The 71,499-nt window shown below is 45.3% G+C and overlaps 1 protein-coding gene across 8 annotated transcripts; it reads right to left on the bottom strand.

The window, feature by feature from the left end:
- Positions 1-13,240: 13,240 nt before the first annotated feature.
- Positions 13,241-64,748, bottom strand: CAST (calpastatin). Of its 8 annotated transcripts, none has more exons than XM_084224874.1 (30): positions 64,505-64,748; positions 59,406-59,471; positions 51,862-51,933; positions 36,800-36,859; positions 32,604-32,654; positions 32,290-32,346; positions 31,997-32,113; positions 30,869-30,967; positions 30,227-30,328; positions 29,574-29,654; positions 29,423-29,476; positions 28,724-28,819; positions 28,483-28,578; positions 27,682-27,780; positions 26,407-26,490; positions 25,698-25,745; positions 23,634-23,738; positions 23,243-23,338; positions 22,669-22,770; positions 21,580-21,663; positions 21,045-21,092; positions 20,790-20,885; positions 20,144-20,242; positions 19,286-19,387; positions 18,168-18,260; positions 17,693-17,746; positions 17,173-17,262; positions 16,206-16,285; positions 14,990-15,056; positions 13,241-14,488 (listed from the first exon to the last, which is right to left on the bottom strand). In XM_084224874.1, the coding sequence occupies exons 1-29, from the start codon at positions 64,538-64,540 to the stop codon at positions 14,999-15,001; spliced, it is 2,325 nt and encodes a 774-aa protein (XP_084081000.1). In that variant the 5' UTR covers positions 64,541-64,748; the 3' UTR covers positions 13,241-14,488; positions 14,990-14,998. The 8 variants fall into 8 exon arrangements, with proteins under 8 accessions (XP_084081000.1, XP_084080993.1, XP_084080994.1 ...); XM_084224867.1 differs by lacking the exon at positions 64,505-64,748 and adding an exon at positions 64,285-64,346; XM_084224868.1 differs by lacking the exon at positions 64,505-64,748 and adding an exon at positions 64,285-64,346 and having other exon boundaries at positions 36,800-36,856.
- Positions 64,749-71,499: the final 6,751 nt, after the last annotated feature.

The following is a 71,499-nucleotide window of genomic DNA, read 5'->3' as shown; positions in this document are numbered from 1 at the left end:
GTGGACCTCCCATTTCTTTTTTTAGAGGTTCCAAAGCAAATTGTGGGCAGAAGCTTTTGCCTCCATGGCAGACTGCTTCTAGGGCCAGGGCCACAGCTGATGTCACTGACTGTCCCCAGCCAGCAACTGCTCACTCACTGTCCCTGCAGCAGGACTGGGGAGAGAATTAGAAGGGCAAAAGTGATAAAACTCATGGGATGAGATAAGTTTAATAAGGAAGAAAAAAACACACACACAAGGAAAGCAAAACAAGGAATATATTCACCATTGGCAGGCAGTGTTCAGCCATGCCCAGGAGAGCCAGGCTCCATCAAGGTGGCTTGGGAAGAAAGAGGCCACCACTCCAAACACAGCCCCTTCCTCCTTTTTCCCCCCAGCTCTGTGTGCTGACCCCGACACCATATGGTCTGGAATATCCCTCTGGTCAGCTGGGATCAGCTCTCCCAGCTGTGCCTCCTCCCAAATCCTCGTGCATCCCTCCCCAGCAGGACGGTGTGAGAAGCAGTAAAAGGACCTGATGCTGTGCAAGTCCTCTTCAGCAATAACAAAAAGATCCCTGGATGTGGAAACCCTCCCTGAGGGTCCCCCTGATGGGGAGACCCCTAAAAAGTTCTGTGCCAGGATTGAGGGATGGATGGGACTTTTGGTTTTTTTGGCCTTCAGGTTGTTGTTTATTTTTTCTCTTATAAACAGTTCAGCACTCCATCTGCACACCAGGCTTAGTGTACAAAGAGAAAGGCACCAAAAGTCACAAGACACACAGGTTCATTGTCTCTTAAAACTATTTTGTCTGATTAACTCTTAGTACATATTTTATTTCTGCCTTTCCACCAATAACTAATTATTTGTCAGTTCACACAACATTTGCATTGTGGCTCTTTCTAACCAATCACCCTGTGCTCCCAACACTGCAGAAAATGGAGTAGATGAAGAGCAAGAAGGAGATCAGACAACACCCCAAATCCTCCATCTTGTCTTCTACCTACCTCCATACTAAAACCCCAAAACTCTTAAGTTTTTCACCCTGTGATAAGCTATACTGCTATCTGTTTCACACACTCGTAGATTCCAATTCATCCCAAAGTCTTGGAAGCTTTCTCCATGAACAAAGGTTAAAAGCAGTGTTCTCCTGGGGATCAGGACTTCTCGGGAAAGGCAGAGAAACATTCCCTGCACCCTGGGTTCCAACACCTGGGCTATCCAGACTGCGTTCAGCACAGAGCCAAAACAGCCCTGCCCAGCAGCCTGGAAGAAAATTAACTCAATCCCAGACCAGACCAGGCGATAAGTGCTGGTGGATGGCGGGGCGCACCTTGCAGGACACAAGGTCCCTGAAGCTCCTTGCAGCACGGATTAGCTGCTGTCCTCTTAATGGGCTCAGGAGCCGCTAATCCCGGTTTTGCGCTGGCTTGCCCTCCTCTCCTAGGGCGGGCACAGGCGCTGCGTGCGCTGCGGTCTGCGCCAGGAGCTTCTCCAGGGAGGAGATGCGGTGGGGTGAGCTCCTGCCACCCTGCCCGGCTGGAAAAGCGCTTGGCCGGTGCCTGCCGGCGCCCAGCTGATGGCACTGTGTCCCTTCAGCCTGCCCGGCCGGAGGAGAAGGTGGGAGAAGGACGGGAGAAGGCGATTTGCCCGTGCCTGGCTGGAAAAGCCGGCGTGCCTGTCGGAACCCAGGGCATCCCTCTGGCTGTCCAGAAGGGCCAAGACCCCTGCCAGGGGGCTCAAAAACCCTGGCACGGAGCCCAGAACACCTGTGGTTGGGATTATGACCCGTGGATCAAGTTACCAACCTTAGACCAGCAAGCCACAACAGTTTAAGTAGCATAATAGTGAATTTATCACGGGGTGAAAAAGTAGATTTTGGGGTTTCTAGAATGGGGGTTCAGGGGGCAAGATGGAGGGATCTGGGTGTGTCCTGCCTTTCTCCTTCTTCTTCTTGGCCTCCATCTTCTGCTATGATGTTGGCACTTTTGGATTGGTTTACAGTAGAAGCTCACTGTCTAGCATAGGTGATAGGTACTGGAAAGTAATTGTAAATATTGTAAACATAGTTTTTAGTATAAAGACCTAACTCCGCCCCGGGCGCAGGCAGAATGCCTCTGACTGTCTTGCTGAGCGGACCTCGGCAGGACAGGAGAAATAATTTTATAGATAAGATACAGTAAACAACCTTGAGACCAAGAAATGAAGAGCTTCAGCTCATTCTTCAAGCGTGTGGACTGGAAAAAAGAGACTTTTAGTGTTTCTTGGGGTCGCAGTGACCAGTTAGAGACCCCAACACTCGCCTTTGGCTGGCCAAACGAGCCGCAGGGTTTAATCTGCCGGGCATTTTATGTTTAAAAGTGTTTTTACCCCATCCTCCTGGGGGGCATGTGTGGCTGCAGTGCTCTTTGAGAGAGAACTGCTGAGTCTTGAAACAGAGAACTGCTAAAGGAAGTTACTAACATCTATTAGAAATTAATCAGGTGTGCCATTATACAATTATCAGGTACTATTGAGAATATCTCTGGAATGCCGTGGCCACAGCCTTTAATCCAACCCCTGGGGCCAAGGCTGGCTCATGGCTTTCCTGTACCTTGAGCTGGTGGCTGGCATGTCCTCTTCTGGAGTTGCTGCAGTTTTGCTCAGGCCAGTAGAAGTTGTTGGGCACGTTTGGACAACAACTCTGTCAAAGGTCTGAGGAGCAAAGACGAGCCAGAGAGACAGAGGGCATGAATTTGCCAGCGCTTCTGCTGGCTTTGACATGGCCTGCACCATCCACATCTTCTGCCACATCACCACAAAACCCGAGTCTGGGTTTTGCCTCTGAATGAAATGTAGACAAAGTGCTGCTTCTGTTTATGCTTTTTGCTGTCTGGTGGAGAATGCAGTGCTAACAAGGGACCCTGCATCTGCCACTCCCACCTTAACGGTGCTTGAAGAGTGAAGTTCAAACCCACCCTACACAAGAGTCCTTGTTTAAGTAATTTTAAGGTGAGATGGTTAAAAGTCCTTGAAAGTGCCTTTCTGTTCTCCTCTTTGCCTTGCTGATGGGACCAGAGCCAAGAGTAGTTGAAAATCCCACCAAGACATTTTATGGAGTGGTTTCCTCCACAGAGAGAGGAACTGCAGCAGGGATGTGCAAGGAAGTGGCACCCACTTTAACTGTTGCCAGCAGAAAGCAAGGAGATTAAAGCTTAAAATAGCTGCAGAACTACATGGCCACTGACTGATCTCATAAAAGGCAGGGCAGAGATTGCAATATATTTCACCATCAGGGCAAGCCAAAGTTGGAGACAGCTTCCATTCTTTTTTCCCTTTCTCTCAGGTGATGATGTGAGGCAGACAAATTTTATATCTGGCTTGACAAAGGCCAGAGAGAAAGAGAGAGGAGGTGGAAAGGCGAGGAGCTCTGTCCCAGGTTTCAGGAGCAGAGTTGGGGTGTGCAGCCGTGGCTGTGTGACACCTCAGGTCTGAGATGGAGGAGAAGTGACCGGAGGAAGGTCTGGGTGGAGGAGAGGTGTGGGTCATACGTGGTGTGCCAGGCTGGGGCCATGGACTTGGTCCTGGAGGATGATGGGGCAGCAGAAAAGAGAGGGAGGCACAACCAGCCAGGGTTAGGTGAGAGTTAGGTGGGGGAGAGAAGGGGCTCAAGGCAGATGGTGGAGGAGGAAACTGTCAGCAGAAGGCCAGGCTGAGTTTTACATGTGGCATGAAGACCTCCTGTGTGCTCAAAGAAAAGAAAAAATGAGGACTACAGTGACTGAGGTAAGGTACAAAGCAAAATCCAGGGTGTGTGAGCCTGGGGGACAATAAGAGGACTACAAAAAGGTTGAAAGTTGCATTTCTGCACCTCTGCAAAGCCAGTGTTGTGTATTCTTGTGTGCTGTCTTAGAAGAGGAGCAGAGGATGATGACCTGACCTCAGCTTCCCAGATCTTGCAGGGCTAAAGATTGGCAGCAAGAAGAAAACCCCACAGTATGATTGGGCATGATAGGGTGACACAAATCCAGGGAGCAGGAAACGGGTGTTCTGACCCTGTCCTCTGCTTTCTGTCAATGGAACAGGCAGAAAATGAGCTTTGTGCCCAAGCTGATCCTCTGCCACCTCTTGGAGAGCAGTTTGGTCACAGGGGAACCTGCAGAGATCATATCCTGAGATCATATCTGGTCTGGAAGAGCTGAGAAAGAAGCTTCTCTTCTATTCTTCCTATTTCTGGCAGCACTCTGGGCTGCCTGCATGTTGGGCACACTGAGTCACTCAGAGCAGGACCTGGCCCAGGAAATGCCTTTGAAGACTGGAGACCGACTTGGGATTATTTTATTTTTTGGTCAAAGATATCATGTTGAACTCTCAGGGCACTGACTGCCCTTTGCTGGTTTGTTAGAGGCCTAGAACAGATGTAAAAAAGAGCAGTGTGCTCTGGCAGGGGAAACCAGAGGAGGAAAAAATGTCACTGTTTCCTTTCAGAGAGTGGTACTCAGCCTCCAGCTGGAACAGAGGGAGCACCATTGCTGTGGGGCTTCCAAATCCAGGGACTGCTGTGTCCATGCATGCTGTGGGAAGCAGTTGTACACTGCCAGGATGTTAGATTAGATTGATTCCCTGATGAGCTCTGAGCTGCTGGAGAGATCCAGCAATTCCAGAAAACTCAATTTGCAAGGATCCGCAGCAAAATGAGCAGGTCTGGTTTGGTGTCCTGATCATGCACAGGGCAAAGAGCAGACCAGGAGTCTCCCAGAATAATAAGTAGGGGTCAAATGCAATTATTTATGGAGGATTTTACAGAGCTGAGCCTAACACTGGGGGGCTGCAAGTCCACGAGGGGAGCTGTGGGCAGCCTAAAACCTTTGCAAGTGGCCTTTATAGCCATGCTCTCCTGGCTGTGCTGGGACAAGGGTACCACACAGAAAGTTTGCTCTTCAGCACTGGTCTGAGCACAGCACCCTGCAGGGAAATCCCTCTTGCTGGCAGCCCACGGTGAAAATTTCTTCCTGGCTTCTTTGTGACACTGCTCAGGTAAACACTCAGTGAGTTTCAGGGAATATGCATTTATTGTCATGCTGTTTCCGTGTCAAAATTACTCAGGAGCCTGTTTAAAGTGGGGTTATGATGAAGCATTGTCATACTCTTTGGTTTTTCTTGCTATTTGGTCGTTGTGTATTTCACAGTCATGTCACAACGGGTGCAGTGTAGATCATATTTCCCATTTCTCGTGGTGTTAAATGCTTCTCTGTAATGAAAAATTACTGAGTGATGTAATACCTTTATTACTTTATGGTAGCTGGGGAGCACCAAAGCCCACTGAAGCTTTGGCATAGACTTGTGGAGAAAGAGTCAGGTTGGGTGTTTTGTTACTGGGACATAGACCCAAAGCAAAGCAGGTGCCATGGATACCAGAGGGCCTATGAACCTGTAGACCAGAAGGACAACCTTTTGGCATTTCAAGGGAAATGTAAAAGATGTCAGAAATTAAATGAATAGTCCTTCATATTTACCAGTGAGGGAATGTGTTGTGCAACAGCCAAACTGTTGTGGCAACCCTTTATACAAAGTTAATTTGCTTTGATACTGTCTTTTTTTCCTCCCCTCACCATATTTTAACAGGTCATCAGAAATTGTTTCTCAGAATTTGAGGGGTTAGTGCCCTGATGAGCCCTGACCCCAAACTGGGGCTGCCACAGTTCTGGGAGTGCAGCTGAGCCCAGGCTCCTCTCGGGAATGGGCATCCCAGCCCTGGGGGTGCTGCAAAGTTCAGGAGACCCCCGAGAAAAGAAAAGAAGGGGGTCCTGCCGGGGGGGTGGGGGGGTCCCACAGCCCCCCCAGTGTCCCAAGGCTCCTGCCAAGCCCAGCTTGCTTGGAAAGAGGGGCCCATGGGGGTCGGGGCCCCACTGCTGCCACCCCCGCCTGCAGGAACAGCAGCAGGGGCCAGCACTTGTCCCTGCCGCAGCCACTTTGTCCCTGGGGAAGCCACCACCACACCCCAGGGCTGCCATCGGCCCAGCCCCGTCCCCAAAGCCCAGAGCCCTCCAGCCCAGCCCCCAGCCCCGGGTCAGGGGCTCCCAGCCCTGCAGCACCCTGGTGGGGGCAGAGAGAGCTCAGGAGCTGCGTTTGTTCTCCTGCAAGGGGGGTTTATTAACAGAGACTGGAACAAACAGCCCTAACAACAGACCAAGACAAAAATATTCATAGCAGTTAACACAAAAGTATTTATAATGAACAAACAAACAAATAAGCAAATATACCAATATACCAAATATACCAATATACCAAATATACCAAATATACCAAATATACCAAATATACCAATAAGCAAAATTTCATAGCAATAAACCCAAAAATATTTATAACAACGAACATAAAAATATTTATAACAAGTAACACAAAAATATTTATAACAAGTAACACAAAAATATTTATAACAAGAACCAAACAATTGCACCAACAAACAAAAAAAGCATAACAACAAACACAAAAATATTCATAACTACAGACAAAAAGAATATTTATAGCAATAAACAAACCCAAACACAGTCCTAACACCAAATACCACCCCAAAGCCATCCGATGAGCCAGCCCAAGCCGAGGTGCATCCCCAGCCAAGGGATCCCCTTCCTACAATCCCAGCTCCGGCGTTCCCCCGAGCGCTCAGAGGATGCAGAGCGCCCGCCGCCCGCGCCGGCTCTGCCCGCGGAACCTGCGCAGCTCCTCCTTGAACGCCGGGTGCTCCATGGGCCGATAGTCCCGGGGCTCGCAGTGGCCCTGCAACCCACGGCCCCGTCAGCGCCGAGATTCCCACCCATGGCCGGGAAGATGCTGAGAGCCAGAGCCGCCCCTCCCCGCTGCCCGGTGCCCCCCTCCCGCCCCAGTTCCTGCCCTCCTGCCGCCGCGGGGCCGCCGGCCGGGACTCACCGGGAACTGCAAGAAGAACTCGCGGTACCCCCCCTTCAAGACGTAGAGCTCGGGGTAGTGCAGCTGCGGGTACTCGTGGCAGGAGCGATCCCTCTCCCGCAGGAATTTGCACCTGTGGCCGGGCAAAGCCCACGGCATCAGCCCCGAGCGGGGATCCGGGCGTGCCCGGGGGGCTGGCAGGCACCCCCTGTGTGCCCCCCGTGCCCTCACTCACATTTTGGGCCCGCGCTCAACAGAGAACTCGCAGTGGAAGATGATGACCACCCTCTTGCCGGCATCCTGGGGCACGATGGGCCGTTCCAGCAGGAATTCCTCCGCGTCCCGCTGCAGCGGCAGGTTGACAGCGCCCTGGGGAGGGACGCCAGGCGCCTTTTTCCCTTCTGCCTCCAATTTCATTTTCTCCAGGGACCCAAGAACATTGCCCCCCAGCCTCCCCACCATCATGCTCCTCTTTGCACTTGGGAATCAACCCTATGGGGGACGGCTCGGCGCTTTTCAGGGGCTGCTCCATCCCTCCGGGCGGCTCGGCTGCTCTGCCCCTCCGGGGGTTCAGAGGGGCTCTGGAGGGGTTGTTTCACTCCTCTCTGGGAGTTCAGCATCTTTGGAGGGGCTGCTTAATCTCTGTGAGGCTACTCAATAGATCCCAGGGGATCCTGAATCCCCGTTTCCTCCGCACCTCGCGGGGTGGGCTCAGCACCTCTGGGCCACCTCTCGGACACCCCCTTTCCCTCCGGCCCCGGGGCCACGGCGGGGTTCTTACCTTGATGTGGCCGCCCTCGTACTCGTAGGGGTACCGGCAGTCCACGACGATGCTGCTCTCGATGAAGCTGCTGTAGTGCCCCGACAGCACCGCCGCCAGCTGCGGGGGGAGCGGGTCACCAAGGGGGGACACACGGGGCCGGGCGGGGCGGGGGAACAGGCAGGCGGCCCTCGGGGGGCTGCGGAAGGGTCGCTGTCCTCTTACCGTGCCAGGGGAGATGTACTTCAGGCCGGGGTTCTTCCCCTCCACCGTCGGCAGGAGGTGAGGCTGAAGGAGACAAGCCCTGGGCTCATCGCCATCCCGGAGGTGGCACTGTCCCCCCAGCCCAGGAGCTCCCAGTGGCCGGTTCTGCAGTCCCGGGCAGGGAAGGGACAGACAAACGTGCCTGTGGCACGGGCACTGACCAGAGGAGCAGTGAGGAGGCTCGTCACCCCCTGCAGGCGGTCAAGTCCCAGCCTCAAGGCCCCGTGTCCCCAAGCAAGGGCCACCAGCTCGCTTTGGGCTCTCTTTAGAGGCACTGCGGGGCTTCGATGACGGTCCCTGCTCAGAATGACGGGGGCAGCACCCCCAGAGCTGCCCCATCCTGGTGGCCCTACCTTGGAGAAGTCTCCAATGAGCTCCTGGTCATCGCTGGCCAGCAGGTTCTCGATCTCCTCGAGCTGGGCAGACCTGCAGGGCTCCAGCCACACTCCCTGCGGAGGCACCAACCAGAGACACCCCCAGATGTCAGCAGGGGCCCGGTCCCAGTCCTGCCAGGACAGGCTGCCTCTCCCCCCACACTTCCCCATCACCCACCGGCTCCAGCGACACCTCCTGCTCAGGGCTACCACCACCCTCCTCTGCCACTTGGCATTGGCAGGGCTATCCCTGTCCGAGGGAAGTCCCCGCTTCGGGAGGGGCCCGGGGACACTGCCGGGCACCGAGGGCGAGCGGAAGAGCGGCCGGCACTGGCCGCGCTTGCCCGGCCCGCGCTGCTGCCTGGGGGTCCTGCAAGCCGCCAGCTCCAGGGCGGGTGCTGCTCACCAACCTGCCCCCAGCCCAGGGACCCTCAGCCCCAGACCCCCCTTCGGAGCCCCCAAGAGGGGACTGTGGAGCTCCATGCACTGCCAAAGGTGGCCACGTACCGGCTTTGCCTTCTCCTTCTTTATCACTGGCGTGGTCACCGGCTTCTCCATCCCCTGGGGCACGGTGGCATCACTCTGCCACGGCAGCAGCTGGGGGAACTTGGGGGAGAGGCAGAGGAGGTCGTGAAGGGGCAAGTCCTGACAGCTGCTTCCCGCCCCTAGGCAGGGACGCGTCCCGTACCCAAGGTCCATCCAGCTCCCAGTGCAGGATTGGAGTCACGGTGTCCCCATGACCCCGCAGCCCGCCCATCTCCCACATGCACACGCCTCCAGGGGAGGTTGGAGCGGCAGACGCCACTTTGCTCATGATCACCCATCCGTGGCTCCTCCTGATCGCTCCAGCCGTTCTCACCAGCAGCTCTGGCTCGCCGCAGGGGCTCTTGGCAAGGAGGTCTCTCTCGGCAGTCCCGTGGCGGGCGGGCAGCCGGCTCCACTGGCCCAGCCACTGCAGCTTCTTGGGGACAAAGTCCTCCTGCAGCGGGGGGACACGGCGTCAGCACACCTGTGTCCCCTCCCTGACGCCCCCAGGTGTCGCCGCGCCCCTCACCTCATCCTCGGGCTCGCTCCGGCGCTGCCGCACTCTGTCCCTGCGCACCTGGAGGGACACCTGGAGGGTGTCCTTCAGCACCGGGCTGGCTTCCAGCTGGCACTGCTGTGGGACAGCCGGGTGAGCGGTGCTGCACAGCCCTGCCCCCTCTCTTGGCTCCATCCTCCTCGTCCCGGTTCGGCCGGAGACCCGGCAGGATCCTGCAGCACTCACCAGCAAAGTGCTGATCCTCTGGCTAAGGAGCTTCCTGCTGCAAGAGCCGGGAAAGGGAAGCATCGAATGACTGCAGGTGTCCCGGACGGCTGTGTCCCACCCCTCTGCCATTGTCACCTTGGTCCCCTATGTCCTCAGGGTGGGGTAAGACCTCCCCAGGGCTGTCACAGCTCCCCAAAGGGACCTGGGACAACAGCACTTCCAGGCGCTGAGCGAACACCAGCGGCCTGAGTGAGACCCCAGCAGGAGCACGGGAACAGCCTGGCTTTTGGGTCTGGGACAGGGACAGCCCGGACTCGGGAACAGCCTGGCATTCATGTCCCGCCGCAGGGACAGAGCCCCTTGACGTGCTCTTTGAGAGCTCCCCCAAACTCCGCGACGGTTTTCTGGCAGCCGTGGGGAGAGCAGACATGGGCTTTATGCGGGGTCCCTCCGCGACCCTCCCAAGCAGCCCAGGTTGTCACCCCCCAGACACACACTGGGGGTCACAGCCGGATGCGCAGCCCCCAGCCAAGCTGAGACGGGGCCCTGCTGCTCGGGAGAGACGGGGCAGGGACAGACAGACAGAGGCTGTCTGTCCCCGGGGGGACACGGGGATGGGGCCACTCACTCTTCCTGCACGGCTGCGGGGCTCTGCCGCGTGCGGGAGTCCGGCCCCGATCCTGCGGGGGAACAAGGGACAGGGGTAGCCCCGGTGTGGGGATGAGGTCCCGGCCCCAGCCCGGAGCTCCGGGCAGGATGGGACCGGGCCGGGAGCCGCCCGGCAGGCGGGTGGCAGCGCCGTTGGGATCAGCGGTGCCGCACGGAATGTCTTGTGGCACCCTGAGCGGCGTCCCCCGCGGAGCGGTTCGTGGCTGAGCCCCGGGCAGTGCAGGAACGGGCAACAACGCTCCCCAGAAGCTGCCCCGCCTCCACCCCCTCGGCCAAGCCCTGCCGAGACACCGCCGACCCCCCTTCGACACCCTCGGCACGACCCCGGCGCCGTTCGGGGACGGCTGCGGGGCGGAGCAGCCGCATCCCTCACCTGCATCCGTGGGCTGCCAGGAGACCGAGTCCCGGCGACGGGCACAGTCCGAGGCCGGCGGCTCCGGGGCCAGTGGGTGCCGCAGCGGCGGGAGGGGCGGCCGCCCGTGCCCCCTCCTCGGGGTGTCCCGGTGCCTGCGGGCGGTCGGGACGGGGAAGGGTCAGTGCCCCGGCTGCCCAGAGCCTCTTCTTGCCCCGGCGGGACGGGGACAGGAGGTGAACGAGAGCATCCCAAAAGCGCCCTCGGGCACTTTTGTGTCCCGTCCGGGGAGTCCCTGGACAAAGCCAGCCCGGCCCCCCGGCCACTCCCTCACCTGTCCGGGCTTTCAGCCCTGTCCAGCGCCAGCGGCGTGAGCTGGGCCGTGCCCGGGGAGGGCGGCGGGGACACGGCCGCCAGCCCGGGCAGCCCGCGGCCGCCGCGCAGGGACATGGCCCGGGCGAGCTAGGGTCGAGCTCCGGCAAGTAAGTGAGCGGCGACAGGGGACAAGGAGGTGACAAGAAGAGATGAAAGGAGATGACGGGTGAGAGGTGGGGAGTGGTAAGAGGCGATAAGAGGCGATAAAAGGTGACCAGCGGTGACCAGAGCTGACCAGCGGTGACCAAAGGTGACCAAAGGTGACCAGTGGTGACCAGAGCTGACCAGAGGTGCCCAAAGGTGACCAGAGGTGCCCAAAGGTGACCAGAGCTGACCAGCGGTGACCAAAGGTGACTAAAGGTGACCAGAGGTGACCAGAGCTGACCAGCGGTGACCAAAGGTGACCAAAAGTGACCAGAGCTGACCAGCGGTGCCCAGAGGTGACCAAAGGTGCCCAGAGGTGACCAGAGCTGACCAGCGGTGACCAAAGGTGACCAAAGGTGACCAGCGGTGCCCAGAGGTGACCAAAGGGGCCCAGAGGTGACAGGTGACACCGCTCGGCTCCTGTTTACAGCAATAACAGGAATAACAACAACAGCCGCACCCGCAGCCAATGGGAGGCCGTGGCGGCCGCGAGGCGGCGCCGCCGGCCAATGGGAGGTGCGCGGAGCGCTTGGGGGTGGAGCCTCACCCGAAGGGGGCGGTTTCACAGCGGAAAGGGGCGGGGTCACGAGGAGGAGGTGGGGCAATTGGGAAAAGGGGCGTGGCCAGCGCTGTTCCGCGGACCGTGTCGCTGCCGGGGACACTCGGGCAGCCCTGGTGGCTCTCGTGGGTCACCTGCAGGGCCATGGAGTGCTGCCTTTTACCCCCCCCCCGACAGCCACTGCCACAGCCCGTCGCAATAAAGCAAGGTTGAAACCTTGGAGGTTGGGTTTTTATTGGTGGAGTTTCTCTGTTTTTCAAGGCGCCTGTGAGTAGCCTGCTCAATTTACCTGGCGAAAAATCTTATTTCTGTATTAAGCTTAACCTAAATCTGTTAATTGGCACTTGTGCTTAAGGGCACTTGATTTCTTTCCGCTTACAAACACGCCCTTGACATGGAGTCCCTGGTGTTTATTTCCTGTGTGGTTCCAGCCTGTTTCCTCATGGATGTGCCCAAAAAGTTGGAATTTTAACAGAGGTAAAGACTGAGGGGGTGGGGGGGGAATCATAATCTAGAACTAATCCCAAACATTTGGCTTGACTTGACTGTGCCTCCCTTTTCTCCCACCTGCAGATCAAACCTGCCCAAGGAGTCCAAACCCCATGGCTGAGAGCCAACAGCTCTGACACAACTCTGCAGAAAACACCACTTCCTCCTGCTCATGGCAAATTCCATGTATTTTTTAATATATATGTATATTTATATATATACAAATCAGGAATTCTGAGAAAGCTCTGCGTCATGCCAGTGACATTTTGTGCTATTCAAGTATTGTCAACTGCTGCTTTTAAAACATCCTAAGAGCCTAATGGGGAATTTGACAAAAACTCAAACTGCAGGTGATTTTTTTGCAAGGTCTTTTTTTGGTCCCCTTTTGTGCAGTCATTTCTTTTCTGAGAAGTAAACGGCATTTCTGCTTTTTGCTTTTAACTCCTCACTTCTGAGGGCAAAATTAGGAGGCCTTCCTGGTACTCGAGAGCCCCCTTTATTACTCCCTCCCCACCCTTGAATTTTGGATATGCCTGTTGTCCCAGGTGCACTTACAGAAGAGACAGGACCTCACACACAGGTATTTCAGGACCTGTCAGTTTATCTGGGCACAAACAATTTCTGTGAATTACATCGTGCTCTCCCAGCTGCCTCCCAGTAGATCTAACCCACAAGTTAGATCTGCTCTTGGTCAGCTACAATGCAGCTCTGAAATACAAAGGAAAATGGGCAAAAAAAAAAAAAGTCTCAGCAGGGTCTTGCTGAGCTCGTGAAGGCTTTCCTGGAGTCACCAACATGTAAAGTGTCACCAAAATGTAAAGAAAGAGGGACTGGGCACTGGGAGGGGCTGTCCAGGGAGGTGGTGGAGTCCCTGTTGCAGGAGGTGTTTAAGAAAAGTCTGGATGTGGCACTAAGTGCCATGGTGTGGTGGACAAGCTGCTGTTCAGTCATAGCTTGGACCCCATCATCTCAAAGGTCTTTCCCAGCCTAGCTGCTTCTGCAGTTCTGTATATTGCGGGGTTGTACTAAAATGTTAGATTTAATTTGAATATGCCAACGTTTGCGAGGTTTTTTTTTTATTATTTCTAGTTTTTCTTCTGCCTGTCAGCAGCGGTGATAAATGAAAAGCCAGGAAGGGCACAGTGCGTCCTTAAAAACTTTATTGGAGTGGCACGGTGCAGACTGCGAGTACAGTCACGCGTCTAAATATCCCCAACTTCAGTCCCTGCGCCACCCCTGCCCGCAGAGCCTGGGTTCTGCTGCCAGTGGCCTCCCTCTGCCAGCCCACGGCAGAGCTGTGCTCACATCAGGATGTGCAGAAGGACATTCTGCAGGGCAGGGAGGCGGAGGAAAGCCCCAGGGAGGAGGTGGTGGCAGCCCGGGGCTGCGGCGGCCGGCCCACGAGAGGTGCCTGGCAGTGCCTGTCCTGGCAGGGAAGAGCAGGAATGGGGCTTTGCTCCCCGCAGCAACACCTTCAGCCCCATCCCTGCATTCCCTGCTGGAGTGCCAGGAGCAGGAGGACTGGGAACAGTGCAAAATAAGATAAAAAGGAGCCCGCCCCTGGACCTGAGCTTTGATCGCTGCTGGGGCTTGTGCCCCTCCTTTCCTTCCCCACCCTTTGTGTTGGTAGCTGTTACATTTGTAATTTGTCCAGTCCAGGAGACTCCTGAAATTATGAGATAACAGTACAGATACAATTGGAAATAATGGTAATAATAATAATTAAAAAAAAAAAGAAGAAAGTCCTGCCCTAGTGTGTTTTAACTACTGCTAAAGGCAGCATCCCAAATACCTGCTTGATGTCCAGACATGCTGGAAGAAGCGGCTAATCCCCAATTTCTCATTCTTTAGCCACCCCACAGCTGGCCTGCAGCTTCCCACCAGGAACTGGCCTGAGCAGAAGGCTGCACTGCCCAGCTGAGGGTAACTAAAGCTCACTATATTCCAGAATACTTAATGCATCCACTGCAACGTTAAAAAATGCTAGCACATATGAACTCCTCAGAGATTTACAGGCACTATGTGAAGATTATGTGCAAAAGTCTGCAGATTTTTTTTTCTTTTTCTTTTTTTTTTTTTTTGGCATAGCTCTTCATTGATGCAATATATTTCCTGCAAATAGAAAGCATTCTTTCCCCCTGAATGCTGAAGGAAATTACAAAAAAAAAAAGTCAGACTATGTGAGTCCTAATAAACTGAATTGCTGGGGGAAAGAAACAAACCTGAGTCTACTACAGGGAAAAAAGAAAAGATGAGAAAAAGTCCAGCAAGTATCACTGTACAAAAACCACCCAGAATAACTATGTGCTTTTGCCATCAGCTTTTGTTCTTCAGGAGTAATCATCCACCCACAGAAAGAAGACATTTTACACGATGCAGCAGGATCCTGATGGGGGAAGAAAACAAAACAAAAAAAATGAAGTCAGAGTGCTCATCTTCCATTAATTTGAAATAAAACTCACAATGTAAATCTGCGAAGAATTATGGGAACTAAGCCTCCAGATGGGTCCAGAGCAGAGGTAATGACACAAGGCCAGTATCCTAAAGATCAAAACCCCCAGCTGAGATGTGCTTGATCCTCACTACTCTGTGAAAATGTCTTAGGGAAACAGCATGTTTGTTACACCTTGGAATGCCTGGAATCCCACCAGCCTAAAGGAGTTTAGCTACATGATGTAGTTCTGTACAAACTGAATGGATAAAGGGTGTGAAAAAACTTTCCTGCTTGGAAACCCTGAAGTGCAAAGTCATCCCAAGCATTTTGATTTAGCAGTAGTTTAACCATGTCTTGGTTTGCTTCAAGGACTTCTAGCAAAACTCAGCTTTAATTCACAAGCATGAAATTGTCTTTGTGGTAGCCCAGGGAACAGGGAAGAAGAAATCTCACCTGGTAAGGTTAACGTTTAGCTTGTTTTCTGCTTCTCAGATTTGCTGCTGGAGGACTGTCCCTTTGCCTGAAGAGAGGATGAGACAATGAGAAACTGAACCAAGCTAAAACCTGAAATCAGGCAGTGACAAGACACTCATCAGAGTCACGGTTCAGACATAAATACAAACTGCACCTGAAATACAGAGAATTTAGAAAGAGTATTTGTGACTCCTGCTCTGTACAAATATTTTCTCCTTTTCACCATCAATTGCTTTCTTTCAGACAGAGTGGGTTGTGCCTGACCTCGTCATTCCCTGTTCCTAAACACCCTTTTACCCACACTGGTAATCAGGCCACAGCTCAGAACATCCTCCTGAAGAGGAGATAAAGACACCCCTCAGTTTTACACTGAGAACTGCAAATCAGTTCTGGGGTCTCAAAAAAGGCACCTGTGGTGATTTAATAATAACAACAACCAGAAATCCCATCATTGACATGTGAAATGTAAAACTCCCAGAGCAGATGTAATCATCTGATTCAGGCATCTACTGCATATATCCTCTGTGAGAACAACATGATGGAACAAGCTTCACCCTGACCTGAATCAATCTTCTCTACTTCTGGATAAAAAAAGCCAAACAACCGTTTTGACCTTCACCATCTCCCCCCCCTTTCCCCCCCCCATTTTTTTGAAGGTAGAAACAGCTTCCTGCCTTTCCCCACCATGTTCATTCATACTATTTTTTTATTAAACTATGTAGGTCTTCACTAATTTTAAAAAATAATTTATGATGATAACTTGGGAACCTGGCTGGGGTTGTTGGAGTACTTATTAATCACTTCTGGGATGCTGTTACTCAAAACAGTCAAGAAATGAGAGAAGTGTTGGGGATCCTGCCCAAGGCAGCTACAGGGCTGGGATGCAAAGTGGGACACTTAGATCTACAAATCTGGGAAGGAGAAGCCTGTGGAGCATGCACTGAAGCCCTCCCCTCAGAGAACAACACTCTGTCTGAAATCTACTATTTTTTTTTTTTGCCCCTGTTTATTGCCAGTTTCCCTTGAAATAGAAAGGGGCCCTTGTCCTCTGTGCATGTTTACAAAACTGGATCAAATTCAACATATTGATGTAAAACTCCCCCCAAAATAACAACCCTGTAACATGAGTCCAAAATCCAGATGCCCCCCTGCCCCTCTTGTATGACTGTCCATACTATAATAAATGTGTTTGTACCGTTTTAGGGTCTCTGGGCTTTCCTTTATCCTTTGAGCTTGGTTTAGTGGTCGTAGATTCCTTTCCACTTTTGTCCTACACTCCAAAGAAAAAGAATAATTACAGTTACAAGGAGAATAGAGCACTAGTGGCTCCTGCTTTGACATCTGCCAAAACACTTTTGAATGGGTTTGGCAGCAACACAGGCTGTGCTGACAGGAGACTCCCTCAGGAAAACCTGGTAGAGATGGGCAAATTTTGTATTTACTACTGAGCAAAAATGCTGCAGCAGCAGATTTAGCCCTGGATTTCACGAGCAGATGAAACAGCACTTGAAACACCAGTGGTCCTGTCTTCACCTGCCTGAGGGTTCTGTGCTGAGGGAAGCCCCTGGGGGAAGCACTGCAGTGGCCAGCAGAGCTGATTGGAAACAGCTCTTTCCTCCCAGCAATATAGCTGATTTGAGCCCCAGTTTCAAAGCTGCTGCTCCTTTTCTCAGTTGCAGGACCTCTCCAGTCCATTCCTTCTCCTTTCTCCTGGTCAACTCGACTGTTTTCCCTAACACATCTGAAAGTCTTTGCTGCTCCCTGCTTTTCTCTCTACAAAACCCCTCTGAACTGTGTCTCAGCTCTGGCCAGCAACCTTTGCTACACAGTGCCTCCTATCATTGAGCAAAGGTTTCTCTGCCTCTCTGCAATTTATGAACACTCTTAAAAAAACTCCTACCACATTTCTCTGCTCAACTTACTTCTCCAAGCCTGTCTGAAAGGCTCTAATTACCAGAAAGCTTCCTTCTTCCAAATATTTAGCACACAAAAATACATCCAATAATATCTGGTACAGCAGAATACATCCAACTTCCACTGTAGAAGCAAGACAATCCCTGCATCTGGATAGACTTCCTGTAAACCCAAAATGAGCTACTGGAAGGAAAAGTGAGGCATGAGAAACTGTTTATTTTGCAAGTTATTAGCAGAAAATGTCCTACCTTTGAGTGCTGGGGTGTAGCAGGAGCCTTTGCACAAGTATCAAAGTCACCTGATAAGGCGTCAATAGCTGCACTGTCGTCCATAGGTTTCTGCAGTAATTCAAATTTTGAAGTCACAAAATGTGCAACCCAGCTTCCCACAGTCAAATTTGTGGTTCAGGAATTTATGTCTGGCTTAATTAATTATCTCTTTTCTTAAAGAAAAGCACACCTGAACTCCACACATATGTTAGAGACATCTGTTTGAGGTTCCCAAGAGGCATGATTTCCTGAACTTACATAATGCTTTTGTACATAAAAACTGCATTTATTGTGAAGAATTACCCCTCAAAAAAGTTGTACTGTCCACTACTGTTCCTGTTCCTGCCTTCATTTATGAGTCTTTGCAATTAATCACCCCTTAAGCCTACAATGACACAACTTTGAAACAAAATCAGAGCCCACAGCATGAAAAAAACCCCACAGAATAAATATCATAAATATTTAAAAAACCCTCAATAAACCCCATTATAAATGCTACCTTCTTTCCTTTGTGTTTCACGTCATCCTTTGCTGTTGGCTTTGCTGGTTTGCTCTTGGGAAGGAAAAAAAAAAACAGATCCTCACTCATTTTGAACCAGACATATTAGTTTTAAAATACAAGTATTTACATATGGCAGTACTGGGTGTTCAGAGATTGCTAATGAACCTGCACTGTTCTGAATGGATTTCTTCAGCAGTTCAAAGTGATTTATTTGTTCAGACTTCCCAGTTGAAAAAGGAAAAAAACCCAAAAAAACAAGACCAAAACTTCTTCCCCTACACCCCCCTCTTGTTTTTGACTTATAAGCATGTGAGGATAGAGCTACTCTCATTGAAGGATATTTCCATGTTTTTTTACCATAATTCAGTACAGACACTCACTTATTCCCCTTGTAATTCCAAAGAGGACAGACTGGCTCAGATAGACTCAATTTCCACTGTTGCAAATGAAAACTAGGGAAGTTTTTCCTTACCTGTTCACCTGACTCCAGAAGTTTCCGATAGTCAGGTGGGATTGTTTCATCCCTCTCTCCAAGCTTGTCTCTGTGTTCAGATTTAGCCTTTTCCTGAAAGTATTTACTTTTTAAAAAACTTTATTACCCATGTTAGAAATATTAGCAATCAACAAGTCAGAGGGCATATCAGACTCAGGACAGATATCCTTTTTCACTTTAAAATTTTAAAACTACTGAGAAAACCCCCATATATTCATTTTACTATGAAACGTGTTTCACACCTGAAAGTTTTTAAAACTACATTTATTTTTCAACTTATGCTGCTCTGATTTTTGGCAGCATACCAGGAACATGCTACACAGACCACCACAAGGAGGTTTTTAAGCAGACTGCTGAAGAACATTTTTGTCTTTCTTAATGCAGACATTTTAGGGATCTCTTTTTTTTTTTCTCCAGCTAAGATTCCAGCCTAAACTTATTGATAGGCAGCATATAGCGATTTTGTTTTTTCCCCAGTAATGTACTTTACTTTAGATATTTCAAATTATAATTTATTACAACTATTACTACTATTATGCAGAAATTTATTTTCTTGTTAGCAGAAGGGCCTTTACAGGATTTTATGAAAGACTAAATGAAGACAAACCCAGCAGAAACAAGGAAATTTAAAAATGTGCCTGATCAAGTGAACTCGTGGCTATAAAACTCAAAGCTTGACAAAAAGAGAGCTAGAGAATCAATTTTAGAAACTGAGGCCTGAGAAGACACCTGAAAAATTGTGAGAATAATAGCAGTGAAAGGCACTGAACTAAAATTATTTAAAATCTCCCATAAAATTTCAACACTTGCTCTCAAGTGGCTAAAGTATATTAACCAAATCATCATTTTTCACAGAACACACAGGTAATTCAGATGACTCAGAAATGGTTGATATGCATGGATTTTCTTCTCCATTAGCCTTACTCTTACAACATCTAAAAGCCCAATGCCATATATATTACTGTAAGCATATGGGAACCATTGCAGATTCTGGGGGGTCTGTTTAGAGGTTTTGTTTTTTTGTTTTTTGGTTTCTTTATTCCCTCCCACCCCTCCTTCTTCCCATATTGCTTAAGTTTCAGAATGTCTTTTGTTACCTTGACTTTATCCACAACTGGCTTGTTCTCATCAGGGTCAGGTTCCCTCTGTCCCAGGGAATCAGACAGGAGATCCAAGGCTTCATCCATCTCTTTTCCTCCCTAACAAAGCAGAAACACATTTGTGAAAGCACATCTGCTGCAAAAAATTATGTAATTCATCAATCTACTGTAAGTACTAGCTAATGAACTGTAGAACTTGAGTGAACAAAGAGCACTCCTGTTGTACTTGCAGTGTAGCACAATAGCTGGGGAAAAATACAGAATATTTCTGACCTGCAGAAAACATAATTTCAAGAAGGGCTTATGGAATTATCTTCAATGATTTTCTTTTTTTTTATAAATAAGCCGAGCTGCTGTAATGAGAACAGATCTATGAAATAATTGGCAATTGCTCAGCAATTATTGTTTGGCAATTGCCATGGATTTTGCAATTTTATACAGAATCTGGATAGTAAAAAAGCCCTTAAAGCCAACACAGGCAGGAGGAGCTTTACATTCCCCTCCCAAGCCAGGCTGGGAGCACCAGGGGAAGATCCCTCAGCATGGATCAAAATGTGTGAGCAACATAGCAACATTACAATAAACACCAGGAAGGAAAGTTCCCCTGCTATTCAAAGGGGGTCATGGTACTGCCTGTGAAACACTGTTGAAAATGGAGGGTCCACTCATTCTTTTTTTCTCCAATTTTTTTTCCCAGGGGAACATTTTCCTTCTCTCCAATAGCCATTTTTAGCAATAAATTATTAAATTCTGCAACAGTCCACACTGGTCACACTGTCCGGATCACGATGCTGCCTCTCCTCACTACTCAGCCCCCTTGTTTTGGGGTAAGAACCCACAGGAATGGTTTCTTACAGTGGCAGAAGGTGCAGGGGCTGCTGAGTGCACTGACGAAACTGTAGCAGCAGAGATCACATCCGAGGAGCTCTCAGGCTTGGCACCATCCTTGGATTTCTGGAAGAACAAGGCACACAGGGGAACCAGAGGAAAACACTCATCAGACCCAAAAACATATCCAAAACACAGCACCCACACAGTTGATTTCTAGGATTCAATTTCTTGAGGAGCTTTGCTTATTTCAGATTGAAACACACCCCCCCCACACACACACACCGTGCAACTGTTCCTCATCTCAGTTTGTTCTTCCATCTCAACCACTGGGTTAAACCTCACCACAGCTGAAGTTTAAACAGGTTTAACATGACTCCAAAAGAACTAAGATTTCACCAAACCATCTAATATTCCCAAAAAAACACTTTTAAAATCCTCAGCTGGAAAGCAGTTCTCATGCAAGCAACTGGTAAAAATATAGGTCACATAAGTAGTTTTTTGTTTGGTTGGTTTTTAAAGTCCTGCTGTTCTATTAACTTACTTCAAGAAGTATTTTAAATTTTTACTTATTGGATTTCATTTAAGGAACTTTCTATAAAGAAAGTATAGAAAATGTCATGATTATTCAAACAACTTCAAAATAAAATGAGATTTCAGAAATCTAACATACCTTTAGTACAGTTGATGTAGGTAATGGTGCAGGTGGTGATGGAGAACAGGAGAATCCTTCTGTCAAACCCTCTAAAAGGTCATTTTCACTCATAGGCTGCCAGGGGAAAGAAAAAGAAGATTATAAGTCTCTTTGTCTCTTAAAAAGTAAGCAGGTAACATAGCCCATTTTTAAACTGAACACTGGGTAATGCTGTTCACATTTGGTAAGTAAGTAATGAATGAAACAGCTATTTGAAATCATCACTTTTTTTACCTGTGACTTCTCTTCTGGTTTTGGTAGGAGTGGTTTTCCATCTCTATCCTATAAAGGAAAAAAATCCCTTGCATTAACCCTTAAACACCCATGCAATTCAAGCATCCTGGGAGCATTCTCTGAGCAACAGAAAGTGTTACAGGGGACAGGGACCTAACCATCATCTTCTATGGCATCCACTGCTGCTACTCAAAATGCCACTTAAAACATCCAGGTCCTTGGGATTTTCTTAACAGCTCTAACCAATCACAATTTATTTATTTATAAAGTACCAGAAGATACAGAAAGACTCCAGTGGACTAATCTCAGAATTATTAATCTTCAGGTACCTGCATCTAAAACCACTTTTATGCCCATGCAGGCATCCAGTGATAGATGACAGATATTTGTGGGAACTACAAACCAGAATTTCTAGATATTGTAAAAATGGCTGAACCAAAACATCAGTGTTTCAAAATGAAATGGGAGTCTCAGTTTCACCCACATGGTCTGAGGAATGAAGGGAAAGTAAGACTAAGCACATTAAATAAATTACTTTGGCTTCTCTTAATCTGTACTCTGGAGGAATTGTTTCTTCTTCTTCACCCAGTTTTTTGTGTTGTTTCTTTTTGGTTTTCTCCTGTGAAGGAAAAATAGGAATCACAATAAGAAAAAACAACTACCCATAGAAATTCACATGAGCAAGCTTCCAGCCTTTAGTCCTCTGATTCTAATTGGTCTTTCTCATGCAATCCAACCACCAGATATAAATCTCATTAAAGTTAAAAAAAAAAGCATTTTCTCTTGAGAAAGACTTCATTCCCCTACCTTTTTCTTATTTCGGGGATGCTAGCAGAGGTAAGTGAATAGGCAAGGGTCAACCAAAATCAAAAATACCTCTGAGTCTTAATTCTTGACATTTTTGCAAATTCACTCAACAGCTGTCTGGGCTGCATGCTAAGGAAGGCTGAAGAGAGAAATCAGTGGCCCACTTCAATAATTATTATCCCCATACAAGTAATGCTGGGAAAATGCCAACTAAGAGAAGGGACTAAAGCCAACTTTGGGAACTTCTGCTTGACAGAATTCCAGCCACTAGAAGAGCTGTTTCTGACTCCAGCCAATTCCATCTGGTTTAGGGTGGCACATGGGGGCATTCAGACTATGCCTATGAACAGCATTCCCTTGGACAGCATTTCAGTGACTGACTTATGGCTCCCTTATATTTAAATTTATATTTAAATCTTGGGGTTTAAATATATAAACCCCAAAAGTTTTGTGCGTGATTCCAGACTTAAACCCCTCATCATAAAGTTGATTCCTTCAGAAAAAGGACCATACTGTGTGCTATCCCTGATGTGCATCTTAATTCTGCTTCAGTTCAGCAGGACACAACAAAACACAGTTTTCAGAAAGTGAGGGAACTACTGCACTGCAATAGTCAGAATTATTAGGAAAGTGTACTCATTGTGCTGAAATCCTTCTAGTACTTCCTAAGCAAAACAGAACTGCTTTCAACAGTACATTTTGTTTGTAAAAAAAGTGAAAATGTAACATCTACTTTGTTTGTGACCCAAGGAAATGGAGTAATGCTGAAGGCAATTACATCAACAGTCTATTTTTGAGGTCTGATTTTTTTCTCTACCTTAACTTTGTCCACAGCAGGCTTTTTCTCATCTGGATCAGGCTCCCTCTTTCCTAGGCTACTGGACAAGGCTTCCAGTGCTTCATCTGACACAGGACCAACCTGCATGGGTGTTGACAGAGGAAAAAACAATTTTTAATTTGAAGAAACCTGTTTTTTGTCTTCTCCAGCAGTCCCTATTAGTTTCACAAACAGCATCCCCTTTAGGGCAGCAAGAGCACAGGACACCACAGAACTATCAGTCTGGCTTCCTCTCTGAGGAAGGTCACTGACCATTCACTTTCTGCTTGACTTGGTTTTTTTTTTTTTTGTTTGGGTGGGGGGGCTTTTTGTTGTGTTTTGTTTTGGTTTGTTTTTTGTTTGTTTTGTTGTTGTTTGTTTGTTTTGTTGGGATGGTTTGTTTTTGTTTGTTTGGTTTTGGTTTTTTTTGTGAATCACTCAGCCCTTGTGGGTTACCACGACGGAGGAAGAACATGCAACACTGCAATGAGCATCCTGACAACGTGCTCTACCATTCCATAAATGAAACACTGAGTTTTGCTTCAGCTCCAGCTGAAGGGGCTCCACTACTTACTGAAGGCACAGGAGCTGCAGACTGCACAGTGCAAGCTGTGGCACGGGGGACCACCTTATCCTCAGTAGCTTCTGCAGACACAGAACCTGATTGCTTCTGAAACAGAACAAATTACACTGTATTTTAGTGAAAATGCTTAGAAAACATACAATGTGCCCGTTAAATGGCTTATTTTTTCTAAATACAGTACTAAGCGAGAAAGAAAAGTCTAAATTTAAAGGCTGAAGATGCTCAATGAAGAGCTGAGTGCCAATACTGCATGTTCCACTAAAGGCAATGGGAAGGTAAAACAGGAAGAGAAGAAAACTGGGTTTTTTTAAAGAATACTAGCACCACCCAGTCTTAGCAAAACTGTTAGTGTCAGCTTCTCTAGTGAACCAGAAAGACTTACTTTGGATATGTTGCTGGGCTTTGGTGCTTTGGGTTGTACTGCAGGCTGTGCAGGACAGGCAAAGTCCTTTGAAAATTCATCAACAAGATCAGATTCACTCATAGGCTACAACAAAAAAAAACAAAACAAACAAAAAACCCCATGTGACACAGGTGACTCACTGCCTCTTTTTAATTTACTTTTTCAAGAACTGTATTACAGCTACTCATAAAGCAGGAAAGCATCCATAGTTTACACTGAAATAACCTTTCACAATTATATGCAACAAAACAGAATTAATTTTGCAGTGCATAAAATTAAGAAAAACACACTTCAGAATAAGTTTCTTTGTTATCATAAGTCAATATAATGAAGAGAATTGTACATATCATATAAAACATAATATAGAGAACCAGACGTATAATGTTCCAGACAGGGTTACTGAAAAGGAAAATACAACCCCTTAAGTAGGAAGAAAATGCTAATATTTACTAGCAGAATTAGAGCTCCCTGAAAGTTCCCTTAGCCAGCCCACTGACTGCTGACATTCAGTGGTTTTCGCTGTGTGTGTTTTGGTGAATAAAAATTCAGTTTTAGTTTCCTGCTGTTTGTGATACATTGCAATCTACTGACGCCATGGCCTCTGCAATCCATATATCCCTACTTCCACACACCTGGAGTTCCTGGCATCCTCCAAATTGCTGTTCAAAGCTAAATGTTCAAATCTTTGCTAGCAGCGACGGCCTGATTCACCTGCTGCATGGAGCTCAGCAGCTTAGGGACCGACTCGTAACGCGTAAAATTCCCTTTCCCTAATTCCAAATCAAGCGCCTCAACACCTAAGGCCCCACTTTTCATATTGCCTGAAATCCTCCTGCAGACACTACATAAGAAAAGGCATTCAGGTAGTAAATTTTATTCACTAAGAGTAGTGAATAAGGCTTAAGGCTGCACAGAGTGGAGGCCCGAGACAGGACAAACACCGCGGAACTCCTGAGGGAAGGACTTTGCCCCCACCAGAAACCATGGAAGAACAGCGAGTGGCTGACGGCTCCCAGCTATTAGCACACTTTAACACAGCCTTTAACACAGCTTTTCCAGGTTTGCTGATTTTGGTTTCGCTGATCTCGGCGTTCGGGGCAGCAGGGCCCGGCTCCCCCCTCAGCAGAGCTCCTCCCTTTCCCTCCTCACCGCGGGCCGGGCAGGAGCTCCCTTCCCTCCAGCCCTCAAACATCCACCCCTCACACAATCACACGCCTGAGACCTGAAATAACAACTTTTTAGAGACCAAAAGTCTTTTTTTCCCCAGCACTTTGCCCACATTTTAACCCTGAACTTCACATTTCTGCTCAGAAGGCACTCGAAGTGGTCCTGAGCTTCACGCTCGTTTCATGAGAGCTGAGATTTCCTGTGCTTTTCCAAATTTTTGGCAGCACTCCTCAGCTCACAAAGTGGAGCCCTCAGTTTCTTCAGGGCACAGTTCCTTTGCTTTCTTCCTGTGCCTTTAAATTTAGTATTTACAACTGTCTCTTTCAGTATTTTAATCCTCTCTTGCACTTTCTAGGCCAGGATGGAGACTCTTTACAAAGTCCAGGTTGTTCTTTGTGGTTAGGAAAATGTCCACAGCAGCTTTTTTTCTTTCTTTCCAGGAGGAAATATTCCTTTATAGAAAGGAATATTCCTTTATTCCTTTATATTTGATCACTAGCAAGAGGAAACTGTCAAGAAAATAAAAGGTTTTCCTGCTTCACCTCTCTCCATCCTTAACAGCTCCAACAGACCTCTATAGAATACTTTATACTAACTCCCCACACAGCCTTCTTTTGAGTCAGCAATAATTTTTGTAAATCTCTCCTGTATTGAACTCTCTAAACCTTTTCCTTATATGAGCTCTTCATTCACGGACAAGTGAATTTCAATAAAACCAACTTCCACCTGATGCTTCTGACCAGCAGGTTTTGTGCAAGGAAGTAAAACACACAAGCAGACCAAGAGACTTACATCATGGTACAGAGAGAAGTGATGACAGAGAGGGAGAAAACAGGATATCTAGCCACACTCCTACAATATTGTCAGTTTTCTAACCTTTGGTTTTTCTTCAGGCTTCGGCAATATTGGTTTTCCATCTTTATCCTAGAAGGAAATTAAGTATTATTGACATTTTTCTGTTGTTACAGGAAGTGCCATACTCCATAATAATAACCAGTAAAATAAGGTAAAGTAAAGCACATACTCAAGAATTAATCAGTGACAGGAATTCCCCTAAATGGGGAATTTTTACATGGCCAGGTATGTAGATCAAAAAAAGCAAATGGGAAGTCAGAACATTAGAAGAGACCAAAATGTGTTCTGCTGTTGTTTTCTTAACTTTGAATCAATCTCCATCACTTTGGGTGACAATCCAAAAAACAAAACAAAAAAGTGCAATTTCCCCACCATTTTACATCACTGTTTCAAGGTTACATTACAAAGTGATATCAAAGAGCACTCCTGAAAAAGGATGGATTTTACAAGGCTGAGATTTAATGTCAGAAACACAAAACATCACTCTTGGAGAAGGAATGGGTGACTTTACCATTTGAGATTACTCACTCATCTTTGCCCAGAGTGCCTGGAAAAAACAGTGATACCCACAAAGGAAGAGGAGGAAATAAAAGGTACAGGAATCACCAAGGAGAAAGCCATTGATTAAATACTAGTTTAGTTTGTTTTCGCCATGTTCTTTCCCTCTCTGTAATGAGAGTGTCAGGCACAGTGCCCTGCCTGCAAAGCAATGGAGATATGAAAAACTTACCAACTCTGGTGTTAACCTGTATTCTGGAGGTATTGTGTCATCACGTTCTCCAGCCTTCTGTTCCTTTTTCTCTTTGGCTTTTGCCTTAAAAAGAAGCAACATTAAAAAAACAAAACCACTTAAAGAAATGAAAATGAAAGCTCCAAGTTCACAACTCCACTATCAGGATTCTTCTGCCTACTGTGTACAAAAGGACTGGCATCAAATGAAATTATTCTGTGCAGCAAGATACTAAAATCCCTCAGTTTATTCCTGTCAAATGTCTGTGGTAATATCATAATGGTTTAAGATTCAACACCATTTGTGAATATGGCTAAATTGTTTTAAATCCTAAAAAACTCTAGACAGTATTCAGGGCTCTTTGTGGCAGGCACTTTTAGAATTGTTGTGTGTACAAAATTGTCAGGTTTTCTTGCACTTCAGCACTCTGATTACAGAACCCATAATTCTGTGTCTTTTTCCATCACTGGCACCAAAGCAAAGTTTTTAATTCTCTGGGCCTCCTTAATGAAGAAATGCATCTGCTAAGTTATCTGAAAGCCCAGACTGACTAAATCTGCAGTGCAGATTTAGCTGTACTGCAGATTTAGAAAAGAAGCTCTTTTGCAGTCAAAATTTAGCTCAGTGACCGAAGATTTTTTACTATTTCCCCGTTGTTTGCTTGGTCTGAACTATAAATGAAGAAAAATGAAGGGAAAAAAACTTCTCTAACTATTGTTATAGACAGAGTTTGCAAAACTAAACCAAAAAGTTAAAGCTTAACATGCAAACACAGGGTTAACTGTTTAAATTCTATCAGTTGGGGAAAAACAACACTCTCAAAAGACAGTGAAGGCAAGACTCAAATTAGAAAGATAATGGAGATTGATGGAAAAAGGAGCACACACACTGGAAGTCAAAAATCAAACAGCAAATATGTGCAAAATGAAAGCTTGCTATAAATTGTATAGAGTACTGGGGGGGAAAAAAACTAAAACAGAGCTGTATCTACCCGTGATGTATGTATGTATATATGTATGTTTGCTTTATAAGCAAACAAATTACATGCTCATAATTTTCCAGACCACCTTACTATGTTCTACTCTACCTGTATGCACTTGGGATTCTGAATGTTTTTCATTTTCTTAATCACTGAAGGCTCACAGATTCCTTAGGCTTTTGATATTAAAGACACTTGCTTGTTATTTTACATATTTGTCCAGTGTCTAACAAAGAGAACTTGGGATTCCACATCTAGATTCTGGAAGCCAGGGTAAAAAAGGAGTGAGGTGTTACCTCTGACACCTCTACAACAGGGGTAGGATCTTCTTCAGGTTCAGGTTCAGGTCCTCCAAGAGTATCAAGAAGAGCATCCATTGCATCATCTTTAATCTCCTGTATTTTAAGAAAACATTTAAACCACTTTGTAATTTCTTTAAACTGGCACGGATTTGTACCTCAAGTATCTTTATATTGTATATGAAGAAAACACCCAGCACCAGATTGGTCATTTTGCTTTGGCTTTACCCAATTTACTTAACACCAAATTGTGTGACAGAATTAGCACAGCATTAGTCAGACATGAGGCTTTTCTTAAGGAGAGAATGTAAAAAAAAAAAGGAAGTAAAAAACCCCTCAAAAACCACAGTGTCACAATGTCATCTACGCAATTCTCGTATGCTTTGACTTGGCAAACTGAAAAAGTGTAAAGTCACACTTGCTCTATTCAGAGAGAAAAAACAGAAGGTTCATAAAACATGAAAAAGTTACATCATATCCAGGTCTTAAACACAGATCACAAAACTAAGAAAATTTTCCTACAAATATTTCTACTCTACTTCCTCTAGCAAGAAGAACCACAGTTATTCCTCAGATTCCAGAAGGAAAATCATGAGATACACTAAAGTAAGATCTTTAAGGCCCAATGGAATCTGGGCAATGGCATTTCTTATTATTCCTATATTTTCTATAATAAAGAGGATTTACAATTGAAAATGAGAATGATGAGCATCTTTACAAGAACAAAAACACATAACAGCAGCATATGCCTGTAAATTGTAATTATAAGGTAACCAGTGAAAGAAGGATTATGTGTACCTCTTTTGATTTTGCTTTCTTCTCCTTAGGAGGAACTGAGGTCTTAACTGAACTTGCTGCTTGTGCTTGCACAATTTCTCCTTCGTTATTTGGTTTCTGGGAGTGAGATGAAATTACAGGCAAATTTGCAAATATAGAAAAGAAGCAGGAAATTTTACCTACTTTAAAACAAAATATTATGCTAACAGTGTCAATTTTCCCACACAATAAATGCATGCAGTGGCAAGGAAAGTGTCAATACCTCTGTCAGATTTGTCTTCTTCTCCTGAGCAGAATCAGCACTGCAGGTGAAGTCAGATGACAGGGCCTCTGCAAGCTCATCATCTGTCATTGGCTTCTGAGCAAGGAATTGCAAACCAAGTTATGACCATGAGAAACTTCAAATATCATCACGGGTCAGGCTCAGTTTACAGCCTGAGTGTGTCCCACAATTACTCACACAGTGACCTCACCAGCACAAGTTCCTGACACAACAAAAAATAAAGGTGCTTGCCCCCACTGGTTGATTCATGTCTCAGATAAGCTTTTATTTTTAGTATGTCAAACTTCCCAACCAGCAAAATTATGCTGGCTGACAGAAATCTCTGGCCAAGTGCAGAAATACAACTAGTCTCTGCTGAAGGCATTACAGAGAGACTCCTGCTTGCACAGTATTTGTCCCCTTTGTTATTTGTATGCCCAATATTTCTGTAAGCATTTATTTGACTCATTTCAGCTTCAGCATTGTAAAAATTCCTACAGCTTTATTAAAAACATCTGTGCCAAGCTCTAATTATTTTTATCAGTAGCTAGGTTATTTGGTGCCCCACATCCACCTCCCATTGCCTGGGACTTTTGGAGAACAGGCAACATTTATATTTTCCTAGGAATTCAATGATAACTGGGTTATTCCACCTGGGTTACTTTAAACTTCCAGTATATTAAAAAAAAAAAATCTTACTTCATCTTGCTCATTTGGTTTCGGTGGGACCACATCTTTGCCATATCCTCTGCTCTAAAGTAAGAATTAATTTTGTAGTAAATGGGAAGCAGAAATATCCAATATTACAGAAAACACACATGAAGAATGTATTAATTTTTAACTCACTTACCTTCAACAGTTTAACATACTCTGGAGGGAGACTACCTTCCCGTTTGCCCAATTCTTCCAAGTATCTTGAATATATATCTTCCTGTGAAAATAATTCCCACATTAATGTTTGTGTACTGCTCTTCACTGAAATAAATTTCTGGTAGAGCCTCCTACAGTGATACCACCAAAAAGAAAACCAAATATTGACTAGGACACTCTACAGTGTCTTTCAGTACCTACTGTCATGCACATGCCTCCTCACCTGCTTCAACAGTGCTCATCATCCAGCAGAACATTCCCAGATTCCTAATTTAAGCCATTTCACTCTCAGACCATAGGAGGTATTGTTAAACCTAGATTGCTTTATAAATATTTACATATTCCAAAATTTTTGTCATATTTTACTGAGCCACGAAGCTTGTAATCTAATTCTAACCCTTCTTACATGATTCTCCCATTCAGGCTCAGTAAGTTATGCATTCTTCAACAAATTCCCAAAACTGTGTCATTTCTATATTAACAAAACCAACATAAATATGTAACTGTGCACACTCAAGTCTTAACTCTTCACAGATCACAGGTACAAGTCCTGGATCAACACAGTAATGAGCAACTACAGATGTAATTTAGGGATGAATTTTCTAAGAAATAAGAATGTGAAGTGGAAAATACCGTAATTTCCGGGCCAGTGTAAACAGGAGTAGTAGGCACATCTTCCTCAGGTCCACCAAGGGTATCTATTAGGCTATCAAGGGCTGACTCATCCATACCAGGCTAAAAAATTAAGCAAACCATTACAGAGGTTACAAAGGTGTGCACAGGAGGAAAAAAAACCTGAAGCATTTGGTAAATCTGTAGAATACTCCTAGAAACAAACCTAAAAGCTTTCTTTCAGCAGGATATGTGCTTGCCAAATTTTTCAGTGAGAATGGTTCTAAACTCAATTCTCCAGTGTCACTAACAAGGTGTTTTATTTATTTATTTAATTTATATTTTTATTTGTGTATCAGTGGATACACATATATATTCAAATATAACTGATGATAGGGAGTAACTGATTTTAAGGTTGTATAATTTTAAGCTAGCTTCTAAAGAAGTCCTATTTAACAAAACACAAATGACACACCAGTTGTTTTTCACCTCTTCCTGCAGATGGCCCTCCACCATCATACATACACCAAGGATGTATCAGTACTTCAGCAGTTACCCTTTTTTTTTTTTTTTTTTCCCTGAAAACGAAATATTTCAGGGAGAGAAGCACCCTCTGAGACATTATTACAAGGGAACCCTTTGTCTGTGGCTCTGTTTACCAACCTCAGTACTGGATTTGTCAGCAGCAGCAACCACACTTGCACCAGCTGTGCCTGTTCCAGCAGCTGCACCCGTCACTGCGGACATCTCCTTGGAGTTTTGCTGGAAAAGAAAAAGAAAAAAATTAAGAGATAGCTTATAACAATGTTAAAAGAGAGACAAAATAGAATAAAACTTCCAATGCTGAGGCTGTGCACAGTGGTTTTAACTCAGCAACTGGCTGGTGCAAATGCATGACACCCAGATGCTTGGTTAGAGTGAGCTACCACCATAAAAGCTCTGTTTCCAGTGAGATTCTGCTGTGGGAAAGAAAGCTTTCTATTTTAAGCACTCTACCTCCTTCTTTTATTCTGCCAGTGAAAGGAATCTGCAGGGCAGGACAGACTTTGAGGCCCCTTCCAAGTCTCTTTGGAAGGCTGTCATTTACTTCAGGTAGCTCTCAATGCACCACTAAACTCCAGCAGCAAAAGCTGCTCAAGCAGGTGGGGTGAAAACTGCTGCAGGCAGGGAGGTGGAGGAGCAACACCACCACCACACAAAATGCAGACTTCTGCCTTACTGACACTGCTATTTAATGCCAAAAAATGGGTGTTGTAGCAGAGCTGCAGGAGCCCTCCGTGTTACCCTGGCCTTGTCACCAGACACGTGCACACCAGCAGACCAAAACATCCACATCCTGATGCCACCACATGCTTTTCCTTCACATTTTCTCTCCATTTACCCTCCCCAATTTTTTTCCCCAGCCTTCCTCACTTTAGTTTTTTTCAGAGCCTTGCATTCAGGGCTGACCTGCTCCATTTGGAGCCAACACTGCAGTGAAGGGGCAAGGGAAGAGCCTGACAAAGCCCCAGTGACAGCTATGAAGCTACAAGGAACTCAAAAAAACCCCCAAAAAACTGAGAGAAAAACAGAAGAGCCCCCAAAACACAGAAACAGGCCTAAAACTGTGATGTTCTTACTGTTATTTCCTTGGCCAAAAGCTTAACTACACAGTGATTTTTGGGAGCCCAAAAGTCTCACTTGACAATACTCAGCTAAACAATCCACATTGATGTGGATTCCTAACACTCCCTCAATAAAATAATAAAAAATTAACTTAAATAATAAAAACTGGTTGTGTTTCAACGATACCTTTGCTGTGTCTGTGGAGGTTGCTGGTGGAGGCTGGCCAGCCTGAGTTGTAGTTACTTTTCCTGTGTTATTTGGTTTAGAAGCTGTTGACACAGTAGGTGTGGTTTGGTTTTTTCCCTGTGTAGAGATAAACTATTATCACTAGATATGGAGGGCTGGTTTTTTGTTTTTTTCAAACTATTTTTTAAAGTGAAAGACAGAAGTAAAGTACCAGAAGAAACCCTTATTAAAAAATTCAAAGAGATGTAGAGATAGATAGAGAGAGAGATAGAGATAGAAATTATGCAACTTACATCACTGGGTTCCTTTTGCTTCTCTTCAGACAGCTGTTTATTTTGAGAGTCTGTTGGCTGTCATAAAATAAAGTATTGAGATAATTTACCATTTCCACCACTCAGTGCTACAGAACATGATCCATGCTAGTCCAAACAAGCACAAGACAGATCTGAAGATGGTTAAGAGGACACTTCTTGGGCTGTTTGGAAGTTTATGCACTGGTCACCAGTTTCATGTGACACAGAAATAGCCAAGAGTTCAGCCCCTTTTTTCAAAGTCAGTAAAAGACCAAAGTGCAGCAGGTCTGCAAAGGTGAAAGGTAGGTATTTACCTTGTCTGACTGAGTGTTTTTTTCAGTTCCTGCTTTGGTTGTTGGTGTGGGCTGAAATATAAACAACATTTATGCAGAGATTAACATGCATGGTTATTTGCAGAGGATCAGATTATGTAAAGGAGAAGATCAGACAGGTTCACACTTGTCAGCACACATGCTGTCTAACTGCTACACACCAATCTTGCAGTTCACAACATCCTAACACAGGCTGCCAGTGATTTAAGAGCACTCAGATGTGTGCAAACATCCACACACACAAACACACTCATTCCTCACAAGGGGGATTGACAGGGGAAGATGTTAAAATATAGGAACCAGTTTGATACCAAACCCAAATTGCCAATAGCAATTTCTGAAATAGCCTCAAATATTATTTGGATTATATGGATTAAATGGATTGTTTTTTCACTAATTTATCAATAAAATAATTATAATTGCAAAGTAAGTAATTATAAAAATACATGTAGCCCTGATGGAAAAGTCATTCATTACTTAGATTCAACAGCACATACACAGGGTGGGATATGTTCAGTTAATATCCTTATACTACACAGCAGAAATTTTGTATTTTTTCTTTCCTCTGTAACCTCCTAATGCTCTGATTTTACAACAGAGCTGCACAACCTGGCTAGGATAATATTACATGACTACACTTCCAGGGTTTACACCTGAAAACCTTCTGCAGCCATGCCACAAAATCAATTCCCGTGATTCATCCAGTTAAAGTGCAGTAAGCAATAAATTACAACAGTAAGAACTGAAAATGAAAAATTATAGAATTGTTATATCTGTAAGGAAGTGAGACACCCAGCATCCTCATCATATTTTTCTTCCTATTTTTTCTCGCTGCTTCAGCTGCTCTATGAGCAACACAGAAAGAGCCTCTCATCTGGCAAACATTCATTACCACTTAGAATCACCCAGCTTCCGTTTTCTGGCTGACCACACAGAGAAATTTGCTAAGTTTGTTTACATTTTGTTACGCAAGTATTCACACCCCCACACTGAACTGCAGACACTTGGCTGGGAAATCCTGAGCACACATTACATGCAGATGCCTGGGCATAATCCTGGCAAAGGTCTTGAAGCTTTGAGGGACACACCTCCACACACAAAAGGGGAAATACTGATGGAGAGGGAGAAGCAACAATTCTCAAAGGGAGAAAAAGATATTAAAAGTAAATATTTAACTTAAGGTCACAGATTCCCACCTTCTCCCCAGATTCCCTGCTTTATATTTTGACTTGATGCCTAAAACCTGATTAAAGGACAGCAACTCAGGTTCAGTCATGCTTTATATGCTCCCACTTGGGTGTCCTTATTACATGACTACTGCTAACTCAAAGACACACATCCGTGTTTGTACCTGTACACGAAATAATCCTGTAATGAAAGGATAATCCGAAATTTTCCTCGTTTGTAAGATAAATTAAGGTTGGGTGTGTTTCTGTAACACCTATAGCAAAGAGTCAATCAGACATGAGGTGTCCTTCAGCAGCAAGATGCAAAAAATATAACAGAAGTGCAAAGATGAAGTACAGAAAATACAGAGTTTGACTCTTCTTGCTCTGGGTCTACTGCTCACTCAGGATTCTAAGTACCCTGCTGTCAGAGTACAAACACAGAGTACAAATTTTTCTTAGCTGCCTTTCAGAAGAAAACAAAACACACCTTATTTCTGCAGGACCATAAAATACATGTAATTGCACTTCTGCCCACACCCAACAACACCTGTACAGGACACTGAATACAAATTCCCAACTTGCCAAACCAGTTATGAACAACTGTAAGTCTTCCTTTTTATACTGTAAATATTATTTTACTGAATACTTTATGCATGTTCTGTGTGAGGTATGCATCGTTCACTATCCTTTTGTAATAAATTTTGAAATATGCAAATTGACCATACTATAAATTTATGTTTGGTGATGCTGAAGGATAAATGGATCCATATGGGCAAGGATTTGATTCAAGACTTGCACACAAAACTGAGGCCACAATAAAACACATTATTATAAACACTTGTTCGCACAAAGAGACACATCTATTTAGATACACTTTCAGCAATTACAAAGTTCAAATATAATTTTTAACAAAATCAAACTAAAAAACAGGTAATCAAACCAACAATTTTAGTATGAGACTATCCATTCAGGGGAATTGTTCAGCCATCCTTTAAACAGCTGTGAGCAGCCACAGGCTGAAGCCATGGCATCAGCTGATGGTGTGCACTGAATTTCTGCGGAGAGAAAGATGTTCCACTTCCCCTTCAACTGCCTGTTGCCAGGATCCAACAGGATGCATTTCAAACTGACTGGAATGGTCTGGAAGTGGAAAACAACATTTTTTCACTGGATCCCTGGTTCACAGTGCAGTTGCACAAACATGTGCAAAAGGAAGGCAGCTGAAGAGGACATGTTTGTGACAGTGACAGTGGCAGCACTCTGTTTGCTCCAACCTTGCCAAATCCACAGGGTGCTGGCTCTACACCCTGGTCCTCCAAAACGTCCACCTAACCCCAGGCTTTGCCCACAGAACAAGAAATTCCACATTCCTTCCTCTGCCACAGTGAACTCAGGGCTCATTGGAGCAAAGGACACACACACACACAGAGAACTGAAGGTTAAGGAGGGATCCAGAGCATGTTTAAGAGCAGTGGCACACTAGAGAGACTTCAGGAAGGACAAATGAGATGCGGTTATAGCAGGCAATTGGGAAAGATTTGTGAATTTGCAAGAAATTTAGGACTAGAAATTGAAGTGACTCAGCAACCTTACTTCTTTTCAAAGAAGTCTACTGTCAAAAATGCAAATGACTTGTTTAATCCAGCAGGAGAAGGACATTAATAATGCAACAGACTTTAAGAGAAAACATTAATTATGTTACACATGCAAATGCAGGCCACTGTTTCAAAGGGATTTGTGTTTACCAGCCTTACAGTGCTGAAGCATGCCTCTGCTACTCTATTTTTGGCTCATTTACCACATTCTTCTGAGAGTTGTTTTAAATTTCAAGTAGGGAAAGACCATAGCTGTCTGGGTTAGACCATATGGAGAACCACAGCACTAATGAACATGACACAAATGAGTTTGCCCACAAACACAACAGGGAGGAGAAACCAGATGCTGGCAGATGCCTTCATTTGTGAGTAATGGTGATGGTGCAAAATGGAAAATTTGTTTAATTGCCATTCAGCTCTTAGATGTACGTGTGCATGGAGGAAAAGGGTTTTAAAAGGCTGAGTGAAATGTAATGGCTAATGCAGAGATGGGGATGCAGGCCAGAATGAGCAAGAGGAAAAGGTAATCACAAAGAAACTTCCCATTTGATAAATGGGAAAAAAAAAATTATAGCTGTGAAGGTAACCAGACCTCAGCTCCGACTGTGCCAACACAACAAAAGGTGCCTGGCAGGGCTTTCAGCAGGGCCATTTACCTGCAGAGATGGCTCTGCCTGCACCAGATCACCCACGGGGACCTCTCCCACCCTCACCCCTCCACACACCCCTTTTTTGGCATTTACACAAGGTGCAGGCAGCCTGAGCCTTTTCCACCACACAAGTCCCTGCTGGCCTGCTCTGGCATCCAGCTTTTGTTGGTCCTGCTGTTATGGCTGTGGAAAATGGAAGAGGTGGGGGGAGAAGCATTAATCATTTGTTTGAACAACACAGGTAACTCCTGTTAGGCAACGTGAGGATGATGACTCTCTCCTAAGGAGCAAAGGACAGGACTGATGACACAGCCCTGACACTGAGGAAGCCCCAGCCATCAAACAAGACAGAACAAGCGTGAAGGGCAAAGGCAGGGGAGCTGTCAGACAGAGAAACACTGGAGATGAACGAGAAGATGCAGCTGTACGTACAGAGAAAGCTGGAGCTCATCCTGGATTTGTTGAGTGTGTGAAAAATCATCGCCAAGTAAATAACCCTGCAGTTACACTGGGGGGAGCTGCACACATGTCACAAAACTGACAGAGCTAAAATTTAACATTGCAATTAATTTTCTTTTTGTTGCTGTTGTAAAAACCTCTGGTTACTTTGAATAGCACTTTTTTTTAGATTTTTTTTTTTGCAGAGGAACCTAAGCTATGATAATAAATATGGGTAAAGTTACTCAGTATCAAAGTGTCATAAATGAAATTCCATGACTTCATGCATGTGCCATCCAAGCATGATTTCTTTCTGAAATTCTTACCCTAGTTTCAGATGGCTTCATAATGTGTGGTTTTGATGCATCTGCAGGAGGAGACTGCTTCTAAGAGAAAAAAAAAACAACTTAACTTTTGTAATAAATACTTGTATTAAGCAAGCATAAAGACTCTGAACTCACTTGTAATCCAGATGAAAATTAAGAATAAATCATTTCTGAAAATTAGAGTTATTACTTCAGATCTTTTGCCTGGCCTGTATTTCTACAATACATACAGGTAGAATTTTGACAGTTTGATGATGCCCACATACCTTCCTTATACATTATATTTTCTGCTCTGACATGCACTGACAGCAAATTTTTCAGCAAGCACCAAGACAAACTCAAATCCTGCTCTCACTCTGAAGCACATATACTTTGCAGGATCCACCCACACTTCTTTTTAAATTTTTTTTAACAAAAACTGTGCCTTTGGATTTACTGGTTTGTTACAGAAAATATTTAATACTAAAGTATCAAACTCAGATATGTCAAGACAAAAATGAGTAGTTAATATGTGAGCAATGTCCCCCTCAGTGTTCCTATATATCATCTGACCTTTTAGGAATTCCACAAAGGATATGATCTATTCTCCTGGCTTCAGGGATGTCAGTCCAGAAACACCATGGTGTGTTGCTGTTGTGGCTGTATCAAGCTTCAAAGCCCAGAACATTCCAGCCATCTCATCAATACTTTATAAATAAGTAATGCTACTCCTCTATTCCTGCTTCATGCTCCTCTGCTTAAAGCTGTATTTTGTATTTTCGCATACTCTCAAAGCTGTATTCTGTGATTCTGTGATTTTCCATCTCTGTCACAGTAACACATTCTTAGGTCACATTTAAATTTACTGCACAATTTATAATTTTTTTTTTTTTTTTTACTTTTCCTCTTCTCTATCCATTTTTTTACATTGCCTCTGTTTACCATGCTACTTGAGGTACAAAAACACACACACACAGTTTGAATGAACAAAAGCCATATTACTACTCTAGACCCCAGGGAAACTTCTTACTTCCACATGGAAAAAAAATTTAATTTCCCTAACATTTTGCAGCACAAGGATTTCTCAGCAACAAGAGAAAAGCTGTAGAGAACTTAAAATGCACACTATGATGACAACAGCGTGGTCTCCCCACCAGCTTAGTTGGTGCCTCACAAACCTCAGTGAGAGGTTTGATTGTTCCAAATATATATTACAGAGAATCTGCAGCTGTCACACTGCAGAAAATTAAACAAATAATTACTGCTTCCATATACCTACAGATTGACTAGTTGATAGATAGGAGCTTTTGCATGAGTGGAGACACACAGAGGAATTAAAAGCCTCCTACATCAGGGCAGAAAAATGAAGGTTTTAATAACCTTTTAACCTATTTCCAAAACCACCATCAGGTATTTTTTCTTAATTTGCTCTTTAACAGTTTTCCTCTCCTTTTCTTTCCTCAGCAAGAAATTAATCTGAATTCCTTCTGCATGACTAACAAGTAGGTATCTGTTCTACACCTTCATATTAGTCACCATAGTCCCTGTCTGTTTAATAATGAAAACATTTACCTGAGCCCTTCTCCCTTCCAGCCCACAGAAAACTCCTACCAAGCTGCTCTCTTAAAATGGACTGAAAAATTCTTTTTCCCCATGTTCCATCACAGCAGCACCGCCACAACCTGCAGGGATGAGTGAAAACTTCCCAAAATCCCAGCTGCTTCTTCCTGCCCTGTCCAGCTGGAGGGCAGTGACCAGCAGAAGCAAAGAGGTGAAGAAGGGAGGTACTGATGGAGGAAGAGGAGCAGCCTGAAAATAGAAAACAGCTCAGTGCATGGCTGCTGACCAGGGGCTGTGGAGGACACCAAGCCATCCTCCCTGGGGACACTCGGGGGAACAAAGCCCTGAGGAGCCAGAGGGAAGAGCACAGGACAGGTGGGAAGAGTGCAGGAATCAGCGCAGAGTGCCTTGCTTCACTTCCCCCACCTCCTGCTCAAGTCTCACAATAAAGGCCCACAATTTCCCACTCTCTCCCCAAAAAGAGCCACTCCATGGAAGAAGAAGTGTCCTTGTTCTGCCAGCCCTTCAGCCAGCAGGGTCTGCAGCCAGACTGACAATGCCAAGAGCCTGCTGAGTTCCAAGCCCTCTGTCTGGTGTGGTCACCGCTGTAGCACCTTGTCACCACCAGCCTGGCTCTGGGATCAACCTCTTACCCCACGCTGCTCTGGCGCTCTGTCCCCAGGACCCGGCTCTGCCGCCAGCTGTGCCCAGATGTTTCTGCCACAGCTGCACAGAGGGACTGCAGAAGGCATGAAGCAACATCAGGCAGGATGTGTGTCAGACGTGGAGGTAAATAGTAAAGTGCTGCCTGGCAACCTGGCAACAAAACCCTCCTGACGCAGGAGGAAAGGCTTTGCTGCGTGGCTGTGGCACACCCTGCTCACACCCCAGCATGCCCAGCCCCAGCACCCCCTCACAGCAAGGCTGGGGTGTCAAAGGGTTTAACCAGACCAGAGAACATCAGGAGATGCTGCAAAGGGAGAGTGGGGTGTCCTCTGGGCTGTCAGGGATCCCTGGAGGGCAGAACCAGCACAATCAGTGCTGTTCCTCTCTTCCTGCAGCTCACCCCTCCGTGGGTCCTGCCTGAAACCAGGCATGGGTTCTGAAGGGTGCTGTGCCAGCCCTGCTGCCTTGTGAGTGAGGTGCAGGAGGGATCCCAGCCTGGGGATCACTAACACACAACTCTTGTGTCAGGATCCAGGACATTCCTCTGGCTGCCCTGGAGGACTCCAGACCCTGGCAGGGGGCTCAGAGACCTTGGCACGGAGTCAGACATCCATGCCTTGGATTTTAACCCATGGAAACAATTACCAACTTTGTGCCAGGAGTTACAAGCCACAAGGGTTTGAGTAGAATGATAGGGAATTTTTCACGGGGTGAAAAAGTAGAATTTTGGGGATTTAGAATGGGGGTTCAGGAGGCAAGATAGAAGAATCTGGGCGTGTCCTGTCTTTCTCCTTCTTCTTCTTGGGCTCATCTTCTGCTGTGATGGTGGCAGTTTTGGATTGGTTTAGAGTAGAGACAGACTGTCTAACAGAGGTGAGGGGTATTGGAAAATTATAGTAAATAATGTACACGTAGTTTTTAGTGTTAAAAGATAACACAGCCCAGAGGGCGGGCAGTGGACAGACCTCAGCAGGTCAGAAAAAGAATGTATTAGATAAGAGAAGATAACAAACAACCGTGAGAACCAAGGAATCCTGACTTCTTCCTCAGTCTTAGGGCTGGGAAAAAGAGACTTTCTGACACTTCAGGGTCATCTCAACACCGGAAACCTTGTCACTCTTGTGTCAGCTGGGAGGGAAATCCACAGCACAGCATCCAGGGCACTGATGGCCCACCAGGACCTGCTCCCTGCCCAAGACCACCACAGCAGGGACTCGATATACAGGGAAGAGGTTACAGGACAGCACTGATTAGCGCACTCATTAGGCAAAGACTTATCCCTGTTAATTACCCCACCTGCCAGCAGAGCTGCTGAGTGACCTGCAGTGTGGGGTAATATCAGTCTCTGCACAGGAGCTGACCAAAGGACCTCAGGTGCCATTGAGTTAGAGGATGGCTTTCCAGGAAGGGCTGATGAAGAGATCTGGGAACTAAATTGATGGAATTAAGAGAAGGAATACCCTTGGAAACTCATTTGTCAAGTTAGCAGGGCAGTATTCATGCTGGTTGAAGGAGAACTGTCACAGAAGCCAAGCAGTGGGTTAGCAAAACAAAACAATCAAAAATTGGTTATCCGATCTCATGGTGAGTATTACAGAAATCTGCATGAAAAATGGAAAGTGTAACAGGAGAAGAAGAAAATAATGGTGAAAAATCAAAATTAAAAATGTGAACAGCTGAGAGAACTGGATGCAGATGCCCTCTGAAAAAAATAAAACAACACACAAATAAATCCATGAGCGCTCTCAGTTTCACAGACCTAAAAAATCATTGAAACTACCCCAAGTGCAGTGAGAGCTAACATCAACTAAAATTACAAATTCTGGATATTCATGAGGAAGATTCATCAGTCTGAGGAAGGTCATTGCCCAACCTCAGAAAAGAGCACAATGCACCAGGTGGAGCTCTTCAAAACCAGAAGAAGTTCTGCAAACATTCAGCAAGCAACCAACCCATAGAGAAATGCTGAGAGGGCAACAAGAAGATGAATAAGAATCAACAAGAATAAAGCAACAAACCTCCAGAGGAGGACACAGCATCAGTGCAACTTTTCACTTTACTTGAGGTGATATTTTCTCAAATAAAATGGGGAAATTGGTCTGTAACACTGGGTTACAATCTTGCTTTCAGACAGCTGAATAAAACAGTGCTCCTGATCTCTGACACTGGTGGTGGGCTGAAGGCAGCAACACAAAAATCCAAAACAACACCAAACCCTTCTAGACAGGCAGCAATAGTGACAAAAACATATAAAGGCCTTAATGTCACAGACTGAGATTCCCCTACCAAAAACAAACGAGGGAAGAGGAATCTGGGGAAAAGGAGTCTGCTGCTGTGGCAACATAAATATAAACGTAAAATATAACTTCCAACCTCTTTGGCTTAAGCTTCTCTAGGTCAAATGCTAGCACAGTTTTTGCCATCACACTGCAGCAGAGATGAATACTGAAAGATATGAGGACAGTTTTAGGGGGAAAAACTAAGAAAAAGTATGTATGAGGGAACTAGTGACAGGGAAAGGGGAGTCAGGACCTGATGCTTTGTACTCCTGTCAGGGCCCCAAGAAAATGGGAAACAAAGAAGTGACTTAGCCTTTAATAAAGAAACTTTCAGGTCTGTGCTCAAAGATCTTCCTTCTGGAGAGAAGTCACTCTGAGGCAAAGGCTACCTGGATAAATCAGGCACCTCTAACTCCAGCAGCTCTCGGGGGAGCTTGTATAAACATTTTTAGAGTGATCTAGCTGAACTCAGTTTGGAACAGAGGACTGAAGAGCTCCCCAAGTTCTCCTGTGGGATCACACCCTTTTGGTATGACTGAGCCTGGACTGCTCCTCAGGCTTGGAGCTCACAACACCTATGATTTCACACCTGCCAACTCACAGGGTGTGCAATGCAAGGGAAAAACTCATCTGCCTGACAATGAGTGGCTGCTTGTCCCCACGAATGGCCCTAACAGTAAGCTTTAATTAATGGCGCTTGTAAGATGTGGGCAGCAAAAGCTCTTCAGAGAACCATTGTGAAAAATAATGGGCTGTTTCGCTGAGGTGTGAAATACCACTTGAGCTGCTGAGAGGTTAAGCCTCTCACTTGCTTTGATGGTGTGTGGCAAGGGCTGTGCAGCCCTCCCATCCCTGGACACACACACGGGAGGCAGGAGGTGGGACAGGGACAGCACCAAGGGGGAGTGTGTGCACACGTACAAATAAATACATAAATCTGTAAACATGAGTATTTAAAGTTGCACAGCACGTCAGACGTGCAGTGACTTAAAATGGGAAAAAAACCCCTTAAGCATTAACTGTTGATATGTCTTTTATTGCTACAGTATCTATAAAATAGCTGAGTTAAAATATTACAACTTTGAGCGCTCCTGTGTCATTTTCCATCCCACGTATTTTTGGAAATATTCTACTATTTTGCAACAGCTGCTCTTATATGCAGCTCTGCTATTATATTTCTAAGAAAAACAACAGCTTTTTAAGAGAAAGATAAAAAATACCCACAACAACCAAGAAAACAATATTCTTCTCAAGATTTCAAGCTGACAGAAAAATTTTGTGGAGGCTTAATACTAAGAACCCAATAAAATGGGATGCAGGTTCCTAGTAAATACCTGTGCATTACTCAGACACTGGTGTAGCTGCCCATAGAGATGCTTCCTCGTGCTTTTAGCATTCATAAATTCAGATGGTGTGAATTTAACTGAAAAATATCTACAATCCATTACTATCATTATAGTTCAAATTACTGCAGCTACTACAGTGAAAAAGAATAACCCTAAAATTTCATTATTCTGCCATTTTCTCACCATGCAGAACAAGCATTTGCAACAATTACTAATTTACACCCAGAAGCAAGATCAACCACCATTTAGAGATGGTAAAAGACACAGAAGAAATACAGCCACTTCCTCATGAAACAAAAACAGGACCATTTTCTTAAGGAACTGGTTTGAACCAGGAGACTGAGGGGCTGAGTAGCTTGCAAAGACTCTTTTATGGCCTCAAATGCTGCTAAATTTATTGATGCTCATGGAACATTTGAGCCAGACAACTTCCATTACGTAGATTCACTGGTTTCTTCCACTTTGAATATCAGAAGAAAATTTCTGCCATTCTGGCACAGAGATGAAACTCTTCAATACTTCACCACTGAATTGTATGCATCAGCTGAAGCTGGTTAACCACACTACTCAAATTTAATGAAACAGGTTTTTAAACAGTGTTTTTAGAGGCAACCTACTTGCATTTGAATTTGGTCGCACTAAATGAAATGTTAACAAGCAAATCAGTGAGGAAGATCAGCATTATATTCACCACAATGTAAAACAAGGCTTCACACCTCCTCGAAACTGCCAAACCACCTTTAGATGAGATGGCTCTTTTAAGATGTCTGGATTGCAGCAACCTAATTCAAGGCTTAATACCGGCATGTTTGTTTTTCTTTATTTTAGCAACCGTTAAGACTGAAACAGCTTTGTGCTGGGACAAAACACAGCTGAGGCCAGTGAATGACAATTCACTGTAAGTAATTTTTGTACTATTTCACTCTAACTTCCAGCACCTCAGTTTATGCTCACTTTTATGCAGGAAGTTAGGATTGTCAAAAAAATTTATAAGTATCCCACAGCTGATGGCAAGAAGCACTGTGCCTGTTTGCTTCTTCTGGAAGCTAGAGTTTGCTAGCTGATCACAGGTCGTGCACAAGAGTTATACAGGAATAACTTTTCATACTCACAGTTCAATTTGTGGCCATGAGGAATTACTTTGACTCCAGCATGCAGCTTGGTTCACTGCTTTAAAGACTTTACTATATACAAAGGCAATTTCTATTTACTGTTCTTCCGTGATATTGGAAGTGATCTGGAAAAAATGTCAGTATATTCCAAGCAGGGGAGCAGACTTCATCTGCTGCCTTCACATTCTGTTTGCCTGCAAACAGACCACTTCAGTACCTCAGGCTGCACAAGCCTTGTTTCTTTTAAATTAATCAACAATCAGCTTTAAGCTCCTCATTCTTATTTCTCCTTAAAACATTCTCTTCGATTACCTCCTCCTGGAAACTTCCTGTTTCTGTGACAGTAAACCACAAGCTGGCACGCTCTGAAATTTTACTTTCACTCAGTCATATTCAGATATTAGAAGCAGTGCCCCAGTCCTGTCAAGCCTCTTCTCAGGTTCCCACTCTGCACAGGAGAGGATTACAGTAATGTCTGAGCTGGTCACTGCAGACAAGCTCCCCTGCCTTTGTGGGCAGCTCAAAAATCCTCTTTTCAGTTTTGCCTCATGTGAGCATTTAGCTGCAACTTCTCCAGCCAACTGTTTCCATTCTCTGCAGGCTGTTTCAAACCCCAGAACATTCCACAGCTGTCTGCAGCAGCAAGCTGACAAATAAACGCCAGGAAAACAGGAGATTAGGTGCCAGCCACATGCCACGCTGAGCTCAGCTGGGATTTGTGTCACTTGGTCTGCAGGGTCACACCACACTCTGCTCTGCAGGGCTGGGAGGCAAAGGGGAGCCACAAACAGAAGCAGTGTTCCCTAAAGGGGGGGTTAGAAAAGGCACTAAAGTTATGTAAAACACAACTCCATCTTGAGGCTAAAGGTCTCTGAGGTTATGGACTCGATTATTTCCACGGCAGCAATCAAGCCAGGCAATACCCAATGTGAGAGCAGCACTCAGAACAGGAAATTTCTCCCAGAATGCAGAGAAAATGTAAAGAAAAAAACTATTTACAAAATGGCTGTGTATGAATGGACTGACACACACGTGGCTACCAAAATGAATGGAGAACACAGGAGAATAAATAAAAAACACCAAGTCAGGGAATCTTAATAGAGCTTGGCTGTTCAAATATCATCTAAGGGCAACACTGCATAACCAGGGGTGGTGGTGTGTCACTGGGCTTTGTTCTTAGATAATTTTAGAAAATTTCAACATTGTTTTATTACTCCCACTTAAAAAGAGGCAGACTGGGGCTTCTTGCTCCAGCATTGGCTTGAACTTAAAATCACTTCAGAAGGGCCTTCAGCATGCTCTGGAGCAACAACTGCATCATGGTTCAGTTGAAAAAAATATGAAATCTCCACTTTGTTGAGGTTTTATCCTGCCTCACAGGGGTCTTCCTTCCTGGGGATCAAAAATGTTCATTTCTAGGTGGTTCCAGCATTTGTGCTGAGCACAGCACAAAGGCAGGCACAGACTTGACTTCTTCCATAAAGCCAGCAGGGTTTCTGAGCCTTAAGGAGCTCCCAAAGAGTGCTGAAAGCTGCCACCCTCCCTGTCTCCATGCCAGGTTCTCCCTTTGGCAGAAGAGACTCTGGACAGAACCCCAAAGTTTTAATGGCACAAGCATCCTCCTCTCAGGGAAAGAAAGGGCAGAAACGGTGACAGTGGAGAGGTTGGAGACCAAGTCAGTGAAAAAACAGCTGCTTTGTTTTCTGGAGATAGAGCTTTCTTCTTTACCCTCACTCTCAGTCCTCCAAGGGCCACCAGGGCAGCACAGCCTTGCCCAGAATTCAAACTGGGAGTGTCCCCCTAATGTGCAAAGCTCTAAGTCCAGAGCTGTGAGGAAAAACTGCTCAAGGAGCTAATTTCTGCAACTCCAAGATCAGAAACAGAATTTTCTGCAAGCTCTACATACCCCATGTATCTAACCACTCAAAGGAAACAAAAAAACCCCTAAAACCCAAAAAACCCAAAGCCCCAAACCAAAAAAGCACTCAAGAAAACACTGTTATATAAAAGACTGGGTGTAACAAATGTTAGTGTAGAAAAGAGAATGTGTAATGAAGAAACGTAGAACCAGCTATTATAAACTGTATTATATAAATCTAAAAAAATACACTATTGAGGAAACTAGTTACCAAAAAAAAAAGAAAATAGAAAGAAAAGAGATCAAGAACTCAGCAGAGGGGTCTGCAATGTTTAAAAATTCTGGGCTATTTCATGATTTCATGCAGTACTTTAACTATCTCCAAAGAAGAGACTATTACCAGCTATAATCAAACTTAAGTAATGCCTACCTAATTTTCACTACTGCAGAAACAATACAATTCATTGAAAAGTGCGGGTTTTTTTCCCAGATGTTTTAGCACATTTTAGATATGCCAGAACTTATCTAAAACATATATTTTTAACTGCAATAAACTACTGATACCTGAGCACAGTCCAAACAAGAAGTCGCTCTTGCAGATCACCACACCCTGACTATGCAATACTCTGTACAGGCATACAGGCTCTGCGTTAGCATGCCAAAAAATAAAATCACACAGGTCTTGGAAGCCAGAACAGCGTGGGCTGTGAGCAAGGAAAAAAACCACCAACCCCGCCCCAAAACAAAAATGTAAATACAGAACAACTTAGACACCGCTTTTAAAGCTGGCTCTTCCTGGCCCCTCTCTTCTCCAAACTGCTGTGTCACGTGGCGGCTGAAAAGGCTGTTTCCAGTGTATTCCAGTAAATAAATTCAGGAGTTTACTGACTGCACGCCGCTCTGGAATGCCTCGAGCCTGCTGAGAGGAGAGGCACGCCAGGAAACCCTGGAGCTGGCACGGCTCGTGTTATCGCAGCCCGCAGAATTCCCAGAAGAGGGGGGAGAAAAACGGAAAGAAAAAAAAAAAAAAAAAGAAAAAAGAAAAAAGAAAGAAAACGCAAACAAACCTCAGGCAGGGGCAGCAGGACAGAGAGGCAGGAACAGCTGACTCACTGGGAGGACGAGTGGCTCCCGTCTGCTGCTGCAGGGACACGGCTGCTCCTCGCTGGGGCTGCGGCTGTGGCTTCCGGGAGCTGCTGGCCAAGACAAGCCCTTGGCAAGGCTCGGTGCTGAGCCACACAATCCCCACCCAGCAGCACGGGGAGGGCACCCAGACCTGCAGGTTTGGGCTCCCACAGGGAGCAAACCTCTCCTGCTGCTCCTGCTGGAGCTGGCCGGAGCAGGGTGTCCCAGCAGGGACGGCTGTCACTGAGCTGTCACGCAGCAGAAGCGAGGGGGAAGCCAAATTCAGCATCCAAAAGGCAGGGTTTGCCTCCCACCTTCTGATCCCTCGGCGCTGGTGCCGAGGGGAGGAACCTGCTCATTTCCCCTCAGCCCCATTACAAGTCTACAGTCTCTAAATTTGGACTGATTGCCCAGACTCTCTTCGTTCATGGATGTTACTAATTGAAAATAATTAAGATAGCTCTGGCCACTTAAGGCCTAAACTTGACTGAGTAGGGATATTCTTAAGCATAACAAACCCAAATGATCTATATTAGTTTACAAATTAACAGGTACTTCTTGAAATACTAATAATGATCTGCTCTTGAATTTCTTTCTGCCACATAATCAAATTTTCAATAGCTGCGGTATTAGGGGAGAGTTTGGGGTTTTTTTCTTAAAGAAAAAGCCCTGTGTCACTAACAAAACCTTCAGCCACTTTTTCATAATAGCCTCTGTATTGCCCTCTGTCTTGAGCAAATAATAAGAAATAAGCCAGCCCTGGAGGGGGATTAGAAAGGGATAAACATCTGCAGACTGATGAAGAAAATATCCCGTTTCTGAGCGAAGTATAGAATTTTTCCTTTGTAAAAGGATTGTGCTATTTTGACCACTGCACAGCTCCACGAGTCACAAATCCTGAATCTTTACACAAAGCCAGCTCTTCCACGCACGAGGCTCCTTTTGTACTCCAGCAGCTTCCAGTTTTTAATGTTTAGGCCTATTTTTAGCGTGCCTCTGCCACCGAGTGAGCCAGCACTGTTCTCCACAAAGGAACAGCCCTCCTGATTTTCACGTGCTGCCGACAGCTCTGAGGGCAACTCCCAGGAAGAGCCCCATGATTTGCCACAGTCCTGCTGCAGAACACCCATAAATTGTGAATCTGTGTCGTGACACACACCCACCCCAGACAGAGCACAGAAACTAAGTCCTTGGGTAGCCTGAATTGTTATTTTTCTGAATAATCTCATGTTTTAGAGGTAGCCTTTCCAACCTCCACAATATGACTGGGTATGTAAGAATTAATTTACTCATTTCTGTGGACATTCCCAAATAATCCTGTGACTTCCGATGCTTTCTGCTCAAAATTTTCTTTCTTCACTATAAGGTGTCTCTACAAAGCTCACAAAATACAAATTTGGTGGCAGTTAATAAGGTGTGTAGCAGAATAAAAACCACTGACAGTAGGTGTCACTTTTGATGATAAACTAGATAAATTTGCCTGCTGCAAAAATAGTAGGGATTTCACCCAATGATACTTATCAACTTCTCTTCTTTTTCCTTGTTTTCTTGTTTGTTGCATGAGAAAGCAGAAAGAATTCCCCTTTAAAACAATGTTAATTTGGGTGCCCGCTAAAAGTAATTAGCCTTAAATGTCTTGATTCATTAAGGTCAAGAAGATTCCTCTGAAAATTGGAGATAACAATAACTATTACTGCATTTCCACTGTTGTGGAGTTCTACCAACACTGCTTCAACAGGCCATGAAAATAATACAGATTCTCACTTCTCCAAGCTATAGCAGCCAGCCAGAAAAAGAAAATAATTACTCATTAGGAGCAATGCAAAAAAATCTGCTACATAAAAAGCAGCAAAACTCCATCTGTTATCAGCAGAAATACCATATAAGAACACAAAGATCCAGGAAGGGTGGCTGGATCCAGCTGTGTTCAAGTATTAGTGCCTTCTATTAATAGACACGATTGAAGGCTGAGGTGGAAATTGGCTCTCCTGATGGCTGTGGAACTGGCAAAATCTTCATTAAAGGCTGTGAAAGGGAACACAGCAGCACTGGCAGGAGAAGGGAGGAGGCTGGTTCAGCTTTTCCTCCCCACTGCTGCCTGCTAATCCCGGCAGCCGCGACCTGGTTTGTGCCCCTTGGCAGTCGGTGTGTGCATGGAAGAGGCTGCTCTTAGGCAACCCAGCCAACATTCCCGGTGATGACAGCCTCACCTGATCCTCCCTTTTCACCCAGCAAACATTCCCGGTGATGACAGCCTCACCTGATCCTCCCTTTTCACCCCATTTACCTGCCCAGCCAGGTGCTCACTGAAAACCCCCCTGGTACCCACCAGCAGTCGAACTGCACTCCCCCATCGAGGTGGAAGGAAAGGTTTGTCACAGAAAGAAAGGGGTCAGAACACCTGCCTCAGTGAAGCCTCTCTAAATTATCCACTTGGGTTTGAGTCACACCAAAACTGGGCACGTCCAGGATGCTGACTGAGCCTCCTGAGCCGCCTGGGTGCAGAGGAGGAGGAGGAGGCAGGAGGGGCAGCACTTCTTGCACCACAGGGACACTCAGGCAGACAATTAACAGCCCTGTAAGAGCATGGGGAGCACAGGCAGTGAGCAAAGGCTGGCTGCAATTCCAGGAACTCTGGAGTGACACAACAGAGAGCAATGCCACAGGGAACTGCATTTCTGAGGGACAGTGTGTGAAAACAAAGCCAGGCAGCAGAGGGGTCTCCCCTGGGCATTCAGACTGCACAGTGACAATCCTTCCCCACACACAAGCTCCTGCATCTGAAAGCCAGACACCCCAGAAGAAAAAAGCCAGCCAGGTATTATAACTTTTTAGCTGAAGGAAGAATTACCCAGGTCTGTTGTGCAGGCAGCAAACCCCCTCCTGGCTCTTTAGTTTAATTTTACCACAAGGTAGGAATTGATTAAAAAAATAAAAAAGCATGAGCTGGAGCAACTTAACTATTCCACTCCCTTGCCTCTGGTAAGGATTTACAAATTTATCTGGTAATGACAAGTAAGTACCACTGACCAGCAGAATTATTAAAGCTACATCAGGGGGAAATAAATAATGGAAGAAACAGCAGTCACAAACTGTCCAAAAGCTGGTGGAGTATTTCTTACTGCACTAAAAGATTTGATCTGGTTTTGCAGGAAAGCAGAAAAGTGCTGCCTTGATTTTCAAGAAATACTTCCCTTCCTGTAAAATTCCTGCTTAAAAAAGAAACAAACCTGCAAAATTATTGTTTTCAATACGTATTTTTAGAGACAAATATAAAGGCAGAAAAGAAAACAGCCAGACAAATGGCTTGAAAAAAGGTATGGGTGGCACAAACTACAATAAAACTCTGAGTTTTACTCTATTTTAAGTAACACTAGAGGACCACAGGAGATTGTTGAGAGTAAAAGTTACAATTAACAGAAGATACAGCCTGAGTGAAAAAAGGTGGAAATGGCTGAGTGGGAACTGAAAAGGCTGAACTTGAATTAGCTACTGATGAAAAGTCAATATTAGATAGTATGAGATGAGTATTTTCATAGTACATAATCTTTACAGCAAGTACGCTGGAATGTCACAGAAAATGGAGAGTACTGCTAAAATACACAATCTTAGTTGCCATAACCTAATACACAGCAATTCCTGTCTGTGTATAGATTATTTTCATGACACTACCTTCCAGTTCCTAGGCTTGATTGCATGTATGAATTGTGCCTTCCACACTTAAAACTTATTTCTACTTATCATAGAAAGAACATGTAGTGGAAAAAAAAAGAAAATTTAATGTGTTAGTCAGCAAATTAGAGGTAAGCATCCCTGGAACCATGTAGCTGATGACATCTAGATAGAGTAGGAGGAGTAAACCTTGGAAAAGTGCAAAGAATAGAAAGAAAAATAAAATTTTTAAATGTCGGGCTGTCTTTAATAATAGATAGAAACACTGAAAGAAAGGGACAAGAGAATTTACATCTTTGTCTCCTTGCTCACTGAGTATAAATGAAAAATAAAATTACTTAGGAAGCATGCAGATATCTTTAGGTGCATTATGCTACAAAAGCACTGATAGAGAAAGTTTAAAAATCCCATTCAAAAACAGAAACACTTCCTGCTGTTAGGACCCTTCCAGCAATAGACATGGAGCACTGTGGTGGGTCTGTGGACCCCTCTCAGCTTGCCTTAGGAGCAGCCAGCTCCACATCTCAGGTGTGAACTCCCTGGAAAGCCCCTGGCTCACACATGGCAGTGAGGGTGGGTTGGGAAATACGTGAAAAGGTGCTTCTCAAAGCCAGAATTTCAAGGTAACTAAAGCAGAGAAAACAGCACCAGAAATAAAGAAAGACATTGGTCTTGTCTGCAGAGCTGCCATCAGAATGGGCCCAGCCTGAGCTCTCCCTGCACTCCAGCTAGAGTTAAACTTTACTGTCAAATTTCACCAAGTTCCATCAAAAATGTTTATTTACCTCAATAAAACACACTGCTGCTTCTCTTCTAAGTGGTCTGCATTTTACCCCCCTGTGACAATTATGCACCTGACAATGGTTACTGGGTGCAGCATCAGCAGGAGAATTTTCAACACCCTCTTTCAAAACCCTGCCAGACCTGAGCACCCTGCTAACCCTCAGAGAATATCACCTGCACTCCTTTGCAATTCAGCCTTCAAATGCTTCTTGAATGATCAGCTGGACTGCTCTGGGGGCAATGACAGCAAAGAGAAGCTGTCAGATCTTCAACCTCACCAAGTTCCACCACGTGAACAGAACCCAAAAAAAACCCCAAACCAACCAAAAATGAATGCTTCAAGGTGAAAAAGAAACTCAGCACCCCCAAAAGTTAAATAATGAAGGTGCCCACTGGCATCAACAGGGCCAGGATTCTTTAAAACAACGGGGAGATTAACAAAGAACACGTGAAAAGGGAGAGTGTTACCATTTATTTCCTCACAATGCCGACGCTGGCATTTTGCTGCCTTGTGCTCCCCTTTCCTTCCAGCAGGTTACAATTTTTAGCCAACCAAGAAGAGCACCCCTGTGGTGTTGACTGTGGGCAAATGAATATTTCTCCATCCCAGTGCAGGGGATGGATTCACACCACATTCTCTTCTCTTGTACCAAGGTATCATTTCCTAAAGTTCACACATTACCTTAGCAGAAGCAGCTGCTCCACTTGTCCCTGTTTTGGGTGGCTGGCTGACATTAGCACTTTCTTGTTTCTTCTAGAAAAGAAAAAAGGCATAATAAAGGTCAGAAATGTTGATGAAGGAAAAGAAAAGCCAAGCAAAACTGTAAAACAAGCAAAACAAAACCCCAAACAAACAAAACCAAAGTTTAAAAAAAAAAAAAAAAGAAAAAGCACACTTCAAAATGTCCCCCAGAACATTTTTGCAAGGCGAGTCGTCAAAAAATGAATTCTCCTACGTAACTTTAATCCACACAGGCGCGTTTCAGAGCTCAGAAATATGCACACCCAGAACAGCCCGGGTTTTCCTGCAGCGTTTTATGGACGATACATAAATCTGGGCTATTTCCTGTGGCACAGCGACTCCATTTTAAACTAACAATTAAAGCAACAGTATCTATACAAAAAAATATCACAAAAGCAAGAGGGGCAAGCTATTGCTGCTCAGACGGAATGTGAATGACCACCCAGGAGGTAACATCCTCGGGCAGGGAAGTAAAGATACAAAGTTAAGGGCAAAATTATGGTGTTTTTCCTAAGAAGCACAAGATTCACAATGCAATTAGAGATTTCACGTTTCAACAAGCAGGGCAGGCTGCAGAGGGACCAGAGATTCAGACAGCAAACTCAGAAGCACCAGTTCTCAATGGATGGGACACCAGAATTGTAACAGTCTGGGAGATCCTGAGACTTCTGCCATTCAGGTAACTCCACCTCCTCTTCCTGGTTTTGTTTGAAAAACAAAAAAGCTAGAGCAAAGATGCACACTCAGCAGTCGCCTCCAGAGATGGGGCAGAGGGCCACTTACACAAAATTAACAAAATATCACCCAAATCTGGTACCCACTGAAACTGAGAGGGGTCTTACATCCAGGATCACACTGGAAAAGGAAATGACATCCCAGTAAGGCTCCACAGGATGCGGCAAAACCCGAGGCTCACGCTGGTTTTTGCCTGTTAAAAGGAGGTTGGGAGTGTTCCAGCCCAGGACCTTCCTGCACAGCCACTGGAGTCCAGTGCTGCTGCCCATTACAGACCTGCCCAGAACCTGGGGTCCCTGCCCAGGCTGAGGGATGTGGCTAAAGGAAAAAGCAGCAGCAGTGTATTTTCTCCTCTGACCACACATTCCTAAGGGAGCAGACAATCTCCTGGCACATATTCCATCACCTGGCTACAATGAGCATTTTTAACTCCCTAAGGAGGGAAGCAGTGCTCCAGCTGAGGTGGTAATGATCCTGGAGGCAGGTGATGGAAGCGTGATATATTTCTAATTTTGTGGAGACAGCCCTGGGATGCAGAACACCTCAGGCTTTGTCCCTGACACGGTGCACTGAGGACTCTGTAATGAGCATTACCCACAAATCCCTCGGCTTTTAATTAAGTTGTCCAAGCAGCTCAAAATCTGGAGTGCTTGCCTCCCCTTTTCAAAGAGAAAAATAAAAAAAAAAAAAGTCACCATAAAAGAATCACCAAAAAAAAAAACCAACCCAAAAAGCAAAACTCCAAAGAGCAATCAGAATTGCGGGCACACCTTCAGTACCACAGATCTTGACTGCCACCTCATGCTCAGCCTTTGGCTCAGGGTTTGTGGTGTTCAAGTTTTACCTTCAGGACTATGTCTGACAGAACTGTGATGCTCTGAAAATACCACAGAATCACAGAATTCCACAAATCCACAGAGCACTCCTTTAGAGAAGGGAGTCTTCATGACAGCTTACCAACATACTCAAGAATTTCAGGCACAAGGGTAGCTTTCCCCACCTCCCAGCAACTCTGAGCTACAAAAAAGCCCCCCAAAACCAAACCAAACTAACAATGAGAAAAAACAAAACAAAACAAATACAAATGAGCAAAAAAAACACCAACCCCCCCCCAAATAAAAACCAAAATGAATCCCCAAAACCAAAAAACAGACTAAAAACCAGAAACAAAAAACCCCGCCTCTCAACCCCCCCCAAGAAAAATACCCCAACAATATTCCCCCCTAAAAAACAATAAAAACAACCAAAGAAAGCAAAGCCTCCTCCAAAACCAGAACCAGCTAACAGAGTGAAATAAATGCTTGATCAGAGTATGAAGTTCTGTTAATCAACTAAACAGAATAAAGAAAAAAATGTTAATGCCAATAATTATTTGGTGGCAAACCAAACAGCAATAAAAGACAGAGAAGAAAAAATAACAAATAAATTCTCCTTTGCAACAGAGAAAGACTACTTGGAGATGAGCCATGTGGAAGTTGAAGCCACCACATCAAATGAGTATCACTCAGTGAATACTGACCACAGCACATGGAGTGATATATATTTTAGTTTCCAATTTCTTTGGTATCCAGGTATCCCTTAATACATTTGTAAAAGCAGAAGAACTGGCCACATCATTCAATGTTTATCACTCAATTCAGGTTTATCCTTCTTTCACCCTGATTAAAATAAGGATGTTTGGGGGTTTCCCAAGATGTTCCCTCCATGCAAACCAGCTCAGACACCCTTTATTGACAAATACATCAGAGCTGTTCTCATCTTCTCCCCCTCCAAGAACTGGGAGAGTATTTTCCTTCTGTGACATTCTCAGAGACAAACAACTGAGGAATTACCTTGCAGCTGTGCCCGCTCCTTGCTTCCCAAGCCGATATCAACAGAGACAATGAATTATCAAAGCACAGCTTCTTTATGGAATGAATTAAATGCATTATGGACTTATGGACCTGTAAAGAATTGTGTGTGAAGGAATAAAAGCTGTGGCACACAGGTACTTACAATCTACTCTTCATTGTTAGCAGTGGCTTCAAAAAGACAGAGCGCTGTTTCAGAGTGGAATATTAATTCTGCAGGTTCAATAAGGGGGAGATGAAATACACATCCCTCTGCTAAGTGGATTTGGAAAGGAAGATGTGTTAAGACAAGTGTTGTCCAGAAATGTGGACTTAGTGTTCATTTTGGACTGCAACATTCAAGTGTTCATTGTAAGACTGCAGTAAGAATGCTCACAGCACACTTGTGTTGAGCGGGGAAAAAACCCACAAGAGGCAAGGATGTGCAATCTCTGTTCTGCAAATGCTTTTGACAATCATCAGCAGCATTTCAGCCTCCCCCTATCAATCTTTCATTCAAGAACAGCTCAAGCAGAAATCACCCTCTATTCCTTCTGAAGGCAGATACATTGCTACAGCTCTCAGCGAGTGCCAGAATTTAACTGAAATAATGTTATTTTTCAACTACCTCTGGCATTTCAGCCAAAAGAAGCACCAAAACAGAAAAGGGAGACAGATAAAGAAGCTGCTACTGTGCTTCCCAGAATCTTCCAACTCCTCTGCTGAGGATGGATTAAGGCCACAATCCCCTCTGCCAGTGCTGAGGTGCTGTGAGGCACAAAGGGGAAGGAAAGCAAACAAACAATGCAGATATAAATTAATAATTCAGTACCAAAGTGAAAACAAACCTCACAAACACTGCAGGTAAAAACTACCCATGCACTTCCACAACTCAGACCAGCAGTGGGCACCCCAAGGAGATTTTCACCAGTCATAATGCCTTTACTCAGCATTCATGCTTTTTCTGGATAAGGAATCCTCAGTGGCAAGCCTCAGGATTAAAAAGCATCACAGACACGTTGATTTCAGAGCAAAGAATCAATTCTAAAAGGACAGAGATGCTTTAGCACCAATCACCACTGTCACCCTCTCAAAGTAAAGAATATATTTCCTGATAAGTAAAGTACAGTGGGCTGAAGAAGCAGCACAGGTTCTGCCCACATTCCTGTAAAGAACAACTCAAAATACCAGGACACGTTAGAGAAATCCCTGTTTAACACCATACCTGGTGAAACACGGCCTCACTCTGAGCTGGGGCTTCCAATTCCTACAATATAGGACTCTGTCTTCCTTTGTACTATCCCATTTTCACATCCAGACAGCAGCCATGCCCAGGCTGGGCTTTTACACTGGCACAGAATCTCCCCCTGGCATTTCCCTCTGCGACAGCAAAAAGAGAACTGGCCTTCCTCCACGTGATGAGCAGGGATCAGCTCAGAGCAGGGGGGTTTCAGGGCACAGCCACACACAATGTGAGCACTTGCTCTGCACTGTTCTCCTGAATTTCAGGTGGCTGTGTAGCAGAACACCCTGTGCCCTCTGACAGGCAGCACTGCCTGGACGTGGTGTGCAAGGTCAGGAGAGCAGGACCATGTGCCTCACCACAGTGCAAGACCTGCCTTCCTGAGTTTGGATAAGCTTCACTCTTATCACTCCCTTGTGTCTAGCAGCGGTCAGCAGGAGATAGGAAAGAAAACAAAACCAGTTATGTAAAAGTAGTTCGGGTCTATGTTGATGTTTCTTCTAAATACTCTTCCAAACTGGGCAAGGGATTTCATAGTTCAATGTATTTTATGAACCATCCTGGGTTTTTCTTCAGTGATTTTGTGCCATCTGCCCTTGAAAACATTTATATTTCAGCAGCCAAGAGCTTCTAGAGCACTCGTGCCCAAATGGCCTCAAAAGTGGAAGTGATCTGAAGTTGGTAGAAGGGCACACACTTAGGTAAGCTGAAGACAATGCCCGGATGGGGAATATAAAATAAAACCACACCAGCTGTCCCTCACATGCTAAAAGCCTTGGGACACCAGGAAGCGAGTGGAAGAAAGGAAATTCACTATTCCATGCCCTTTGCAATGGCTCAGGTCCACGATGTCCCATCAGAGTGAGAGAAGAGAGGCGCAGATCTGGGACACCTGCAGCTCCTGCTGGGTGGCAGCTGCATCCCAGCTGCAGGAATACGCCACAGCTTCACCAGCATGAGCGACCAGCAACCACAACAGCCACCATTTATTTTCTCCTATCACCCCCTGTTATTAACAGCGCTTTAATTTCAAGGGATGGGACCACAGTTGGGCTGAAAACGATTTATTGCCCAGATAAACATCAGTCTCAAAGGCTGTGAGATTTTAAAGAGCAAGCAGTCGGCCACAGCTCAAAGTAGTCACAGGTTCTTTGTTACAAGACAATGTATAACTTTCTAATCCCGATGGGCAGTTTCTACAAAGTTTATTTTGTGTTTTTAACCGATCACTTTTACTTACTTCTGTTGCAATGAGTGTACTTTTATCTAATGGGCCACTATCGCACCTAAACACTTTTCTATTGTAACTTCTAAACTCTTAGCTTACTCTATACAATTACATTACCACGCTACAAACCCTTCACCATCTTATCAATACAGTTTTTTACTTAAGGCATGCTCTTACTTACAACTATAGAAACATAACTTTATAGTTTTTCTGCTTAATATCTGCCTACTTTATTTTTGCATCAATCTAAGTTTCTTTTAAGGCTGCAGATCAAATCCTTCAGTGTCTGTGGAAGTTTCTATTTTTCCATTTCCCACATTTCCCCATACATACACCCACAAGGAATGAAAACATTTCAGTAAAGCTGAAATGAGATCCTCAGCTGGTTTTATTTTTTCAAGATTTTCAGCAAGTGTCTGGTTCTGCCTAGAAGGTGAACTCAATGAATGTAAGGTTCTAACAGTCAAGACAGATATCTGTGACATGAACCTTTGTCCTGGAGCAATGCCTGATACAAGACAGCACATACACTTTTATTGACATCTGTGGTGATAAATAACTGTCTTTATTTTTTTTTTTTCCCATTCCATACTGTAACATAACTGGAACCCCCAGCACACCTTTTGCCTGTTTCCACAAGGCTCCACAATGCACAGACACACGCTCAGCTGCTCCTCACTGGACTGATGGATTGAGTCAACCTCAACCCAAAGCTGACCCTGCCTGGGCAAGCAGATCCCCCATCCCGTCCAGACTCACAGCTCGAGCAGCACTGCTGAAATTATGCAAACAGGTGTGACAGTGTCCTTCCTTGGCTGACACCTTGAGGCAATGAAGTGATGGAAATCAATCCTTCCAAGGACAACGTGGCCCTGTCCACCGTGGTATCACAGCTCCACCAAGCAAGCTTCTATCCACATCAAACCTGCTGTGCTTCCTTCAGTCTGCTCTTAAGCGTCCAAGAAGAAAGGTTTAAAAAGCCTCTTCTATGCCCTATTGATGCAGAGTTCCTCTGGATGCTGTGGCTAACTGGCATCTCCCACTCAAAGCAGTGTCAGGCCCTTCCTAAATTTGCTTTTCAAAGCTCTACCCTCCTGCTCTCACTCCCTCAGGATTCCATACCCAAAGAACCTGAGAGACAAGAGTTGTTTATTGTTATTTTTGGTTAAACAACAACCATACTGATTTTACTGTTTTCCTTTCAGTATGGATATAAACTCTTCAAAGACCTCAATATTTTCTTGCAATTTCTCTAATGCCAAACCTTTTCTAGCAGGCAGGTGAACAAACTCAATATTCTAGACAACGTTGCCCAAAGCTCTCTACAGATACTTTGTAAATTTCTGCCTCAAAAATTGAAGAGCATAGGAATTACCTCTGACTTTTAAACAAAAATGTAACATTGCAGACTCTTGGGAAAACTGTTGAAAGATTCTGAGTTGCTTCCTGAACTGCTTAACAAATCAGAGTGTTTTGGAGGTAGATATGAGTTGCAGTGGAGCCAATGCCCCTCAATGGGTCTCTGGAAGAGGTGTTTGATCTATTTCCACTTTTAAGCACTGCAGGGTGGGTGGAACAAATAAAACATATGAAGAAATTCACAAGAGGAAACATACATGCAGAATTCTAAGGACTCAAAAAGCAGAAGTATCAGAAGCAGCAGAAGACAATAAATTTTAGTAAGAGTCTTGTTTTTGGTGGAAACAGATCTTCTCAACAAGAGGCCAGAAACATTAGCCCCAGAACCCCAAACTTCAGGCCTCAACTCCCACCCTTCCCACAGAAAATGTCATAACTTCTCTAACAGGAAGAACAATGTGCAAAGAATATGGCATTAAACCAAGGTTGCACAAATGCACAATGGTATTTATGAAAAAAAAACCCCAAGCTGTCTGGAGAGGAAAGGTGGAACATATTCTCAGGCTAGAGAAGTTTTCCTTGCTTTCTGGACAGGAAAGAAAAGCAATTGCCTGAATCATCTACTTCAGAGGACTGTAACAAAAGCACTGACTGACCCTGATTTGCAGTGCAGTCAAACTGGCTCAGGCAAAGTTATTTCCCACACAGCTTCTGCTGAGGATGAACCATCAGGTGGAAAGCATCAGGGTGCACTCCCTCCACCTGCACTTCTGGGAAACTGAGGAACCAGGGCCATCAGAGGTGTCCCACACTGTACCAGCACTGCACAGCAGACACCCCACTGAGGCAACTTCCACGGGTACCAAATATTAGGTAAAATATGAAGAGAGAAAAAAAAAAAACCCACATTTCCAGTAGGCTGCTCAGCAGCACAAGACAAAACTAAACATTCCTGGGATGAACAATGACTGCCTGGAGTCACCAGTTTATTGTCCAAAAACTACCACTTTGCTCTATCAAAAGCCAAAAATCAGCATAGGAGGAAATTCATTGCCAGCTTTTCTTAATATATTCAAACACTTGGAGTTACCTCTTCCACTTCTGCTTTTTTCTCTCCTGCCTTGGAAGAAGCTTCACTTGCCTTCTTGTCACCATGCTGTGAACAGAGAAAACAGATGTGTAGTTATTTAGACCTTAAGTCTTATCTTCTGCACAAAGAAATTCTCAAACTTCTAACTGCAAGGATGATTCCTTTCAGCCACCACAAAATGACAGCAGGGAACGCTTAAAGTTTTTCTCCTCACTAATGGAGGGGATTTCTAAAAGGCCTGCTGGATAACTTCAAGAGAAATCAGTCACAAGGTCATGACCCTTAGGGCTGTACATGACTGTTCTTGTGAAAAGTTCTGGAAGATATTCAGCTTATCACTCATCCCACACCAGCAAAACACTCTCCAGTGCTTGTTTTGGAAATGTCAGAACCACAGGCTTCAGCAGCAGCTGAACAGCTCTCAGAGGCACCAGCATGATGTGTGTGCAGCACACCCCAACACCTCAACTCCCCTCAGACACACTGGAATGCTCGTTCTGCCCAGCCCTCCTCACCTGAAAGAAAGCTGTTACCATGATTGCTGCAATTCTGGGGCTGACACAGAAAAAAAACCCCAAATGCTCCAACAGTTCAGGCACGGGTGCGTGTTAGGAAACACAGTTCTTCCAAGATCCCTGAACCTCCTGCATATTTCATCTGCTCTTCCTTTCTGTACAACCCCAGCAGCTTCCCATGTGCAGCAGTGCAAAGAAAGACATGCTTTGCTCAGCACACACACTGGTATCCAGCACGCTGGAACTGTCTGCATCTCAGGAAAGTGGTGAATATGGTCCCTTAAAACATCTCTTTCCAAAAATAATAAAAGCAAAATGCATAAATTAATATAAAAGGCAACATAATACAGCTACCCCCGAGCATCTCAGCTAGTGCAACTTCCCACAGCAACTGAGACATCTGGGAGGGAGAATTCACATCTGGTTTGTTTCGTTAAGAGAAGACAGGAGATGATTCAAGACCCATTTATTCCCTTCTGTTTTCGGGACTGAGCAGCAGGAGGCAGAGCCTGCTAATCCACTAAGTAATGAGTTCCTGCAGATTTTTCTTTACATGGCTACAGGGAGAAAGCAATGATCCATGTATCACTGCACTATCTTCAACACAAATCAGTTCCAGCACATCAGCAGGAGAAAATGCAGGCTGAAAAAAAAAAGTACTACAGCAACAAAAATTTCAGTAATTGTTTTGGACAACCTCTAACAATTCAAGTTTTTAAAACGAGTTTGGTTATGACTAAGACACTCAACGAGTTTTAAAATTGGAAATGCTATAGTCGTGTTCCAAATGTGCCTCTTCAGAGGAAAAACAAGCCCCATTGGTTGTCTATTCAGGTAAGAGATTAATTGATTCACTGCTCCATAATAGCACTTCCAGTAGAGACACAATTTACCCGGCTATCTGTGCTTTTTACTACTACAATAAAAGCACATTGCACACGTATCAGTAAGAGCAGTGCCAGTGAGTCTCCTGCTGCTCACAGAACAGGAATTTCAGAGCCAGCCCTGCCACAAGGCTCAGCAGCTAAAGGAGAACTCTGTTGATCAGGCTCTCTTCTTGCACCGATACCCTCAGCATCAAAATGCTCCAAAAACCAAGTATTATCCTGAATCCAGCTATTAAAATCTTCTCTTGCTTTCACCTGTTTCCTTCTTCAGATTCAGACATAGCTTTTAAAGCAGCAACACCAATTGAAGTGTAAGGTCTCTAGTGTGGTTTTTTCGTTTGTTTTTCTTTTCTTTTACTAAACCAAGTCAGGGAATGTAGGAACTAAACACTTGCTTCTTACTGAGCATGCCAGGCCTGCATCAGGGCTGAATCTGTGCTACCCTTCCTCCCCAAGCCCATCTTCACACCATCTTCTCACCAAAGAAACCCACAGCAGACAGGACCATGGCACCAAAGAGCATCCAGGACTAGGAGGAGGGAGAGATGGAAAGGGACTGGCAGGATTCCCTCAGCCCCAGGCAGAGCAATTCCCTGAGGGACCCCAGGGCAGCTCCAGTGCCCTGAGAGGATGCAGAACAGACAAGGGCCACAACTTTGCAACCCCTAAATTTGAGTCAGAGAGACACTAAAAGCATGACATCTTCCCTCTAGATGGCAATGCCAAACGGCATCTATAATAAAGAGACTTTGACTCAGAGGCCAAATATGTTTATTCCAACTTAGGGAACAAAGCACATATGGTCAGACCAAAGTAGTTTTGTTGTGTTGGTTTTTTTTTTTTTTTCCCAGTAAGTTGAGTAATGCACTGTGTACACACAGAGCCTTGATATTCGCTCCCTGGCCTCAGATGATAAAACAGCCTGTGAAAGGACTGGCCTTGCAGGAAAGTGTGCTGTCCTGAAGAGGTCACCTGGGAAAGCACAGCTCCACAGTACACCTGAGCAAACCAGGCTGGTTCCCTGAACAGCGGATGTATAAGGTATGATGAGGGACCCCATTTCAATAATGCCCTTCAACAGCTCATTTCTTATCTGAATTTTCAAGCTTTGAACCCTCCACTAAAAAATTAAATATTCAAAAAGAAAAAAAACTAAAACAAACAAAAAAAAAACCCCAAGAAACCCCCAAAACAGCCAAACAAAAACAAAACAAAACAAACCAACCAAAAAACCCAAAGAAAACAAACAAAAAAAGCCAAAAAAAGCCAAAAAAACCCCACCAAACCAAAAGACCACCAAACAAACAAAATGCCCCCAAAAAACAAACAAAAACAACAGAAAACAACGACAACAAAAGAAAGAGGCAGTAAATCAATCTGCTCAGTCAGAAAGCTAAGCTCAGGTTTTGTGGGACAGCGTACATCCACCGCTCATTCATATTCACAACTCATGATGACAAGCTGACGTTTTCTTTGGGCACCCTTTCCTCTTCCTGCTCATCTTCCCTTACAGTGCCAAAGACTCAGATTCATAACCAAGGCAGTGTTTCAGAGCAGCTCCAGCTCTCTCACATCAACAGTGGGCGTACAGCTGAAGTGACAATTTTAGTTTAACTCATGAGCTAACAATTCCTCATAGCTTTTAAGCTGGCTCAAAATATTTTTCAACCTTACTAACTAAAAAAAGAGAAACAAAACCACACAATCCTACCCATAATCACATGTTCACAAAAATACATAAGTGTCATGAGCAAGAAAGTTTACCCTGAGATCTTCATCCTTTTCTAAAGTGCACAAAAATGTCACCACACTATTAAGACACGCCTTTAAACTTCTGACTCAAACAGGGCTCATAAACTAGAGAGTAACTGGTGAAAAAGCACAGAGAAAATTACTAACAACTGAACAGACACCAGTGTGCCCAAAAATCTAACCTTCACTAAAGGCTTTGCTTGCAAGTAATTCCTTCTAAACCTCAGGAGATTTAGAAGGCATTAACAAGCCTTTGTTTCAAGGCCACTGTGCAGTAACTGGGTCAGAAGTGAAGTCTTGCAAGAGTCTCAGCTAAAGTTAATCAACTCAGCATTACAGACATTTGAGGAGATGGGAATATGACTTTCCCTCTCAGCTGGACCTGGGAGGAAGACAGAGGTCTTTGATACTGCTTGGAAAGCTGTTGGATGCAAGGAGTCGCCAGGGGAGTTACAATCAAGCTGGGTAAAGAATCGAAAGGTGAAATCCAGACTCTTATTGCATCCAACCCCAGCTTTAAATACACCAGCCAGCAAAAACCTTAATCTCCTTTGTGTCTGTCCCTCTCATCCACCTCTCCTACCTCCCCATGCACGGGAGAGGACTCCAGTCCCAAGTGGAGGCCCACAGGTGCCAGCAACCACAGCTAAAAGCTTAATTTATAGTGTGGTTTTCAGGTCAAAAGCAGCAGCTGTGGGAGCAGTTTTCTTACCTGATCACACACAGCCATATCTTGGTATCTTTGCTTCCCCTGGATGCAATGACACAGAGCTAAGGAGGCCTTTCAAATCCATTCCATAGCTTAGTGCAGTAATCCTCAAACTTTTCTCTTTGTGATTTGACCTGACACAGTGACTGACACCTGAAAACACTGATCCAAGCTACACGAAGCAACTTAAAAGTACAGTTGTCACTTCAAGAGGTTTCATCTTCCTGAGCACATATTTAGGAAATGCATTAAAGTGATATTTTCTCTGAAACCAGCATTTCACAACACACGCTTTCCATAAAACTTTAACAGAATGCAAACTTTTTTTTTTTTTCTTTTCACCATTCCATACAAAGGCCAACTGCTTCCTCCTATGCGTAATAAACCATAAAGGTTTCTTAAAGCCTTTAAAAAGCCTTTTAAAGAAGTCGTGAGCTCGTCAAGGTAATGAGCAGCGACCCAAGTCCATCCAAACCACACGGAGCCGCCGGAGAGCTGCGGGGTTTGCTCGGGCAGGATCTGCAAGCGACGGCTCTTCCCGGCAGCCCCGCCGCCGCCCACCTGCCGTGAGGAACGCGCTCCCGGGAAAAGGCGCCGCGCAGCTCTTCCCAAAACAGGAACATTCCCACACAAAATCCTGGCGTACTCTTTCTAGTGCGGTTTCATCACCCCGCGAGCCTGCGTTACTCGGGCGACGACCAAAACTGCTAACAGCACCAAAACCCCCACTTTTCTCTGTCGCTTTCCGACAGCGGATGGGATGGGATGCGGAGGGACAGCTGCAGTGCACCGCGCTTCCACCTGACCCAAACCACTTTTTTTTTTTTTTTTTTTTTTTTAGAAAGCACTGTCTCGTCTCCATCCGCACCACAACCCCTTTCCATACCCCCCTTCTCCATCCCGATCGCCGAGGAGCGGCGGGAGCATCGGGAGCATCCCGCCCGCCGCACCCCGCGGGGCTCCCGGCTCCCCACCGGGGTGGTCCCGGCTCTGCCGGGGCTTTCCCCCACACTCACCACGGCGTACCACCAGCGGGCGAAAGCCATGGCGCTGCGGCTGCTCCTCCTGCCCGCCCTGCCCGGCACTGCCCGACCCGGCCCGGCCCGGCCCGGGACGCGCCCAGGGCGGTGCCGGCGCGGAGCCGCTCCCCCGCCGGGGCCGCGGGGCACCAGGGGCAGCCGGAGCGGCATCGCCGCCCTCCTGACAGCCCTCCCCGCATCCCCGAGCCCGCCTTACCGCCGCGGGCAGCGGCTGCCTGCCCGTCCCGGACATGCCGATCCCGGGCAGGAGCAGCGGCGGCTCCCGGTGCTCGCAGCTCCGCGGGCGGCTGGAGCGGCCGCGGGTCCCTCCCCTTCCTGCCGGGGCCGAGCCGGGACGGGGGAACCAGGGGGGCCGCGGGAGGACCCGTGGCAGGACGGCGCTCAGCCGGAGCGAGAGAGGGTTTTCTTTAAAATAGCGTTGTTTTGGGGGCCTGGCGGGAGGAGCGCGCAGACTTTCTTCTCCTCACTCAAGTCATTCCTCTTGGGAAAGTGTTTGGGTATCGGCAGCCGACCCTAGGCGGCTCCAGGCTCCGTGGCAGCCCGCAGCGAGGATTTTGTCCTTTCCCCGGATGGAGCCGGGCGGAGGGTGCTTGGGGCTCCTCCGACACCCGGCTCCTCTGCCAGCTTCCCTCCAAACTGGGCACCCTGTTCCTATGAGAGCCTGCTTCCCCAGCCTTTTCACCCTGGCTCCTCCACCAGCCTCTGGCTCCCCTAGAGCTGTGCCACTTCAGCTTCTCTGCTGACTCCATCAACTCGTCCCTACCACACAAACGAACACGGTTTGGAATTTGGCCGTGCATCCCGCGGCTTGGTGTGGTGCTACCCTTCACATCCAGGGGATTTGTTGAGGGTCAGGTTATAAAATGGAAAACACAGGTGTTGTGTGCAGGAATGGGCACAGTTTGAGGAGTTTGTCTTGCTGGGTTGTGTGCAGTAAGAGAAGTCAGAGTTTGGGGTGTTCTGTGCCAGGGAAGCCCAGGCTTAGGCTGGGTGAGTGGAACAGCTCTTGGATGAGTGGCACTACTCGGAATGGGGAAGAGCAGCAGCTCCTGAGCACATCCTTGGGTCAGGAGGCTCTGTCTATAAGCAGAAGGAAGGAAAAGTGTCCCAGTACTCATCAGCTGCTTCCTTGGGGAGCAGGCAGTGGGTTAATCTGCGTGGCTGGAAGCCCGTAAATCCAATTAGTGCCCACGCCCTCGGCTGTCAGACAAGTGGGTGAGGCCTCCCCTCGAGTTCTTGGGAAAGGACTTTGTTCTGCCGGGAGAGGGGGAATGTTCAGAGGGATCTGCCTAAAGCCACCCCTGGTTTTCCTTTCTGATTTCAGCCTGTGACACTCAGCCAAGGCGCTCCAGAGGAGGTGGAAGCGAGGGCCACGTGGAAGATGCACGGCTTCTCCAGGGGGCTGGCGTGTGCACCTTGACCTGGGGTGACTCTGACAGGTCTAACAGATTGTGCTGCATTCCTCCAGCTGGCTGCAGGCAGCAGACCCTCCCTGCTGGCTCCAGGCAGCCCTCAGGAAGCGTCACCCATCTCACTGCCCGATGACAAACAACTGGAGCTGACAGTAATTGGCGTGGTGGAGCTGCACAGGAGCAGGGCAGCAAGACAAGACACCCCCGGTGATGTCAGCCTGCATCATGCTGGCCATTCGGGGTTCTGCTGACCCAGGAGCACATCATTCCAGCTCTGCTAGTAGGTTCAGTTTATAAATGAGGTCTGAGCGCTGCTGCAGGAAGGAGGGGAGCTGCCCAGACGCTTGCCCCAGGTCCTGCAGTTGTTGCAGTGTTTTGTAAACTGGCTGGGCTCCATCCAGCCTTGCAAGGAAATCTTGCCTTGGGGCCTGAGGGCTTGGCACTGTTGCTTCTATGAGAAGGCTTCTCTAGCTTGCCACTGCTTCAAGAAACCATTGTTTATAGGCAATTTCTTCCCAAGTTTATTCTTAGCTATATGTAGTTTATATGTAAAGGATGCAGGCAGCACACATTTACCTGGGGATGGAAAAGCAGGTTCTTGTTTGTCTGACACAAGGAGAGGCAGCTGATGGATGCCTGAGTCAGCTTTTTAAATACTGAAGGCCTAAACACCACTCCAACAGTTTACTCATTTGAGTGAAGATTTGGATATTTGAGTAGAGCAGCTGTAATTATCCAAGTCAGTCTTATTATCTTTAACTAGGAAAAAATAAGTTTTCCTTGCAGCATGCAAGTGCAGGGTATCAAAATCACACTGTGTTTTTCTGTCACGGTTTCTACTTATTCCTTCAGAACATCTGCAAGTGAACAAAGCCACTGAGGCTTGCTGAGATTTTACATGGCATTATCTGTGGAGTTCTGCACAGGGCTGATCAGAAACAGATGCAAGCAGTGATGGACAGCACAAATATCATTTTTTTTTCAGTGTTTATTGGCTGGAAAAAAAAAGCAGGCGACCACATCAGGAACACACAGGTTGTTCTTTACTGCAGTGATGTGTGATGTGAACAAGCACTCAAAAAGAGTTTGTGTGCTTTTAATAGTCATGGATACATTTTGGTGTAATTCAAGGTATTAGGAGTCTAAAATTGGAATGCAGAATCACAAACTCATTTTCCCCACCAGGCCCCATCTCCAAAGGGCACCAGTTGACGTCAAATGCCTCCCAATAAAAAGGTGCTCTAAATTCTGGCAGGATGGGATGAAATTTTTGCCAGGCATACATATTTTATTAATATAACTTGCATAATGGTATGACTGCAAGCTTATGAGTCATTCACAAAATCTACAAAATAAAGTACAAAATCTCTTGTGTAACTGGATTTTTATCTAGGGTACTTTAAAAGAAGTCTTAGTACAAAAACTAGTTAAAAATAGGGTTTTTTTAAATTTCTTTCATCCTCTTCCTGTGATTTACAAAGAAACTCTTTGGAAGCTTTTGTTCTCTTGTCTTCCTCTGAAACCCAAAACTATCAGGATTTACTTTTTTTTTTCCTTTTAATTTGATGCATTCAGTCCCACCCTATTTTATCACACACACAAAAACAAAGACAGAGAAGTAAATTTCATCTCTTCTTCTACTGTTTTTGTTCACAGCACGTTCAGTAAATGGAAACTGGAATTTTAAATCATGGAAATTCTGTTTGTTGATAAACCTAGTTTGATGACATCCTTGCTCTGGAAAGCAATAATGCCAATCCTTACTATTGAAAAGAAAGGTTTATTTCCTTATCTATGGACACACGTATTTTTTGCACATGTTATGAACGTCTTATATCACATAAATATTATGTCCTCTGCTAGTTTAGTGCAGTGTGAAGATTTCCTGCTGGATTTCATCCCACTGCTGAGTGGGGATTTCCTCCCCTGAGACAGAAGACATAAACTTTGACACCAACCAAGAGAAAATTAGAGTCTTCCCTGAGGTTTGATATTTTGTAATTCCCTAAACACCGAGATGAACTTTAATTAAAAACCAAAACCACTTTGAAATTAATCTTGAATAATTTCTGGAGCCAGATTTGAGTGATATGTATGACAGTTTTTATCTATGCAAATTTTCTCCTTTGTTACATTGAAATGCAGCAAATCCCACCGTTTAGTACAATGTATCACATGCAACCAGGAGGGGAAAAAACCCAAAACTGAAGCCTTCATCATCCAGGATTGTGGGTGGAACACAATCCTGGATGATTTGGGTTTGGTCCTCTCCTCTCTACTGGGGAGGCCAAAGGGTGCTGTCAGTTCTGGGAGTCAGCAGAAATTCAAGATAATTTAATTGACTTGAAAACCACACTATAAATTAAGCTTTTAGCAAACCACAGGCGTTTTTCTGGACTGGATACAGATCCAGATGAGGCTGTGACCCCGAAGTGAGTCCAAAAGGAAGAGCAGCACGCTGAGTGAGGCGTGTCCCCAGTGAATGTCAAACATTGCAGCTATGCAGGAGTGGCCAGCCTGCAGCTCGCTCCGTCTGCTGGCTTTACCTGAAGAGAACTTTCCCAGCGTGAGGTACCTTCTCTCAGGTGTAAACTGAATTATAAAAATACAGAAAAGTGCATGGACTAGGCCTCACTGATTTTTATGAGCCTAATTTGTAGGTATTTATGCTTATGAAAATGACAATACCATTCGTCTTGGGTTCTTAAACTGCAGGGTTAGAGTGGTAGGCAGAATTGTGTAGGTCGAAATTGCAGATGGGTGAGTCCTGTGAGGGGTGAGGCAGAAAAGCCTTCTGCGTTTAGAAATATCCTTTAAACTCTTTATACACTAGGGTTTCAAAATCAATAAAAATCCATGCTGACAAAATAAAACACATCGCTTTTAAGTACAGCTTACACTGTCAACGTGCGGGTTTTTGGAAAATGCTTTGATCTGTGCCAAATCATAAAATACATGCAGGAGATTAAAAATTCCACGTCCTCCTTGGACGTTTTCTCACTTTGTATCCATTTGCTACAGAAACAGTAATTTGCTTGAGACTGATAGCATTCCCACCAGTGCCACAGTGCCCTTATCCTCAAAAATCAAGGTGAGCAATGCTCCCCTCGGGGCACTTACCTTCTTCAGGTGAAATTAATCATAAGAGTCTTGGTATTAAGAGGCCTCCCAGAGGAAGGGCTGTGAAAAAGAGTTGTGGTTTTCTGAAGTGGTAAAAGAAGTCCAAAATTGTCTGTTTTGGTTTGCAGAGGTGCAGTGGGTGAGTTTTGATGCCAGGGTGATGAAGGTGAGGTTTTACATGTCATCACACCCCTGCTTATGCTTTGGTTTGTCTTTTCTTTTTCTCACTGTCTAACCCATGCACAGATCAAGCTTAAAAAAGCCCAAACCAGATTAAAATAGCGTTTATAACTAATCCAAAAGCAAAGCTAAAGCTAATTCTCAACTACTTTAGTGTGCATATGCATTCATACATACATAAATATCTTGCAATTATTTTTTACAAGATGTGATGCCACTGTACCACTAACCAATGCTGCCATGATTCACAGGCAGAATAAAAGACTAATGACTAAACACTGAAGAAGAATAACTCAAAACAGCACCGATAGGTGTAATAAATTTGCAATGAAGTTACACAACAAAAATGCTAGCGTAAGGCAGAATTTTGACAGAAAACCTTGGAGATCGTCTAGGGCTAGGAATGTGAGGGAAAAAAATCTCTTCCACCTGCCTCTGCTCAGCTTTTGCAAGGGTTATCCAGAGCTGCAGCCTGGATATATCAGCTGTAGCTGTCAGTGACAGAAGCAGCACAGAGTAGCCATGATCCTGTAAGGCAAAAAAAAGATTTTGCAGCTGTTCCTTGGGGGTTTTCAGGACTGGACTTCTGGGAGAGAACTGGACAGTGCTGGTTGCTATAAAACAAAAAATGCTCTTCTGACAGGACTGGAAATTACCTCTTTTACTTCCTTCTGTGGTTTGAAAATTCTTCCCTGATCCTATGTTGTTTGGAGAGTGATGCTGCCTAGGTGGAGGCGTCATCCCTGGAGGGGTTTGAAAGTCATGTAAATGTAAAAAGGCACTTGGGGACATGGTTTAGTGTTGGGCTTGGCAGTGCTGGGTTAACAGTTGGTCTTGGTGATCTCAAGGGTCTTTTCCCACTTAAATTATTTTGTGAATCTGTGATTCTTCTTGTATTCTTTCAGCAGCTGCCCATGAAACAAAATGTCAGCAATTACAAGAATACTTCCACAGTGTTTCCTTCTGCACTTGTGACAGGGTATAGGGGGAAAAAAAAACTCTGGGAAACAAGAAATTCCTGTTGAGAGGCAGGGAAATTACAGTGCTTGGCTCTGCTCAATAATTGCAGGCTGGCTGGATAGGGGTTGGTGGATGTGGAGCAATTATCAGCCTTGTTAGCGTCTGGTTCATCCTGTGTTTAACTGGGTTAACTAGGGCCTCATCTGAAAGTGACATTAATATGTTAAAAGCTGCATTAATATTGACAACCATGTATCTGCTTGCTCCCTGAATCCATTATATCTACTGCTCTGCCATCACTGCCCTCCTCATATCTTTTCTCAGTTGCACGGGTCAAGTTCTTCTCCATTGTTGGCACCGTGGCTCCCTCCAGATAAAGTTTCACAGTTCTTTTCTTAGATTCATACCACACTTGGCGCCTCTTGAGGAGCACAACTTCCAGTCAGAACAACACAAAGGAAGCCAAACTGAGGACAGGCCAGCACAGGAATATTTTATGGGAAATTGCAACACTGCTTCGCAGTAAATTATTTCTTGTTTCAGAAGTGCGTGAAAACATGGAGCTGGGATAGTTTGGAAAGGAAACACGGGTAGCGTGAAAAACATTTTACAGCCGTGCAGCAGGCATTTTTAGCAGTTAAAAAGAGCCAACAGGTTGAACAGGCATTGAGCTGAAGCCCGGATAAGTGAGCACATAGCGCTCGGTGCAGGTGGCTGGATGAAGGGCTCTGTGACACATTGCCCGAGGACATCCCTGCTTGCAGCAGCTTCCCTTCCTGCTCATGCTCCTCTGAACTCGGGCATTAATGGAGCCAGAGCACGGAGAGCTTTCCCCTGGGAGCAGCTCTCAGTTCCTCCTTTCTCTTTTAATCTGTCGGGTTCGTGTTTGCCCTGAGACGTGCGGTGGGGCAGCCCTGCACTGCGGCAAAACTCGTTTCCCTGCATGCTCAGGAGCAAGGAGAGCACGGGAGTGCAGAGGACTTGATTTGTGGTGAAACCACTTGGTAGAGCAAGCCAGCACGATTTACATGCTGCTGACGTGCAAATCATCGTGAGCTGTGGCGGGGAAGGAGGGGGTTTTGCACTTCACAAACCCACAAATCTGTCACTTCCACGCAGAGCCACATGCTGCTCCTCCGAGGCGGGCTGGTGGGGACAGACAATCCTGTGAGCTGAGGGGATGCTCTGCTCCCTGTGGACCACGCCAGAGCTGCCTGTGGGCGTCCAGTGCCCTGTGCTGTGTTGTGAAGGTGAGAAAACTCCAGCTGCAGACACACCAAATGCGTGCCACAAAGGTGGGTGGGTGGAAAAAGCACCGTGGTTCTGGGGGAACTTAGGTTTTGTGAAGAGCAGCCCCAAATGCTGCACAATCCGAAGTAATTCAAGTCACCACGGAGGAGGAGAGGAGTGACAGGGAACCCTCTGCTCGAGGAAATGAATCTGGTTTGTGTTGAGTGGCTGGTGATGGCACTGAGAGGGACAGAGACACCGTGCCCAGCCAGAACCAGCCTGGCCCCCC

The sequence above is a fragment of the Fringilla coelebs genome (assembly GCF_963513975.1).
Source record: "Fringilla coelebs genome assembly, chromosome: Z".
In the NCBI taxonomy this organism is placed as follows: Eukaryota; Metazoa; Chordata; class Aves; order Passeriformes; family Fringillidae; genus Fringilla; species Fringilla coelebs.
The sequence above is the reverse complement of the archived record's forward strand: the minus strand, read 5'-3'. Positions and strand labels throughout refer to the sequence as shown.

What these genes read in the sequence shown, in the direction of transcription:
- CAST (XM_084224874.1), bottom strand. Translation starts at nt 64,540, where the DNA reads ATGTCCGGGACGGGCAGGCAGCCGCTGCCCGCGGCG. An exon ending in CTGTTGTAGAGGTGTCAGAG is followed by an intron (nt 26,491 to 27,681) that starts GTAACACCTCAC and finishes CTTCTTTTTAAG; the next exon opens with GCAAAAGCCAAAGAGAAAAA. An exon ending in TGAAACACAAAGGAAAGAAG is followed by an intron (nt 17,263 to 17,692) that starts GTAGCATTTATA and finishes GAATTACTGCAG; the next exon opens with AAACCTATGGACGACAGTGC.